The sequence below is a fragment of the Eschscholzia californica genome, unplaced genomic scaffold (genome assembly GCF_041429995.1).
Source record: "Eschscholzia californica isolate CP2 unplaced genomic scaffold, dmEscCali1.0.p SCAF_2, whole genome shotgun sequence".
Taxonomy (NCBI): Eukaryota; Viridiplantae; Streptophyta; class Magnoliopsida; order Ranunculales; family Papaveraceae; genus Eschscholzia; species Eschscholzia californica.
Window position 1 is genome coordinate 34,719,484 of NW_028238309.1, and position 72,089 is coordinate 34,791,572.

Below are 72,089 nucleotides of genomic sequence, written 5' to 3' on the forward strand. Positions count from 1 at the left end.
TTTATTAAACCCTAATTGCAAGAGCAAGACTAGATTTCATTTGTGATGATGAAATTTATTTTCTAGTTTTTTATCAAGAGGGGAAAATGTCCCTGACCAAATTGACTGAATAAGATGAACGATAATAAAAAATGGTGGAAATTATGGAAAACTTAATAAAAAACAATTGACATAACTCGATAATCTTATTCTTACAACCCTCTCCAATTTATAGAAAAATTGGGATTTAAGGTTTCCTAGTTTCTCCTCACTAAACTAGGAAACAATATAAATTCTATTTAATAATAATATGGGAAGTTTTATAGGGGGGCCATTCTTGTTAAAAGGGCCACTCATTGTGAATTCAATACGAGTCCACCGAATTTACAAGAGAATATCCTGTACTTCCACAAGAAAACATTCGGTATGAGTCAAACGAAGTTCACTCCAGTAGGTTATCTTTGTGAATTATGCGGGCTCGTACCCAATTTTTAATTTGGTGGACTGTTACCGAATTCACACGAAGGGTCTTTTAACAAGAATGGGGGACCCCTATAAAACTTCCCTAATAATATTACATAAATTACAATGGATATTAGATATACATGATATGAAATTAAATATTATGGATTTTCAAATATCTTAGAATAGTGTTGATCGTCGGATCTCTTCATCTCAATCCGTCTCTTATTTGTGTTTACACATGTATCTTAACACCCTCCTGCAAGGTGCACGGAAAATGTAGAGTATCCAATTTGAAAAACAAAATGAAACCATGTCCAAAAATTGCAGCTTAGTTGAGTTAGCTTGGTTGGACGGAACAACTTACAAAATCGACGACTTCTGTAGGCTCAAATATACTCACTTGATGATGGGTCTTGAACATGATGTTAAACATTAAGATCATAAACCGGTAATGAAGATCTTAGAGAGAGAAAATAATGAATAAAGATGAATTTTGGAAAAGATGATACAGAGATGAAAACCATTTATAATGAAAATCGGAAATATCTTTAAAGATGATGATGAAAAATAGTAAATACAAAGATTTAGGTTATTACCTTAACCTAAGATGCAACATTTGATCGTAAAGATGTGTACGAACTGAAGAAATAGAAATGGAAATGGAGATTGCAGCTGGTGTATTAGATTGTAATGAGATCTCAAGCTTCTTCAAAACTAGGTTTTTGATTTAGGAAGATCAATAAACTGGTTTCCGTTTTGAAGAAGAATGAAGATAATGGTTTCTGTTATTAGGATCGTGATTGGAGAGAGAAAGTGAAAGATAAAAACGGAAGGATATTTAGGAATTTGATGGAAAAGGAGTATTTGATTATATATAAGGTGATACTACCAAGGCTCATGTATAAACTTCCAAGTTGATGTTAAGCTCGCGCCATCCCCAAACTTGGAACAAACCACGCCTTAGAAGTAAAACATATAAGAGATGCTCCTAAAATATCCAAAAATATAATGAGAATAAAGCACATAAAAAGCATGACCATATAGAACTATACCACTAACGCGGGTATACACGATTGCATTGAGCTATGCAATTAACCTTTGATTCTCTTGTTTTCACACAAGAGCACGAGTTATGTCTCGTGGAGGGTTTCCAGAGATGCTACCCACAAACATCAAAGGTCACCTTAATCGGCCTAACGATCATAAAGCAAAAGACGGAAGATTTGGGGGCAACCCAAAGAAAGCTATATACAAAAGCTAAAAGTCTCACAAGAATATTAAACGAAAGAAGTGCAAGTGAGACTAAAAGCGAAAAGAAGTCATCCCCAAACTTAGTGGATGCACGGTCCACTAAGTGCGCATAAATGCTAGGGGCGACGACTAAACAGTCGTCAAAAGGATCAACATACAAATGAAGGGTCAGGAAGTCAGTCGAAGGCAAGAAGTCAAACTCAAGCTTAGTGGATAAAACATCCAGTAAGTCCCTAGACATGCTAGGGAAGACGTCCGAAGTGTCCCAAAAGGGGTCAACAACCGAGTCTGAGATCATGTGGAAGGTCGAACTAGACTCTAAGGGTAAGGCAATATGCTCGGGGACCAAGTCAAGGTCCATAATTTCCTTAGGTAAATAATACAACAAGCTATCCGCTATTTCTTCAACTACTATGTTATCGACATCCTTAAAGGCATCGGGAGCTTCAAAGTTAGTCATAACACTTTCCATTCCACATAACCCATCCAAATAATCACAAATGCTAAAGATTGGAAAGTTCAACATTTTGTGATTCCTAAGTTTGCTCGTAGAGCTATCATCCTGAACATCAAAATCTAGTGTAGGTTGATGAAGGCCAGATGACAATGGCCGAGGGAGTGAGCAACAAGGGTCATCGGTTAATTAATGCTCTAAGGGTCTATCAAGAGCTTCTTCGACATTTAACTTAAGACTAGAGTCAGGTGTATTACCCTCACCATCATTCATAGTCTCTTCTTGAGTTTGGGGTGCACAAACCCCTTCCTCGTCGACGATAGGCTCTGACTCAAGTCTATTAACAATTTTGAGAATCCGTTCCGTGATCTCTGTTATATCTCGATTAAATCTAGTTTGGTACTCTAAAACTAATTGGAGAGTCTCTTCAGGCATCTCCTCATAATAAGGCACATGAGTATAACTAGACGAAGACTCTCGCGGAACACGGATCATGGGACAATAGTCGGTCAAATGTTCTAAGCTCGCACAAATAGCACAAACCGGGCTAATGGTCTCCATGGTCCTTTCTTCACTACCTTCATGTAGATACCTAGACTCGACTCTTTGAGTGGAGTCATCGAGTCGGGAATTGTCATCACTAAGTGAACCGTTCATATATGCTTGTCGATAGTCACGAAGACTTCGACGTGGTCGATCAATACTAATAGATCTACGGTCCTCATCAAATGACAGTTTCATACATGAAGGTGTGGTCATCCCAAATTCTTGTCGATTGTCTCGAAGACTCTTACGGGGTTGATTACCTTCATGCTCATAATCCCTAAAACCATGCTCATGACGAGTTTGACCGACTCCATACATCCGTCAATATTCACCCATGGTCATCCTAGGTCGGTCAGACTCAACTCACCTATTCCTATCACTAGTCGTAACATTCCTATATAAATTTGAGTAGTCCTGATGACTTGTAGATGGTCGACTAGTGTTGGAAAGGGTTCGCATAAGGTCATTCTCATCAAATCACCAACTTGCCATGATCTCACAATGTTCAAGGATACTAACACACAATCACAAAATGGGAGCTAACACTTAAAGAACTAAACAATCACACACAAGTAAAAATGATGAGATAGAATGCGATACTATCGAGTGCTCCTCTCGTTTCGTTCGCCTTTCTTCTTAACTTCTCGAATCCTTCCTTTTCCTTCGCTTTTATGTCTCTTTTGGCTATTTTCTTAAAATTGGTACCTAAAAAGATAAAAAGATAAGAAATTACAAAAACAAATAAAGAAAAAAAAACTTCTAAGTAAGCAAACAACGCTAAACTAATGAACAAAACAACAAACGATATCCTAACTACTAAACTTATCCCCGGCATCGGCGCCAAAAACTTGATGCACCCGAAAGGTTGCACACCCAAGCGGAGGTATCAAGTAGTAATCCGGCGAAGCCGGGATCAATCCAAGGATAGGAAGGTATTTTGGATATCGAAGGGTCTTATTCGTCGATTTAAGTGTTACTAGCTAACTTAGACTAAGACGAAAAGGGAACAAAGGTAAATGAGGAGTTTTATAATCGAATAACTAACAAAAGAAGAAAACAAGTAAAACAAACTAAATTATCAATGTAAACAGGCGAGAGAGATTCGAGAGAGGAGTTGCAGGAACAAGAGTAGGGAGGCAAAAAATAAGTGAGAGAAGTGTCGAGGTCTGGAAATTCGTTGTGGTGAACCTACAACTATTTACGGTCCAATCGAATGTATTGATACAAACCTAGTCCCGATTCCTACGGTGGATGTTTCTAAGTACTACGTATATCTGGAGGTCATACTTAGTCAAACAAACTCCTAATTCGGTTAATCCCGAGTCACCGAAAGTGTCGTCTAGTCGCCTAACTATGTGAAGTGCATGACAAGACACATGAAATTATGACTTAGACTACGATCGATACCGAATACATTGTTTCGTCTATTAACTATGCAAAGTGCTTGACAAGACACATGAAAATACGATCGAAACGATAATCGAAATAAATGAGCATCAATTTGTAATCAAAACATCAAATCATATTAAACATAATCACGAATTCATCACATTTCATCTCATATAATCGACATACTAAAGTTAGCTAAACATGGTGATTGAATAAGAAATGGAATGAAAATGATGAGATAATCCCCCTTTTTCGATGTGGTTCGAGGCTAAGATCGTCAGAAAATATGGGTCTTTAAGGTTCAGCCGATCTCCCCTTAGAAAATTCTAGGTTCCCCATAGCGACCACCATCATCTTCTCCATTTAGAACACAACCACCATTAAAGCTAACCCTAGCTTTCTCTCTCTAGCTAGCAATTTCTAACCCAAAATCAAATCAAACCACATGAGAAGCTAGCCAAGGACATGGGGAGTAAAAGCCCTAAGGTTTCTGGCCAAGAAAGTGGCCGGAACACCATGAAAAATCCGACCAAAACCATGAAGATTCCGGCCAAAATAGCTTGAAATCCGGCCAAACACTAGAACCGGGCCAAAAGAAGCTTGCAACCGCGTCCAAGGTAGTTTCCCGCGCTGCAGGTCGCGTCCAAGGGTGCACGTCCCGAGCTTGGAAGCTCCCGTGCGTGCTCAACAGCTGTTGGTCCGTCTGTTCTGTCCCGGTTGCTAAAAGCTCCTGCGCGCGTCCCTATTCCGGCCTTAGCAGCTGCTGCTTCTGTAAGCTGCTCCCCGTACATGGAGATCCGGCAAAGGAGCTTGCTCCAGCCCGAGCTGCTCATGGTTCCTATTCCCGCAACCTTGTGTGCCGGCCTAGCTTGGCCGGCTCCTCCTTCTTCTTTGCGTGGTCTTGAGCTTGGGCTTAGATGTTGGGCTTTGAATTAAAGACCAAGGAGGTGCCTTAATCTAGCCTCTACAATTAGAACCAAAGGGGGGTGCCTTCAAGAAAAGACATTGGCTTCTATCTTTCACAACTTCCTTGTCCGAACTCGGAATTGACTTCCGTCTTCACCGTTGGACTCGCCATTGCCTCCACTTGTAATTTGATTTGCTTGAAATCTTTTTCTCTCATTTTGGGCACATGAAATGCTAGTGACAATTCATTCCCTTTATTCCGATTTACACGCTTAACTCCAAATAGGTACCTAACATGAAAAACACATAAAATATTATTTATAATACTCGAAAAGAACTAATTAGTCTAAGTTAGACCCTCTAAATGTGACATTTTCGTGTCACATCAAACACCCTCAACCGTCGAGGGAAAGAAAAACAGACTCAAAAACCTGAGCGACTACAGAAGAGCCGTCAAGGAATTTGAGAGAAGAAAAGTGGAAAGGCTGACAGGAACCACCAGTCAGAGATGCAGCCAAGGCAAGAAGACAACCAAGGGAAAATAACCCCCTCGCCGTCATCACCTTGTCCTAAACACCTAAGTCGGAGGCAGTACTGACAATCCTTGCCCCCCTTCGGGTTCAAACAAAACGGCTTGTGAGGTTATCACGACCATTATGAAGAAACCCATCCTTTATCACGGTCATTGTCAAGAAACATTCCTCAAAGTAGGCGACTGGTATAAACTCGAACAAAGGCCTCATCTCGAATCCTTGATGAAAGCAGGAAGAAGGACCCCCCCCCCCCCCCCAAATCATCTTTCAAACTTTTAGTGATGAAGAATTGAAAGGCCAAGCAGGCTATTTATATCAAGAGAAGGTAACCAAGGGACCTCTCGAGAAACAGATAAATAGCATTAAAGGCGAAGACCACACGTGCCTCGAAAACACTCAACGGAATAACGACTGAGAGAGGTGAGCGGCTCAAGGACAACTGTTACCAATGAAATTTCAGCGGGTCTCGAGGAGACGTGTTTCATCTACCAGTCACGACGCTCCACGCGTCTGTGCATGATGAAACAAGTTATCATGCGCAGTAACCTAAAAGATCAGCGCCGGAAATACGCGATCAGAGAATCAAGTCAATGATGTCACAAAATCACACATGGAAAAGATTAATTACTTACGCAGAAGACGAAACGTGTCTCGGGAAAGTAAACCACCTGTCAAGACAAAACATAGCTGGGATGGCTCTGGCAAAAACAACGCTTCACGAGAAAGGATCCCCAATTAGCAGATACCAATCAGCTCTGGAATATCAACAAAGAGACCGAGCGCTACGAAACAACCCAAGTCCAGGTAAGACCCAAAGAGTTTCACGAAACAGCTCTGGGACAGGTATTACTCTCGACTTCAGGTCATCAAATAAAGTAAAGACACACGAGTTACTTCTACTCCTTAGTCTCTTTTCTTTCAACTAATGAGTGGCGGGACTAATGATGATGCTAAAATATCCAGACGTTGACTAACGTCTGAAGAGTCAAGATCAGACCTGAAATCTCTTAGAACGACTCAGTTTAAGGCAACAGGACAGCTAAACACCTGATGGTCCACCATACGTTCCCCTAACTAAGAGGTCGGTCGGAAGAAATCACCTCTGCACTAAACGCCCTTGGCATGGATAGATCAGCCCTGGGATCTTAAAAGGAATAAGGGGGGTCTCCAGGAGTTCGACCCATATCTTACGCCCAGAACTGGGGAGATATCAGCGCTGCGCGACCTAATGACTTAATCCCGGACTTTCTAGAAAGATTTCAGCCGGCCTCACATCTTGAAGTGTTTAAGCCCGATTGGACTCCACGTATCTAGAAGAGAAAACTTCTCCTTTAAAGTCTATCACTCCGGCAAGATATATACAAAGTATCCTTGAACTTAGGAACTTTCACTTATCAAAGATCCGGGATAGACTCGAAGAGAACCCCTAGATACGCAAAAGAGGTAACTTCCCTTACGGTTTGACGCCCACCGCCTCACCACCGTCACTAATCACAGTCAGTTTAACTTTGCCTATAAAAGGCCCCCACTTCATCCTTCACAGGACACGATCTCTTCACCCCATAAAAGATCACCCCATACGCAGAGTTCTCACAACTCGCCCGCCAAAAGGATCGATTAATATTCATTCTTTTACAGCAAAGAGCACCCTGACTGTCTTGAGCGTCGGAGCGGTTTTCGAACCCTTTGCAGGTTTTCCCCCCGCGGGAACAGGAGCAAGGAGCAAGGAGCGAGAAGCTGGAGCAGAGAAGCAGAGCAGAGAAGCAGAGTAGAGAAACAGAGTTGAGAAGCAGAGCTGAACAGAGGAATATCTCCTCTCCAATACCATCATAACGGAGGTTGTCATGCATAAAATCCCTTTTTTATGTTGATTTAACTGGGAGCCAATTTTCGACATCAGCAAGTTTTACTCGAGTAAAGTTCAGTTTAACTAGGACCGCTCCTTAAGGCCTCTAGTCGTCGCCTTAGCTACCAGAGATACTTGTTTTGCCAAAGCAAAATGAGTTTGACTAGGACTCCTCCTGTTATAGTGTCACCTTTTTACTAAATTATTTTGTTTATTAATAAAATATGTTGCTTGTAGCGCTACTTCTCTTGCCTAACGGCTTTATTCGCAAAGTTAAAGGAAACAAATTGATGGTAACCTACGTGGTCGTCGATTTTCAGTCTTGCATGTCTGTCGTGGGGTCTCCATAGAAAACTTTATTTCCTCCGACGGTGGCCGGGTTGGTGGTTTCTTCTTCGCAGCCCTGAGCAAAGATTAGGTAGTACTCCCTGGCTATTTATGGATTCCCTCTGACCGTTCCTATGAGATTTGTTCTCGGGATTGGGAATTTCATCATGAGGTGGTTCATAGAGATTACCGTCCCAGAGTTTCTCAAGAAGTTCCTGCCCAGTATAATGTTGTAGGCATGCATCTTGTCGACTATAGCGAAATTTATCATTATCGTTTTCTTTGTTTCTCTTTCTCCTATCAGTAGGGCAACGATGTTGTCCCTTCGGTTTCGACCTGATTATTGCCAAACCGTGTTAAGCAAGACTTATATGATTTGAGATGATGAAGACTTACCCCGAGTTTTTGGAAACACGTTCGACTCATGACTTCAGCCGAGCTTCCTGTGTCCACTAGGATGCGCCATACCCTCCAATTTGCTACTACTGCCGTTATCACCAGCGGGTCCGCATGTGGGTTTATTAGCCCCACTAGGTCATCGTCAGTGAAGACGATGGGCGACGTCTCTACACTGGACTTGATAAACAGAACTGGTGGGTTTTTCGCCTCGTTGACATATCTGCGTTGTTTTCCTTTGGTAGCTCCGCCAGGAGTCCGTCCTCCTGAGATAGTATTGATGTTTCTCATGATCTCGATTGGCTCATCCGAGCCTTTGGTGGCTTTTTTGATGGTTGGGCTTTGCTCGTTGGGATCTAGCCCAAACCCAATTTCTGCTTTGCTTGACGACCTTTTATTCTTGTATTCGTAGGGTCGTTGCTCGTTCCGAATGTATTTGTCAAGTTCACCTTTCCTTACCATTTCTTCCATAAGGTTCTTGAGATGTCGGTAGTTGTCAGTTTTGTGACCGTAGCCTCGGTGAAAGGCACACCACGCGGTCATGTCTCTAAACCCGAACTCGTCCTTGTCGCCGTTAGGTCTGGAAAGTTCTGTTTTTCCTTTCGGTATGAGTATCTGCGAAATTTCCTCCTTACCTTTTATCAATGGAGTATAGGTGGCAAAGTCAGATCTGGGTCTTCTGTTTCGTTATCGCTCCCTGTGAGGCCTGACTTCCTCTCGTTATTTCTTTCGGATCGGTTCGCTCGAAAGGTCTCTCTCTTTCCTTGGACTACGTTGAACAACTCGTCGGTCTTTCTTTTGATTGTGGTGCTTCCTCGAAAGGCGTCGCAGAAGACCTGGGCGAGTTGTCCGAAAGATTTGATTGAACCCGGGGCTAGTGTTTGATACCATGCTTGGGCTGGGTCCTTTAGGATTGAAGCGAAGACTACGTCCCATATGTTTTGATTGGTCGTATACAGGTTCATTACTAAAGTGTAATTGTTGAGAAACACCACCGGATCCTCCAAGCCGTGGTAATGATCTAGTGCTGGAAACTTGAAGTTCTTTGGCTTCTCGGATTCCATAATTTCTTGGCAGAGGGGGGGTTGATGGATCACCGTTTTCCTCGCAGCTTTTCCTTCTCTCTTTCTCGAGTTTGCTCTGCTACCTGATGTATGAGCACATCACAAACGGTTGGATTGTCCGTGCACCCTTCCCCAATCCCCTTGTTTTTAGGGATGTACAGTCGGTTGGGATCTAACACTCCATATTCTTTCAGGATGTTCTCCTGACGCATCTGGTCACCCGGTTGTAAAGTCAGATCTCCGGAAGAGAATGTGTTGCCTGGTGAGAAAAGTCTTCGTGCGTATTTTCTGATTACTTGTTCACTCTCTTCCGGTGCGGTAGCTTTCCTGGCCATCTCTGCCTTGCGAAGGCTTTCCTCCAGTTGTTTTGCCTCCTCATCCCTTCGGAGGTAGTCAGCTTTGACTTGAGTTAGCTTAGCCACGAGCTCGGCTGTGCTGCGGAGTCTATATGGTGATCCGCGCGGGGTGTGCTCCTCTGAAGACATGTTCGCCTCAGGGACTCAGAGAAATAGTTAGTCTGAAAAGTTTTAAATAGGATTCGGGTTACCGAATTGATGATTTTGTTGAAGAGTCCCCTCCTTCTAGCGCCAAATGCTGATGTCAAAAAATGGCCTTACGTTATATCAGCATGAAAAAGGGAGTTGATGCATGAGATTCTTCGTTACGTATGATAGTTCTGTTAGATTGAGTGTTGCTGAGCCTGATGTTCCTACTTCCAACTCTGTTTCTCCTTATATCAGCTCCTCGTCCTTACTCCTTGCTCCTGCTTCTTGCTCCTGCTCCTTGTTCCTTGCTCCCGCTCCTTGCTCTGTTGTTCTTGTTTGTCTGTTTTCGAGGGGGAAAACCCGCAAAGGGTTTGAAAACCGCTCTGACGCTCAAGCCAGTCAAGGTGCTCTTTGCAGTAAAAGAATGAATATTGATTGATCCTTTTGGGTGACGAGTTATGGGAACTCTGAGTTTCTTGTGATCTTTTTAGGGTAAAGAGATCGTGTTCAGTATAGGACGATATGGGGGGCCTTTTATAGGCAATGTTAGGCCGACTGTGATTAGCGGCGGTGATGAGGCGGTTGTCGTCATTCCGAAGGGAAAGTTTCCTCCCTTGAGTGGTTTCCCTTAGAGTTGATGAGACATGAAAATGTCTCATTTGAATCTCTTAACTCGGGTTAGTTAGTCTAGTTCGAGCGGTTACTCTGATGATTTGTTTGATTTCTTTCTCAGGTCTCATTTACGGAGTTCAATGCGAAAACATCGTGATAAAGACATACTTGAGGGGAATTTTGGTCATTTTAATGACAAGAGTATTCTAGTCATATTAGTGCTCTAGTGAAAAGTGTAGCCCAAGACGATCTCGTGGGTGAAAACAGAAGTGAAATCGGAGTCCAGGTGCGAAAATTATAACAAGTCAAAGTTCGGGTCAAAATAAGGTTAACATACATCTTTCAATAATAGGTGGCACAAATCCGAACGTTCATTCAAAATTTCGGTACAACTTCGGTTTCGTCTCGGGACCACTGGTCTTGCTCACACGACCATTCAGTTTGAACAGACCCATGAAATCTCCACCGTGTGTTCACATCAAATCACGGGTCCTCTTTCTCTCTTATCCTCTCCATTCTTCATTAAGAAACAGTGAAGAGAGATAAAGAACCAAGAGAGAAAGAAATCGAAGTAAGTATAGAAAGAGCGAGTGATCGTTGGACAGCAATGAAAAGATGGAAAGAGAGAAAGAGTGATGCACCCGAAAAGGTTGCACACCCAAGCGGAGGTATCAAGTAGTAACCGGTAAAACCGGAGTCGATCCAAGGATAAGTTGGTAGTTTGGATAACGAAGGGTCTTATCCCTCGGTCTAGATATTAAAGGCTTACTTAAACTAAAAAGGAAACAAAGACAAATGGGGGGCTTTATAATGAAATAGGCAACAAAGAAGAAAGCAAGTAAAACAAACTAAATTATCAATGTAAACGGGCGAGAGAGATTCGAGAGAAGAGTCGGAGGAACAAGAGTCGGGAGACGGTAAGACTCGATTCGGGCAACAAATAGGCGAGAGAGGTGGCGAAGTCCGGGAATCCATAATAATAAACCTACGACTACGTATGATCCAATCTAATGTGTCGAAGTATAATCGATGTTCGACTCCTAAAGTAGATGTTTCTAAGTACTACGTACATCCGGAGATCATACTTAGTCAAACAAACGCCTAATTCGGTTAATCCCGAGTCAACGAAAGTGTCGCCTAGTCGCCTAACTATGTGAAGTGCATGACAAGACACATGAAATTATGACTTAGACTACTATCGATATCGAATACCTCGTTTCGTCTATTAACTATGTGAAGTGCTTGACAAGACACATGAAAATACGATCAAAACGATAATCGAATCAAATGAACATCAATTCATAATCAAAACATCAAATCATATTAAACATAATCACAAATTCATCACATTTCATCTCATATAATCGACACACTTGATTTAGCTAACATGGTGAATAAGTAATAAATGAAAAGAAGATGATGAGAAATCCCCCTTTTTCGATGTGGTTCGAGGCTAGGTTCGTCGAGAAAAATAAGTCTCGAAGTGTAGTCGATCTCCCCGTAGCAATTTTCTGGATTTCCCTTTAATAGTGAACTTTGGGTGTCCCCGAGTAAAAATCAGATTTCCCCATAGCACCCATCATCATCTTCTCCATCTCAAGAACATCCACCATTAAAGCTTCATCAAGCTTTCTCTCTCTAGAGATTTTTCACCCAAAATCAAATCAAACTACATGGGAAGATAGATCAAGACATGGGGAGTAAGAGCCCTATGGTTTTGAATCAAGAAAGTTGTCGGAAAGTCTAGAAAAATCCGATCAAAGTTTGAGACATTTCCGGCCAAACCCTAGATCCACCCAAAAATACATGAAATCCGGCTATAACACCTTGGTCCGAGCCATCCATAGTAGTCCGAGCTGCAGCCGCGACCTTGGGCAAGCTTCCCGTGAAGAACCGAGCACATCCGAGCATGGAAGCTTCCACCCGAGCTGCTGTCAAGCAGGAGCAACTGCTGGTCGCTGCTGCTGCCGTGGTCGCGTCCCGTGCTATCAGCTCCCGTGCCGACCTTGCAGCTCTCGTGAGCAGCTGCTGCTCTTGCTGTTCCAGTAGCAGCAGCAGCCCGACCCTTGTGTCCCGGCCTTGCTTGGCCGGCCTAGCTTGGCCGGCCAAGCTAAGGCCGGCTACTCCTTCTTCTCTCTTTTTCCCTCTCTCAAGCCTTCAAGCTCTCCAAATCCAAGAACAAAAAAAAAACCCTAGCCTCTTCTTTCTCTCTCCTCTTTCCTTCGAAGCTTAGAAGATGAATGAAGAAGAAGATGAATAGTAACCTTTGACCCCTTTCTCAAACTTGAGTCAAACCCTAGACTTAGTCAAAGTTTGACTAAGTCTTTAGACTACTTCAAACCCTTCACTTTGTCCATCATTAAAGACTCTTGGCTTGGACCAAAAAGAGTGCCCATAGAATCTCTATTGTTCTCTTCTTCTTTGGGCTCTTGGGTTGGGTTTCTTTCTCAAGCAAGGGAGTGCCTTCATTTTGTCTCTACATTTATAACCACGGGGGTGCCTTCATAGAATCCATGTTTCAAGACCGAACCTCGGCTTCTTTCATTCACAACTTTTCCGTCCGAACTCCGAATCGACTTCCGTTTTCACCGTCGGACTCGTCATTGACCTCACTAGTTGTTTGACTTCTGATATTGACCAAAATGACCAAAATACCCCTGGTGCTCTTTTCTTCTCTTTTGCCGCATAAGATGAAAATGTGATAATTCGCTCTCTTTATTCCGAGTTACACGCCAAACCCCAAACAAACTACCTAGCAATGAAAACACATAATTAATTAGAAATAAAACTCGAAAAAGAACTAACTCATCAAAGTTAAGTGACCTAAATGTGGCATTTTCACGCCACATCAAAGAGTTATAGAAAGTTTTTATAAACAGAAAGAAGAGAGAAGAAGGAAAGAAATGGAAGGAAAAAAGGAGGGAAGAGGGAAGCTGGGATCATCATCTTATCACTCGGCTGGGACTAAAATAATCCATTTTGTCACAGCTAGAAACGGATTAACAGAGAAAACAGGTTAAGAGAGAGAGAAGGAAACATCTCGGCCATTAAAACACTGTACAACCGAGAGCTAGAGAGAGAGAGAGAGAGAGTTGATTCTTTTCTGTTTTTGTTTCTCTTTCTTCTTCTAATCATTCTCTTTGTGAGAGAGAGAAGGTCAGATTGAAAGTGAGCTAGAGAGAGAAGGCTACTGATTTGTAGAGAGAGAGAGAGAGATTGAAACAATTCTAGAATTTCATTATTTTGATCTTCTTCTTCTCCTTTCTTTTACTTTTCGGTTAGAGAGAGAAAGAGAGATTTATATTATTGTATTAGAGAGAGAAAGATAAAGGTTAGAGTGAGAAAGAAGGAGAAAACAATAGAGAGAGAGAAAATCCAGTTGAGGAAAATAGTTTTCCCACAGGGAAGTATTTTCCGAGAAGACGAGAAAACTATTTTCCCTAAGGGTCTGTTTGGCACAATTCTGGGAAAACACCAGGAAAATACATCTTCTAGGGCCTGTTTGGTTGCAAATCAGAAGGAAAATTAAGTTTCTTTACTCTCCTACTTATATATTTTTAAATGTTTATCTCTTATCTCATGAGTAGTTAATTTTCCTTTAGTATAGGGTTTTGATGAAGTTCTATCTATGTTTATTATACAATTATTTTGATAAATTATATGCTTCATGTATTGATTTCTTTCAAACTTTGTTCATGATTTATTCATCGATTAATATTCTTGAGTTGATTTATCATATTTAGAGTGACACCTTTAATGATTTATACTTCTTAGTTGTTAGTCGATCATTGAATCATGACTTGTCTTTCATTACCTATGCCTCTTGAAGCTTGATCCACCATGTTTAGGTTAGGTTCTTCAATGGTGGATACTTGCTAGTTGATAGATAATAGTTAGAGTTGATAAGAACTTAGTATTTTGATTCATAAAAGATATAAAATTTAATTTGAGGTCTATGCATGATTAGAATGAATTCGAAACCCTAGGCTACCTTTCCCATCAATTCATTTACAATTTTTATTTGTCTTTGTTTATTAAATTGCAAGAAAATCAATTTTAAAAAGAAAAACCAATTTCAAAGAAAACCTTATTAGTCATAGGATTAAGAATAGATTGACTTAGTCTCTGAGGAACGAACCGGACCTACCGGAATTATCACTTGACTCCCGTATACTTGCGGGTGGTGACCTATTTAGGAAACTTTCTAGGCCCATCAAGTTTTTGGCGCCGCTGCCGGGGACTAAGTTTGAATTTGTCTTATCTTATTTCTATATTTGGATTTTTGGTAAGTTTTTTTGGACACTTTGACTTGCTTTTCCATTTTTGGTGTGTAGAACGCTAAGGAGCGAAGGAAAAGGCGCAACAAGGAGAGGAGCTCAAGAAGGAAAATTTACATTTTATTTTTAGTATTTTTTTTATTTTTGGTGAGAGAGAGACTTTTAGACTTTCTAGTTTTTATTTTTGGTATTAAAGTTTTGACCCTAAATTGGAGGGCTTTATAAATTGTAACCGAAAACCAAAAACGAAGCCTCGGGTTGGAACACTCAAGGGGAGAGTGGCCCGGGTCGTCTGCAAGGGTCATCGCCCGTGTGGAACGGGAGGTAATTTCTTTAATCACCCACGAAGCCCCTGTCAATGGGTAATTGCGTGTTTTGTGTGCCTAATTGTTTTGATCGAATTGTTTAGTATAAGCATTCTAGTAAGGGCAATAACCCAATTGAAAGATAGGAGACGGATTTCATCACCGTTCTCTTGCCCAAATAGGTAACAACATTCACGATCCTAAACCTCACCTAAAAATTAAAATCTGATTTAGACATCAGCCCCTAAGGTTTCGAGCTCATAGGATCTTTGAAATAATTCAGGGACTTAATTTTTATTTGGGCATTCCTAAAGGGAAAGTTCACTCAACTCTTTATAAGGTCGCCTCGAGAAGAGGAAACGTTACCAGGTTGGACGGCTATCAGAACGTTTATCGTTGGTCGTCTCCAAGAGTTGTTTGATCGTAATACTTGGACAGAGTAACCCTCATAAACATTATAGTTCAAGCTTTGTAACGAAGTAGGAGCTGTCTAGATTTTTAAGGGAAATCTGACCAACTTGTCTTTCGTCTAGATTTTGTTTAGGTTGCTTGGTGGAGTCAGACTGATTGTGTTTGCTTTCCTCTAGGGTCTTCGTAGTGATTCCTCGTTTTCGATTTAAAAAAAAAAAAAATAGAACTTTTGTTGAGAATATCCTTGGTCTTTGGGCTCTAGTTTATGCCCGATAGATATCGTGATAAGAGAGGTCGTTTCGTTAGTAGAGAAACTCATTTAAGTAATCTTCTAGCAAATCTCTCTTTGAGTGACACTATGGGTGAAAATTTGAACAAAGCATTATTCAAATGCTCCCGACCTTCCGTGGGGTTGAGAACGAAAACCCCTACCACCATGTTAGGGATTTCGAAGAAATCTGTGGGACTATGAATCTCCCCAATATGCCTGATGAAATTTTGAGACTTAGGTTGTTCCCTTTCTCTTTAAAAGAAAAAGCAAAATCTTGGTTGTATGCCTTACAACCTTATTCCATCACTACATGGGAATAATTGAGCAGTTTGTTCCTTCTAAAATTCTTCCCCAAGCACAAAACCACCTCTTTAAGGCAAAGTATTAACAATTTTGTGCAACAAAAAGGGGAGTCTCTCTATAAATATCTTGAGAGATTTAAAGAATTAGAACTACAGTGTCCACACCATGGTTATGAAAAAAGCAGACTAGTCCAGATTCTTTATGATGGACTAGACTATCCCACAACATCCATGGTAGAGTCATTCTGTGGTGGCGGTTTTACTTATAAATCCGTCGATGATTGCATGGCATTTCTAGAAGATCTAGCTGAGAAATCCCACCAATGGGAAACTTCTAGAGGACCTCCTACTAGGGCAAATCCTACTTCAAATAGAGGTGGCATTTATAGGATTGATGATTCAGAAACCAAACTTGCCGCCATGGCTAGAAGGATAGAAGCCCTAGAGCTTGGTCAACCTAAAGCATTCAGGGAGGATCCCACTCAGGCCATGAGTGTAGGAAATGAATCCATCTCTTATTCGTGCTCCGTCTGTGGAGACCCTTCTCATACAGGGAACAAGTGCACCCTGTTATTTGGTTATGATGAAAAAGAACATGCCAATTTTCTTTATCAAACCTCTAGGCCAGACAATCGTCAGAAGTATGATCCTTATTCCAACACGTACAATCCAGGTTGGAGAAATCATCCCAATTTCTCTTGGTCTAAGGGTCAAAACCAGAGTCAACCTAGTAGTTCAATAAACCCTCCTGAGTTTAATGCCTCCAGGAATCCCTATGCTCAGCCTAGTGCACAATATCCTCTGGAGAATAAGAACTCTCTAGAGGAGGCCTTCATAAAACTAGCTAATAGCCCAGTAGAGACAACCAATCTTTGAATAGTCTGAAAATCCAGGTAGGTCAACTTTCAGAAGCCCTTAGCCAGAGAGAAAAGGGTATGTTTCCTAGTCAAACTGAGCAAAACCCAAAAGGTACACCAGGTAAACAACCAATGGAGCAAGCAAATGCAGTAACCACCCTTAGAAGTGGTAGGGTAATTGATAATAGAGTTGGAGTTCCCAAAGATGGTGAAATAGATCATGAACCTTCTTCTTTGCCAACCAGAGTCCCTAATGATGAGCCTGAGAAGACTCCTGAGTCTGAAGAACCACCTGTAGTTACTGAGCCTTACATTCCTAGAGCTCCATATCCTCAACGTCTCGTAGAGCCAAAGAAGAAGTCTCAGTTAGAGGAGATAATGGATTCATCATGGAGAGACAATAGGAACTACATCTTCTTCATCTAAGATGGTGATATAACATTAACAAGGGATGATATGACAGGAAATATGGTTGATGCACCTTTACATCCAAGTTGTACCCGAGCAACAACTTCTGTGAATTTTATAAATGATGACGACGAGGATGAAGATGACTATGGGAACGACATTGAGAAGTGTAATGAAGACGAAGATGACGACGAAGACGAAGACGAAGAGGAGGACGAAGACGAAGACGAAGACGAGGACGAAGACGAGGACGAGGATGAGAATGAGGATGAGGATTCAGACTATTAAATTTCATTCTTGTTTGATATTTCACATTGAATACTTTGATGTTGGTTAGGTTTTAAGTGAATGAATGAGCTTTTCTTAGTGCAATAATATTAACATGAATAATTTATCCGATGTTTTCTCTTTTTTGGTAATATAACTGCTGAGTTTTTACTGCTTATTCTAATTGTAACATTTTTTTGCAGTGATGTCGACCGAAGAGCAACAACCACCTTCCAAACGAACGAGAGGCCTTGCTAAGTTAGAATTCTTATCAAAGATTCCTCCTGGAACTAAACTTGCATTAACTTTGCAAGATGGAATTCCATATGGTACAAATTCGACAAAGTTAGCTGCTTATGTTGGAAAACTAGCAAAAGACGGTGATTATTTTCCTTTTGATGAGCGTGTATGGAGCGAAATGAAAGATAAAACAAATAGAGTAAAGCAAGTGAAAGCTGATTTAGAGGTGATTTTATTGCTCTTTCTCCCACTCTATCTCTTCTCCCCTCTTTATTATATATTTATATAATTGTTTCATTATGTGCTATTGATATTTTTAACAACATTTGGAGGAACAACAAATCCAGAATGAAGCGAAAATACTTTGATCCGTACAATAATGAAACTGAGTGGTATGCTAACTGCCCAAAAAACGTTATACCATCTCAATGGCAGAATATGGTTCACTATTGGCAAACGGATGATTTCAAGGTTTGTGCATAGAAAGCAAGTGAATGTGTTTAATGACACTCTAGAACTGTAGTATAATAAGTAACTTATTTAATTTTCATTACGTAGAATGTAAGTGAAAGGAACAAGAGGAATAAGGCGAAAAGCAAAGACCCACATATTGGTGGTTCAAAATCGAACATGAATTATGCGAAGGAGGTAAACCTGCAATATTAATTGACTTGAAAATTGTTAGTTGTAATTAATCTAACATTATTTTTTCTATTCATTTATTTTTCATATTTCGTGTTATAGATAGAGAATGAAATGAATGTTAAGGTCACCAGGTCACTTCTTTACAAAAAGACGCATCGACGATCAGATGGAACAGTTCCTACTCAAGGGGCAGGGGAAAGAATAGTATGATTATTAAGTCATTTGTAATTGTTTTTCATGAACTTACATTTGTTCATTCATCTCTAGTTTTATATTTATCTTACTTCAAATTTGTAACTTCAGAGTCAGATAGATGAGCTTTTAAGCACAGGGGTTGATGATGTCGTCCTATTTCAAGATTCCACCACTGATTTGGCTGGAGATGTTTATTCACGAGTAGTAGGACCAGAGAAAAGAGGGCGATGGCGTGTCGTGGGACCTAGAGTGAAAATTGGAAAATACAGCCAGAATGTTTCCAATTCTACAAGAAAGGAGGACATGATAAAAAATTTGAATGATCAGGTTGAAGCACTACGTAAAGATCGTGATGATATTCAAGAACAAATGGCTCAGATGAGGAACGAGCTATCACGACTATCTCGTCAGGTATATATACTTCAAAAATGGTTGTAGCTTACATGTTTTTCTTTCAAAGATATAGTAAATGCTTGGGTTGCTTATAGGGTACCGCTTCGTCAAACACGGAAGAAAGAAGTGGATAAAATTACAGAAAAATATGACTTTATCGCGTTAAAGGTATTATTTTCTTAACATGAACTTTTTATTCTACTAGTAATATGTGTTCACTAGTTTTATTGTTGTAGTTGAAAGATAATTTGTTCACCAACAAGAGCAACCATAATATACTTGGATACTTAAGAAACAAAATCTAAAAATGAGATTGTATGCATTACAAGGAAACTTTAGCTCATGAATACCATCTTAGGAGAACCTGAAGGGGCCTTATATCTCATAAAGTTACAATTGATGGTTAAGAAGTGATTATGTATGCAAGTGAGTTTTGGATATTTTCATGCCTGGTCAACTTTTATGCTCTATTTTATACTTCTAGAAATATAGTATGAAATCATTATTAGAGCAGTAAAATGATTACCTTGGGAATAAGTAGTTGTCTAGTACTTCAATTATATTTCCTAAGATATTCTTATCTATATGTAAGGATTGAAAGCATGGCAATCATATCTTAATGATGTTGTTCTGCTGCTATTGTCGTTGTGCCGTTACTGTCGTTGTGTTCCTACTGTTGTTATTTTTGCTGCTGCACAATAACAACAACAATAGGTCAGGACCTGAAAGTATAGGGTTGTTTCAGCCGCACAACAACAAAAATAATAGGTCATGGCTTCAATTGCTTGAAATTATGACATTACGGAAAACAACACTTGCTTCTATGTTTTCATATGTGTCGTACTTACTAGGCTGAATAACAAAAAAAGGATCAAAGTACCATATCTTTGTTTTTTATTAAAGACACAACGATGTCGAAATCCAAAAGACGAACTTTGATGAACTTTCTATGGAAATAACATCGATATAACTTTTTTTGAATCTATTAAATGATTCACCACTACATGCATGGACTGTTCTGTTGGGTGTTGATGATATAATCAATACTTATTTGTTCGTGATGTCTTTCTTGTTGTGATGCCTTAGTCTTGTTGAGTATTATTAATATACTTTCAATTTCATGTGAGTTGCTTGAATTTTCATTCAAGTTTATCGTTCTTTCTTTTGTCTTCGTTATTTAGCATTGCATATTAACATTGTCACATTTAAGTTTATTGAAGCGAACTCCATAATACGAATTATTGTATGCGTTATTATATGGGTTTGGATTGTACCAATTAATCAAATCTAAACTTGTCTTTCCTTTGGCAGTTTTATTCAAGTGTTTAACTTATTTTTATCTTGGCGTTAATTTCAAATTTTTATTTTTATAATCAGGTGGTATATATTAGAGCAATACAACAGAGCTTATACGAAGAGTGACTCAACAACTTCTCTACAACATTTGGAGCTTGTTTGCTGAATCTAAGGAAGAACATTGTTTTTTTTCTTGTTTAATTGAAGATACAATTGGAGAATTTCAATGAAGTACTAACGAATGAACTTGTACTGCAGAATTTTTATATCTATCAGTTTGAATGTGCAACTAAGTTATTTATTAAATTCTAGGTTACTTTTTATTATCTGCGATGTTATCTTGGGAACATATCTGTTACGAGCTTTTACTCGTCTTAACTTTAGTAGAAGAACAATTGATACGGGTTTTTTGCTACGCCGATTTTGGAATTGAAACACAGTTTATACGGATTTTTAGTTATGCCTGAACCGTAATCAAAGTCAAAATCGATGCAGATATTTTGCAACGGAACTCTGTAACAAATAATATTAGCTACAAGCATTTTGCTACGGTTCTTGTCGTAAGCAAAAGTTTCAACGGTCATATTTTTTAAATTTAGTTCTACCTTTTGTTATGGTTTATGGTGTAACAAAAACCTATGCAGTAGTTATGGAATTCGATTCCATAGCAAATACGTCGTAGCGAAAACTATTTGTTACGGGACCTTCAATGACGGAACATAGTCCATAACAAATGATCATTTGCTACGACTTTTTACATATTTGTTATGGACCCTGGCCATAACAAATGACGGTCTGTTTTGTAGTGACGCTAAGTTCCTTAAGGACCTATGTACTAGAAAGCGTAAGATGAATGTGCACAAAAAGGTCTTCTTGACTCAACAAGTGAGTTCTATTATCCAGCAAAACCTCCCACCTAAGTACAAAGATCCAGGAAGCCCTACATTACCTTGCACTATAGGCAACCATAAGATTGAACGAGCTTTGTTAGATCTAGGTGCAAGTGTCAACCTTCTTCCTTATTCTGTGTACTTACAATTAGGTTTGGGAGAAATAAAACCCACTTCTGTAGTTCTTCAGTTGGCAGATCGGTCTGTCAGACGACCACGGGGCATAGTAGAGGATGTTTTGATAAAAGTTGGTGAGTTTATCTTTCCTGTAGATTTCATCATCATAGATACTGAACCAATTCATGATACCCAGAGTCAAATCCCTGTCATTTTGGGTCGACCATTTTTAGCTACATCAGATGCTGTCATATACTGTAGAAGTGGTCTTTTGAGATTGTCATTTGGTAATATGACGGTGGAGATGAATATTTTTAATGTGGGACTTCACCCTGATGACATAGATGAGTTCAGTGGGTTGAACTTGGAAGAATTATTAGTTCAAGATGCATTACCAACAACTCAGTCGAGAGATCCTTTAGAAACTCTATTGGCACTTTTATGCTTAGATGAGGAGAGTAGTATTAATGAGATAGATAACATGTCAGAGTCTTCCTCCTTGTTAGTGTCGGAGCCGATTACTTTGCCAACCTTAGAGTCACCACTTCCATCGTATGAGTCAAATGCTCTACCACTGAGCTATGGACCCACCATAAAAGTTGATGATGAATCTTGGCTGCTCAATCTAGTAAATGAGAATGATGACTCGCTTGACTTAGTTAAGAATCTAGAGTTCTTTAAGGACACTAATGACATCATAATCAAAGAAATTATAGAGGCTTTATCTAAACCGACTTTAGTAGAGCTTGAATCTAGTAACCGAGTAATTCCTTTGGAAGAACTCAGTGTACCAGTTTTAGAAACCTCTGGTTTAACTTTGGGTGTCTTTGATAGTCCTCTAGATCCTCTATCAGCAGCATGTTTAGAAGTCTGTGCAATCTCTCACTTGGTTTCTCCTCCTTACATAGATCTTTTCTATCAGGACTATATTCTCCCTAGTTCATGGCCAAACTTAATGACTTTATTGTCGTCTAAGTTTGGGGATTCTTACCTGATCACGATAGTCTCACGGGTACTGCAACATACTTACATAAGTGTGAGACTATCATTCATTAATCACTTCGTGTCTTGGGTAGATCCTCAGATGTTTCGCCTATTGGTTTATGGAGATGTTACTTAAGGATTGTTGAATCATCTGTATCGTCTGGCTGAAGACGTTAAACTTAGCGCTTTTTGGGAGGCAACCCACGCTTAGGACTTCTGAATCAGGTAATATCTCTCCCTTCACCTTGTTATGTTTTGCATAGTCTTCACAACATTGAGGACAATGTTCGGTTTAAGTTTGGGGATAGGGGATTGAATTTTTAGTCTTTATTTCAAAAATTCAAGAGGGTTCAAAATTTTTCAAATTTTTGGATTAAAAACGCGAGTCTAGTTATTTTTGCTTGTTAATAGTTATAGAGTCTAGTTGGTCGTACTATGCGTTTGCTAAAGGTTTTTCCACGAATTTCGAGTCTTGAAGTTGTTTGTGCACTAGCCATGTGAGTGTTAGATAGGTGAAGAGTGACTTTTCTGAGAGAACTTAATCGATCATTAGTGGAGACTTAACCTATGTGAGATTCTGAGCCTTTCTTGTTGTTTTGAGTGATCTCTTCTGAGCTAATTCTGAGTAGAATAAAGAGCTACTCAACCTCGCAACATTCATTAGAGCTCAGTTGATCTCTTGGGCTCGAATTTTACAACCACTAGGGATGTCATCAGGAAGTAAACCTTTCTCTTGTAGTCTGGAAACTTGAAAACAGTGTCAACTAGAGGAAGATAGGGATTCTAACATTATTTAGAACCCTGAGAATAAGGCATGAAGCAAAGTAGAGAGAATTATACCCAAGGAAAGTGTCAAGAAAGTTCTTTGTGTATTTGAGTTTGATTACCAGAAAAGTACTATGAAAAAAAAGAGAAAAAAAAAGAAAAGAAAAAAGAAACAAGAAGAAAAAAAATCAAAGAAAAAAGTGTTTGTTTGTGTTTATCCCAAAGTAGTTCTTGAAGATTTGAAGACGTCGAGTTGTCAGGAGTTCTAGTTCATCCTTAGTCTATCGACCTCTAGGAAGCATTGTTAGAAAGTGCATCAGGTGAGAAGAGTTGGTTAGCTTCCCCATCCCGTATTAGTGGTTGTTTCCTTCTTTGAGATCAGTCGTCCACAAAATTTTAGTCCGTGTTTTTCATGTGTTGAGTTTTCCTTCATATTGATACTAACACATAGAGTGAACCATTCTTGAGTGACTTTAATTTTTGAGTGTATGACCGTGAGGCAGTAGTCGAGGCGAAATGTGTTGAGTAGGTAATCGAGGTCCTGTCTGTTCTGAACCGAAATGATACTCATATTGGCTGGTCACGTGCACTTCGAGTTTTGATTACTAGTGAAGGAATTTTTAGCGTTTGTATGGTTTGATTGACTTGGATTTCATTTCTATTAACTTTCGAAAATATTCCGGATAAACATTTTTAGTCCATGTCATATTTAGACTCTTCTGGATTTTTGAGATTTTTAAATTTTGTGGGTAGATTCACTGCAAACCCTCATGAGACAAAACTCGTCCTCTAAGGCAACCTAGAGGTTTAACGGCTTGTTGCACGTGCTAAGTGCAATCGTGATTCCCTACGAAAGTGGTGAAATGGGTTTAGTTATATTTTTCTGTTTTGCTCGAGGACTAGCAAAATCGAAGTTTGGGGATGTTTGATGAGACATGAAAATGTCTCATTTGAATCTCTTAACTCGGGTTAGTTAGTCTAGTTCGAGCGGTTACTCTGATGATTTGTTTGATTTCTTTCTCAGGTCTCATTTACGGAGTTCAATGCGAAAACATCATGATAAAGACATACTTGAGGGGAATTTTGGTCATTTTAATGACAAGAGTATTCTAGTCATATTAGTGCTCTAGTGAAAAGTGTAGCCCAAGACGAACTCGTGGGTGAAAACAGAAGTGAAATCGGAGTCCAGGTGCGAAAATTATAACAAGTCAAAGTTCGGGTCAAAATAAGGTTAACATACAAAATTTCGGTACAACTTCGGTTTCGTCTCGGGACCACTGGTCTTGCTCACACGACCATTCAGTTTGAACAAGCCCATGAAATCTCCACCGTTTGTCCACATCAAACCACGGGTCCTCTTTCTCTCTTATCCTCTCCATTCTTCATTAAGAAACAGTGAAGAGAGATAAAGAACCGAGAGAGAAAGAAATCGAAGTAAGTATAGAAAGAGAGAGTGATCGTTGGACAGCAATGAAAAGATGGAAAGAGAGAAAGAGTTATAGAAAGTTTTTATAAACAGAAAGAAGAGAGAAGAAGGAAAGAAATGGAAGGAAAAAGGAGGGAAGAGGGAAGCTGGGATCATCATCTTATCACTCGGCTGGGATAAAAATAATCCATTTTGTCACAGCTAGAAACGGATTAACAGAGAAAACAGGTTAAGAGAGAGAGAAGGAAACATCTCGGCCATTAAAACACTGTACAATCGAGAGCTAGAGAGAGTTGATTCTTTTCTATTTTTGTTTCTCTTTCTTCTTCTAATCATTCTCTTTGTGAGAGAGAGAAGGTCAGATTGAAAGAGAGCTAGAGAGAGAAGGCTACTGATTTGTAGAGAGAGAGAGAGATTGAAACAATTCTAGAATTTCATTATTTTGATCTTCTTCTTCTCCTTTCTTTTACTTTTCGGTTAGAGAGAGAAAGAGAGATTTATATTATTGTATTAGAGAGATAAAGAGAAAGGTTAGAGTGAGAAAGAAGGAGAAAACAGTAGAGAGAGAGAAAATCCAGTTGAGGAAAATAGTTTTCCCACAGGGAAGTATTTTGCAAGAAGACGAGAAAACTATTTTCCCTAAGGGTCTGTTTGGCAGAATTCTGGGAAAACAGCAGGAAAATACATCTTCTAGGGCCTGTTTGGTTGCAAATCAGAAGGAAAATTAAGTTTCTTTACTCTCCTACTTATATAGTTTTAAATGTTTATCTCTTATCTCATGAGTAGCTAATTTTCCTTTAGTCTAGGGTTTTGATAAAGTTCTAACTATGTTTATTAGACAATTATTTTGATAAATTAAATGCTTCATGTATTGATTTCTTTCAAACTTTGTTCATGATTTATTCATCGATTAATATTCTTGAGTTGATTTATCATATTTAGAGTGACACCTTTAATGATTTATACTTCTTAGTTGTTAGTCGATCATTGAATCATGACTTGTCTTTCATTACCTATGCTTCTTGAAGCTTGATCCACCATGTTTAGGTTAGGTTCTTTAATGGTGGATACTTGCTAGTTGATAGATAATAGTTAGAGTTGATAAGAACTTAGTATTTTGATTCATAAAAGATATAAAATTTAATTCGAGGTCTATGCATGATTAGAATGGATTCGAAACCCTAGGCTACCTTTCCCATCAATTCATTTACAATTTTTATTTGTCTTTGTTAATTAAATTGCAAGAAAATCAATTTTAAAAAGAAAAACCAATTTAAAGAAAACCTTATTAGTCATAGGATTTAGAATAGATTGACTTAGTCTCTGAGGAACGAACCGGACTTACCGGAATTATCACTTGACGCCCGTATACTTGCGGGTGGTGACCTATTTAGGAAACTTTCTAGGCCCATCAAGAGTCTATCCCGGATCTTTGATTAGTGGAAGTTCCTAAGTTCAAAGATCCTTCGTAGATATCTTGCCGAGGTGATAGATTCTAGAAGAGAAGTTTCCTCCTTTAGTTACGTGGAGTTCAAGCTGGCTTAAACACTTCGATATGTGTAGCCGACTAAGATCTTTCTGGAAGATTCGGGATTAAGTCGGTAGATCGCTTAGCGCTGCTGCCTTCCTAGTTCTGGGCGTAAGACATTGGGCGGACCTGTTTGGACCCCCTTGCTCCTCTAAAGACCCCAGGCTGGTTTCTTCTGGCCGACCTCCCAGTTAGGGGAATATTTGGTGGACCGTCACGGGCTCAGTTGTCCTGCTGCCTTAAGCCGACCTGACCCAGTAGACTTCAGGTCTGATCTTGACTCTTCAGACGTTAGTCAACGTCTGGACATTTTATGCATCATCAGATTTATGTTTGGAGTCGGTTGCGTTTGATTACGCTAGAAGTTCTCTACAAAATTGGTCTAACATTATTAAGGAATTTAACAACAAATACAATCAGAATTGTGACCAGAAGACCGTAAAGAATAAGTGGAGTTCTCTTAAGAGCGGGTATATGGTCTGGAGACAACTCACATATAAGACTGGTCATGGTTACAACTCTGATCATGGAATATTCGATTGGGCCGACGAGATATAAAATTTTAATTCAGGCAAATAATATAGTTAAGATAAAGACTAGTTTATTAAGTTTAATATAACGTAAGATTCATTGAAGCATGACTATGATAAATTCACTTCTAATGAAAGTGAAACTTTTGTGGATCTTGACAAAGATGAATATTTTTCAAAAATAATGATGTTTATGTGGAAGATTTTACTATTTGATCAAATCCTACTCTTGAAATGTCTGAAGGTTCAGGAAAAAAAGAAAAATAGCAAGTAAGGAGTATAATGAATTACTTAGAATAATGCGCTCTCATATTAAAGGGTCCAAAGCTGATAGAAAGTTCTTTAAACAAGAACTTAAAGAAGGTGTAGAAGCCAAAACTTATTCTGTTGATGAATGTCTTTATCTCATAAATGCAAAGAAGGTCATACCTGATGTTCACTTAGACAAAAAAGTTTATGTTGTTGCTCAGGGACGGATCCAAGATTTTCACTTAGGGGGTGCGGATCTATATACCTACATATTTTTTTTTACAAACACAATAATTAATAAAAACTTATATTCATTAATTATATTGATACATCAACAATTACAAACGCAATTGACCTCTACGAGAGTTCATATTTTGAAATGTTCGCATAATCGTCTCATTGTCAATTTCACTAAAAACTTCCTTTTCAATAAAGAACTAAACTATCATTTAGCCACGGATCACTCATCATGTTTCTTAAGCGTGTTTTAACTAGCATCATAGTTGAAAAAACTCTTTCAACAGAGGCAGTTGCAACCGGCAAAGTTAGTGCTAAAGTTATAAGCAAATAAACTAAATGATATGCTTTATCCCTCTTAGTTTCCACCAATGTTCTAGCAAGATCTCCAATTCCATCTAAATTTGAGAAATCATCATTTTGCCTCATATCGTAAATGTAATTATCAAGCTAAGAACTTAGTAGCATAGTGTCAAGACTATTGAAATCTGACGGATAAAATTCAGCAAGACGCATCAATTTACTTTTGTCGAAAAGGGCAAAATCTCTAGATGGACTCAAACATGCCATACAACGGAGCAACTCGGTGTTCTTCTCAGTGAAACGATCATTTAATTCTTGAAGTTGCATATCAATAACGGTATTGAAAATCTCCACTTGATAGTTATACAGGTTTGTAATTTGTTTGCATTCCTTCTGCTTCTCCCTTGAAGTATGTACGAATCATTAAGATCAACAACTTCAATATTATGTTTTTCACAAAAAGTACAAACATTCCAGACCAATGATGACCACTCATGGTCTCGTACATATTGGATTCTAGATTTTGATGACTCAACAAAATTCATGGCAGTCATAATATCTTGGTCTTTTCTTTGTAGTACTTGTGATAATTCATTTGTTATTCCCAACAAAAGCTTCATCAAATGTAAACAAAATACGAATTTAAAAGTTTGCATCTTGGATGACAAATCTATTGCTTCCTTTTTTTGATCCGCTTTAACAGAATGTGTAGCAATAACTTCAAGGACATCTATCACAGAACCGAACATGAAAGGTTCTAACAAAGATGTCAAACTGTTATAGTGTGACCCCAACGAGTAGCTCCAGATCGCCTAAGATTTGGTTCTTGATTTAAACCTTGTCCAGTTATAAGGTCCCCGAGTTCATTTGCTTCTATTTTTTTGTTTTTTATATAATGTTAAGCATACTTTGTCGCTTGCACGATCCCCTAATAACATTAATCACAATAGCCATTTGCTCCTTTATAGAAATATCTTGTGCTTCATCAATCAAAATTGAGAAGGGAGCATCAACGAGATAACTAATAATCCACTGATAGTTTCATATGCACATGAACAAGCAATATCTTTTTGAATATTAGGAGCAACCAATTTTAAATTTCCAGCAACATTATCAAATGTAACTGCATCAATTTCTGGTCAATTTCGAGCAAGAATCTTTAGTAGTTTAATGAAATTACCTGGATTTTGTGAAGTTTCAGATTCATCATTTCCGCGAAACGCCAATCCTTGTTCCAATGGATACCGAGCAACCTCTATGGTAGCGTTTAAATTGGTGCGGTATGACACTTGAGTTTGCTCGGAATGTCTATCTAATGCCGTTGTGATATGTTCTTGTTGCTTCATCAAATTTATACAACTAATCCGAGCATCATAATGTTGACTCTTCATTTTGCCAACATGTTTCATTAACCAGTCAGGTTTTCTCCAACTATTCCAACCTCCATTAACAAAGGTATCCCGACCAACTTTAGCTTTTTCAGAAACATAACAAAACAAACAAAATGAAGCATCTTTTTCAACACTATATTCTAACCACTTTTGATGATCATTAAACCAAGACGGAATAAAAAGCCGTCCATTATTGTCTTTTGGAAAATTATGGCCCCTTGGTTGAAATTGACCTCGTTGTAAATAGTTTCTACGAATTTCATCTCTATATTTGGATTCATAACTTCAAATTGGTAGTCTAAGTCCCGGATCAATTGGTAAAGATGATAATAAATTCGAGAGGACTTACCAATGTCGGAGTCGGTTCCGGTGTTTATGTCGGTCCCGGTGTTGGAGTCGGTCCCGGTGTTGGAATGGAAAATAATGTTGGAGCCGAGTCCAGAACATCTGGTGTTGAACTCGATGAACCCATAGAAATTTTTCTTTTAAAATACCTTTCTATAGTTACTAGTTGAACTTGAATACTTGATTAGATGAATAAGAAGAAGAAGTAGTAGTAGAGGAGAAGTGATTTTGGTGTGGTTTGAGATGAATAAATGAGGAATATATATATATATATAAAGGTAGAAAATTGTGTAGTTGGATGGTTGGATAGATGAATTGAAGTTTATAGGGGTTTAGGGTAGATGAATTGAATTTTACAGGATTTGTGGTAGATGATTTAAAGTTTATAGGGTTTAGGCTTTAGGATAGATGAGTTGAAGTTTGTAGGATTTATGGTTTAGAGTTGAAGTTTGTAAGGGTTTAAGGTAGATGAATTGAAGTATGTAGGGGATTTACGGTAGATGAATTGAAGTTTATAGAGTTTAGGGTAGATGCATTGAAGTTTGTCGAGGTTTAGGGTAGATGAATTGAAGTTTGTAGGTGTTTATGGTAGATGAATTGAATTTTATAGAGTTTAGGGTAGATGAATTGAAGTTTGTAGGGGCTTAAGGTAGATGAATTGAAGTTTGTAGGAGTTTAAGATATTTGAATTGATTTTATATAGGTTGGTAGTTGAATTGATTATATTTTAAAAAATAAAATTAAAATTGGGGGATGCTGGGATCAAACCCATGCTAATTAGGTATCGTTAGGTACGGAGCGTTTCTACCATCCGGCCACTCTCTAACTTTGGTATAACTTTACACGTTCATTTGAATATACACCTAAAGACACGTGCATTTCAAAAAAAAAAAAATTAAAATGCTAAGGGTGGAGGTGGAACTGATGACCTTTCGGTCAAGTTGATTTGATACCCATGTTTTAACCATTACGCCAGAGCTTTCTTCATGTCATCAGCACACATCATTATATACATATCTCTATATATATATACATATATATTAAAAAATTATTACCACTACTACATTTTTTTTTCGGGAGGATCGAGGGGGTGCGGCCGCACCCCCTCGCACCTCAATGGATCCGCCCTTGTTGCTACAATCATACTTTGTAAAAATACTGAATTGCGAAAGACTTTCATGATGCAAGAAGACGTTGTGATAATAGAAGAACTAATGAAACGAACATAGGGTTGAATTTAAGTTTAATATTTATGTTCTTTAAGCTTTGTTTTGATAAAATTCTTGATACATCTACTATTATAAAATAAACTTTTATCTTTATCGCAAATTTTTTATATGACATTTAGATTTTAATTTTAATGAATGTTTGCGTTGCTTATGATTTATATATTTTTTTCTTCGTGGAGATATTAAATTTGGTGGACATGGTATCAAATGCAGATATAATTCTACATTTCATTAAAGAAGATGAAATATTAAAAAAAAAAAATTCATTATTGTTACTCTCACGTTTCAAACTTAACGAAGTTCGCACTCCCAACGTTCGTCGAAGTTTATGTGTTTCTTCGCTAACTGGAAAAGCATACGTACATGATGGTTCATCGATAATAATGTATCAATTATTAAGAATGCATAAACATGCATTTATTGAGTTGTCTTCTCATTTAAAAGATAAAGAGTTTATTAGCGCATGATAGTAAACATGTAGACGTTGAAGAAAAATTTGAAGTGTTCTTAATGGCTTGATCATAATAAACCAATCGTATGATTAGACATCTTTTCAACACTCAAGACAAACTATAAGTAAATTTTTTCATGAAGTGTTGAGGGTTACGCAAGAATTCGCAAAGGAAACGATAATTCTACCAAATTTCAAAAACCAATTCCACCAGTAAGAACACATAAACACTTCGAGACGGGATACTCAGATGAGCTATCGGCGCATTACATGGCACATTAATACATGTAGTGATTCCTCTTGGGAAAAGAATTTCTTTTAGAGGACGATGTGTCAAAGAGTGCTTTCGAAATGTGATGGCAAGATGTGATTTTGATATGAAGTTCTTATTTGTCATAGCTGGATGGGAAGGTGTAGCCCATGACTCTAGGGTTGTATTCGAGACTGTCTGTAACCAAGCTTTCAAATTTCCACTCCCTCCTCCAGGTAAATTTTGTTCATTATTTATAATAAGATTTCATTTAGAATTTTAATATTTAATTTATTTTGTATTTGTTGGTGCGGATAAATATTATTTATGTGACCTTGCTTACGCCCACAGTAGAGAGTTTGTGACTCCTTATCGCAATCAAAGATATTGATTATCGAGTTGGAAATCTAGATCTGCTACTGGTAAAGAAAAAATATTTAACAGGGTGCGCGCCCGGTTAGTAAATATGATTGAACGAGCCTTTGCTGTGTTGAAGTGTAGATTTCCTATATTAGAAAAAATGCAATCTTATAGTTTTCAAACCCAAATGCATATTGTGGTTGCATGCATAACGTTACACAATTATCGTCGTCGACATTCACTTGATGATTCATTGTTCCAACAATATGAAGATGTTGACACAGAGATAAACAACAATGTTCCTATAGACTCAGATGATCCAATGCCACATTCTCAGACATTTCGACCTCAAGATCAAACTGCAATGATCCAACTCTGAATCGAAATTACGGATGAACTAGTTAATAGTGCAAATGTTATAGCTTAATTCGTATTTTCTTACATTACTTTATCTGACATGAAATTTCTTTACCTTATCCATCTATGATGTGAAGTTTGACTAAATACAATTGATTCATTAAGTAATAGCGTACTAACAAAAGTTAGAATATTAAGAGACTTTATGGAAGGATAATTTAGACGATCAATACTTTTTGTACCACTTATAAGTGATAAAAAAAAACCAAAGACATTACACTTATAAGTGATAAAAAACAAACGACATTTCACTTAGTAAGTGATATTCACTTAGTAAATGTTATCACTTATAAGTGCTAAAAAATAAAACACCCCCACTGTCCGGTTAACTTGGACAAAGTGGAGAGGGAGACATTAGTATAATTATGGTTTGTCATAATCACTTGGCTCCTTTTATTATAGAAAAAACTTTTTCCTCCAGGACATTAATCCAGTGAAGAAAGTGTGGCCATCGTTGACTTCATTGATTCCTGCTCAGTCCCCCTTCATTCTATGCGGACCCCTGCCCGAAATCCTGCTTTGGTGGGTCGTCCGAGATCCTTTCGATGACCTATGTTGTGTTTAAGGGATATCTATATGATATGATCCGATCGATTGCGTAAGGCCCGCGGTAGCAATACTGATGGGCATCAAATGTGCAACACACAATTACTACAAGCTTCTCAACATTGAAACCAACAATTAAAAGCTCAGCCATCACCCAAAAAATGCGACGAACAGAGTTCAGTGGCAATCCTCCCTTATATCCAGAAGATTAGAAAACTAAACCCTCAATTTCACAGCATTATGTTCTCGCATATAAATCGGTATCAGAACATCACAACCAACAAGTTAGCGAAATGATGTTCCATCTTTAATTTCTCATTTGTATTGTAATGAGACTTTGCTATATTAATTCCAAGTTCTGTTTCAACAAAAAAAAAAAACACCAATAAAATCGGTCTAATTTAAAAGTGTCAAAACTCAGAGTATCATTTAAAACATAGTAAGGTGCTATTTTTTTTTTTTGTACATCTGAATTTGAATTTACTGAATCTGAATTGACTTAATTGTTTTGCAAATTAGATATTTGTTTTTTAAATCTGAATTTGTAGGTCTGAATTTAAACTTTGACATACATACCCCTATATGATATTTATAAACCTATTTCTCATTCTCTTCTCTTATGAATAAAAAAAATCCTAAACTCCTCTAACAAACCTATTTCTCACTCTCAATCCCACTATCTCTCTAACAAACTAGTAAAGTAAAACCCTCGCCAGATCTAGCAAGGGGTTCGTCCTTCTCTCTTTAACTGCAGGTTGGTTTGTGGTGGTGCGATCTGTTAGAGGATTTCGTCAGATTTGTTAGAGGGTTTCAAGGAAAAGAAGCTTGTAAAGTAAAACCCTCGCTAGATCCGGCGAGGGTTTCGTCTCTCTCCCTCTCTATCTTTAACCGCAAATTAGTTTGTGGTGGTGCGATCTGATTTTAATGGCGCGATCTGATTTTTTGGTTGTGTTCAGTGGTAGTGTGTTCAGTGGTGGTGGTGTTCGGCTCTGGTGATGTGTTCAGTGGTGGTGGTGGTGGTGGTAGTGTGTTATGTGGTGCGGTGGTGGTGAGTTTCGTGGTGTGGTGGTGGTGGTGTAGAGAAAGGAAGAAGAGGGATGTAGTTATCTATTTTTAGATTTAACAGGGGTATAAATGTCTTTTGCATTATCAGATATTGGATTCATTTTTCAGGCTTGTTTTGAAGTCTGAAATGTTGGGGCATTTATTCAGCCAATTCAGACATGTATTCAATTCAGTCAAAATATAAGATAAAGCTAAATACAAAAACAAACATCTGAAATCTAAATTGAAATGTAAAAAAAGAAAAACAACACCTAAGTGTATACTGTATAATATTTTCCAAGAAATTTCCAATTCAGATTTGAAAATTTTAAAAAACAAACAGCAGCTAAAACATCTCCGAACGTCCTCTATATCTCTACATATAGAGGTTTTGAAGCTCCAAAGGAATCTCTACTTCTCTGTAATGTAGAGATTTGTGAATAGTGACCCTTCACATTTGAAGGCTTACTATTCACTTCTCTAGATTATAGAGGTGATGGGACATAATATATTTCCGGTCCTTGGTTCCCATAAAATTTATACTTGAGCCCTTCATATGTTTTCTAAATTGACACTTGTGTCCTATTATTTTTGTATTCTAATAAACTAATAATACTATTTAATTAATTATATAATTATAAATTATCATAATTTAAATTTATTAATAAAAATAAAATACTTAACAAAATACAAAATTAGATAATAAATATGACCATATCGTCTAGTAGAATTCAATCATTTTTCTAAGACGGAATTAGATAACAAAAATAAAATACTTAACAAAATACAAAATTTGGAAGTGTGTATGGAGGTGGTGGATATGGAAGAGAGTATAGGGATAGTCGATACGGAAGTGGTGAGTATGAAGGTGGTGGACATCAAATTGGTAAACATGGAAGTGGTGGATACAAAGGTGGGTATGGAGGTGTAGACAAAGGTGGGTATGGAGGTGTAGACAAAGGTGGGTATGGAGGTGTAGACGAAGGTGAATTTAGAAGTGGAGGCAGAGGTGGAGACTTACCGGAGTACTAAATAATTTTATGGGAGTAGTTACGTAACAATATGTATATAATAAAACAGAAGGGAAAATGATGACTGGGACAAACATCCTTTTTAAATAAAGGAAGGGAAAACGATGACTGGGACAAACATCCTTTTTAAATAAAGGATATTGTCTAGAAGCCCTTCTCAAAATTTAAAATATAGTATTTTGTAGAAATAAAATTACCTACTTAAAAAACAATAATCTTTTCCTTCTTAGAAATAAAATAACTAATTTAAAAAAAAAAAATTTCAAGGGTTAAAAAAAGAAATTATAATCTCTCTGTCAATAAAATAATAACTAATTTAAGAGAAAAGAAACAAAAAAATAAATAACTAATAAAAATCTTTCTTTCTCTCTCTCTCTCTCAATAAAATATAACAATAAACTTCGTAACATTTGATTGATACAAGTGTCCGTGCCCTAGGGTACGGGATATACCCTAGTTAGTCTATATTTTCGTATTTGGTAAATATCATAACAATAAAGGGGGTTCTTTCAATACTGAAATAGAAATGAGGAATTTAATTCATTATAGGATTTATTGTATCTCTTTTAGAAGATGCCGCCACTCAGACTCGAACCGAGATGCTCTAGCACTGTTTCCTAAGAGCAGCGTACCGTTTTTCATTGATACGACATGCTGTTTTTTTCATTCATTCCCTTTCAGGATCAGTCGTGTCACGACATGTTGTTGATATTGATTGAGTTGGAGGGAGTTTCGCTGACTGAATCCATATTTCGTTACGCAACCAAGTCACCGTCACCCCTTTCCTCGTTCGAGAATCTCCTCCCTTCTTCCACTCCGTCCCGACCCAGACGTTTTCGGGATGCCCCTAATAACCAACGAATGGCAAGTGCAGACAGACAAAGATAAACGAGTCCAGATCAATCCGCTTTCGGGGGCTTGCTTAAGAATAAGAAAGAGGAATCTCATGTAAATACGATGGAATAAGGTTTGATCCTATTCATGGGGATTCCGTAAATATCTCATTCCAAAAATAGAAAATTCGAAACAATTGGCATCTGTAGCAGTTCACTCAAGTGAGGCGGTCGCGATCAGACTAGAAAATCTCATAGAGAAGCGATTGTTGACCATGGGATAACGAAAGGCTCTTAGTCCTTTTATCTCGCGTCATGGGCTTCATATAATTCAAGAAACACTAGTTTTCTGGAGGCCAGGATCCACAGGAAGATGTCCAAGTTCCCGCGGAGGAGGCCCCTGAACCTGATATGGATCCGTATCATGAAAGGGATCCGGACCGAATTCGGTTGCGCATTTCTTGATCATTGGGCCTTATATTATAGGGGTACTTCCTTGGATAGGGCCTTAAGCGTAATGTACGCATTGTAATATCTCTAATATTTTATATTTTTTTAATATAATGTTTTTATATATAAATATATTAATTATATTTAATTTATCAAATTTTAGAAATTATAATTAATAAAAATAATAAGTTATTGATTTAAAACTAATAAAATAACAAAGATATCAATATAGAGACTTGTATAGTGTTTTGCGTTTAGAGTGAAACTCTGTTTAAGGAGTGAAAATATAGAGATTATGCCAAGTTGCCAATGCAGAGGTTTCACGTTTGGAGATGGTCTAAGTGTATAGTATAACATTTCCCACCAAGATTCCTACAGGAATATTCACTTTACGAAGCAGGCGCTTTCATGTGGTAAGATCTTCTTTTTTTTATATTAGACGTGTTTGTTTGGAAAGTCTCTTTCTGTCCATTTTTACGGAAGCAGCTTCCTCTACTTTCTGTCTCATCGAAATCCCTAATCAAATACATTTTTGCAAGACCATACGAAATGGGAACTCCAATTAATCAAAATGGTGATCAACCGAAAGATGATCATCATTCTTCCCTGATATTCTTAGGAACTGGTTGTTCAAGTGCAGTTCCAAATGCTATCTGTTTAATTCAACCTTCTAATCCACCTTGCTCTGTTTGTTCTCAATCCCTTTCCATTCCTCCAGAACTTAATCCAAACTACAGGTAATTTTTCTAATTTTATCTTTAATTTTGTGGTTTTATTTGTTATTTCTTCAAAATCGTTTGTGCTAAAAATGTCGGTTTTTATAGCTCAATCTGATATTTGGGGATCTGAATTTTAGTCATAGTTGATTTTCGATCATAGTTGATTTTCAATAATTGAACCTTCTATTCTTACAGCTCAATCTGAGACTTGGGGATCTGTTCTTTTCCTAAAGCAATGCATGAACTTTTCCCATGCTGATTAACCAATTAGGTCTCTTTTTCATAATTTTGTATTTCCTTTCATAAAGTAATAGTTAGAATGGTGTAGCTACATTTTATGATTCAAATGATGTTAACCCGGTAGTGAGATAACTTCTTTGCAAGAATTTGATTTTACCCATAACCAAATGTACAAGTATCTGTTATAATACTGTCTGTTAAGAGGGAACCAAGAGGAAGAATGCTAGCATTATAGGCAAAAACATAGATATATTCATGAATCATTGGCACAAGCTAATGATAGACGTGATGGAGTTCAATGTCTCCTATATAAAGCCGGCAAGTTATACTTTTTATATTTTTATTTATTTCGTAGAAGTTGAAAAGTTAGTAGCTTTACATGTATCAATAGAGTTGAAAGCTACTCTAGACAAGATCGGAACACTTTTGATTTTATTAACTGCGGTTGAAAGTTGAGTAACCAAGTGCATAATATTTAGTTTAAGATTTCAAAAATCGATTGTTGGTTGTATTTTCGCAGGTCATGTTTATTTATACTTAAGTAAGCTTTATGATTCCTCTTTTTCTTTTCTTTCTTTTTTCATCTTTTTTGTGGCTTTGGTACCTTAGCATTTGCTGATTTCAAATGATGACTAATGAGATAAAAATTTGCAGGTGCAACACGTCCCTTCTTATTGATTATTGTCATGATGGTGGTGAACACAAGTATATATTGATCGATGTTGGAAAAACCTTTAGGGAACAAGTACTGCGGTGGTTTACTCACCATAAGATTCCTCGAGTCGATACAGTGAGTTAATATTCTATATAGTTCTGTAATTCTTTCAAAAAAAGAAAATATAGGTTCGGTAATTATTTCGTTTCATTAACCAGAAAGGCAATCTCATGATTAAGTAGTATGCCAAGCCAAGAAAATCTGTGAGGATGAACAGAAGGAACCCAAAGTTCCTGGGGTAATGGGCAACGTGGGTTTGTGGTCTTTGTTTCAAGTTGCTGAAATTGTGGAAGTCATGCTTGCTGCTAAATAGGTCTAAGTAGTTAGCATTAGGTAGGTGTTAGTTATTTATATTTAGTTGTTGGCTTGTTGCCATGTGTGCCATTACTTATTTAGTTATTGCCATGTGCCCCATTTTTTAGATACACCTTTGGAACATCTCCAATGCAAGACTCAAGAAATACTCTAAATCTAAAAACCCTAGGTGTCAAGTATGAAAAGTGGATCTCTAAATAATCTCTTTCCTACATGTCTATTAGAGATGCCCTATTAGAAAACCTTCTCCAATGCAACACTCAGGAGAAACTCTAAAGCTTATATCTTGACCATAAGTTAATTGATTTGCTTATGTGGCACTTAGAGATCCTCAAGAGGACACTCTTAATTTAGAGTGTCCTCTTAACGATCTCTAAAGTAAATCTTGTCACATCATTATGGAGATTCATGTTGGGTTTTGCATTGGAGATGGTTTTTAAAAAGAAACCATAAAAGAATCCTATGTGGCAGTCTCAGTTTTAGAGTTTGAGTGTTGCACTGGACATGCTTTTAGAAATAGGAGTGGCTGTTAATTTCACATTGTATTTAAATGCTTTCACAGTTATGCGTAAAGCAAGCTTATTTCTAACAAATTTCTACTAGTTCATTCTCATCATAACCAGAATACTTAACCTATAGGCGATAATCTATCCATCTGCTTAATTAGTTCTGATTGGGACCATATCATAATAGCATATAAACCTCCTTGATCAATTCTGAAAAATAGGAACTCCATCTTTTATATCTACCTTTTTTGCAAGCAATCATTTGATGAAGTGCGTGCTTAGCGGATATCATCTGTTGTCTAATATACTCTAGATACATGTTGCAGGACCTTAGTGTACCCTACTTCAAATAGGATATAGTTTTACTTTTTATCATCTTCAAAATCAACAAAATAAGATTTTCTGAATCACATCTTCAATTCCTAACTATACCTTCATTAATGACTGGAACAAATTTATTTGATGATCATTAGATTGCTTGTAGAGAATACAAAATGCTTGCTTTGTAAAGGAGGAAAGAATCTACAGAAAAAAAGTTCAATTTGTGATTGTGTTCGTGGAACCGTGGTGATGTCTTATAATTTACATTTTAACTTTTTAAGTGAAGTGAAGTAGCCTAGACTAAGGTGTTCGAGTAATATTTAACTGCAGATAGTTTTAACCCATGAACATGCTGATGCGATTCTTGGTCTTGATGATATACGTGCTGTTCAACCTTTTAGTCCCACAAATGATATCGAACCGACTTCCATATTCCTCTCCCAGTATGCGATGGACAGGTACTTCTAGCATTAATCTATCATCACTCTCTTCTCTTAGACATTGTCATCTCCTGCACTCATATTGCATTTAAAAATCTGGATGTCAAGATGGCGAGGAACACCAATAAAGCTACAAGGACAAGAAATCATTATATCTGTATAACTGTGTTAGAGGTTATAGTGCAAAATTCATTAATAAGTAGCTTACTTTTTTATTAATCATTTGACTTAATAGAAAGAAAGTGGAGGAACCACTAGGTTACATGATACTATAACTTATATTACATAATACTATTCTCCCAATTGAAAACAAAGTCATAGTATGATATAGCCATAACAGACTTCATTTTCCTAGCCCAATGCTTTCCTGAATTACCATAATTCTCCTCCAAGGGCTTCTTTCTCTGTTGTAAACCTCCAAAGCCATTTGGACAAGAGTTCATTGTTCATAAGTTTTAAGTTCTTTACCCCTAGATCACCGTGTTCGATGTCTCTACGTACCTTTTTCCAGGCTACCCAATGTAGTCTCTTCTTGTCCTCTCTGTCGTTCCAGATGAAATTACACATTTTTCTCCATTTTTTTCTACACTTTTATAGGAATATTGAATAGGGAAAGAAAGTAAATAGGGAGATATGTAGTACTTCTTTCACCAGAGTGAGCTTTGTATTTCAAGGTAGAGTCGAGGACTACTGCTTTTACCAGAGTGAGCTATGTTCATGTTGATGTAATTATATCAAGAGTACGCATCGAAGAAGCCCAGGACTCATGTCTACTGTTGAGACAACCTCCACCCAGTGGGGCTTGTAACTCAGTCACACCTTGTCAAGAGATGAGTATTGGGTGTTACTCCCTGATTCCTGCAGAAAAAGGAGCTTTTTCCAGTGGAACGAGTTCCTGGGAGGCCCCTACATTTGGAATGTTACCAGCGGACTGTGGAGTGGCCCCATAAAAGAATTTGGGGGGGGGGGGTGTGGAAGATTAAATATTTAAAAGATAATTACAGTGAGTCATGTGAACAAGGAAAAGAGAGAACGTAAGGTCTCACTGTAATTCTCTCTTTTCGTGTATCGTAGAGCCTTCATCTAAGGCCATCTATAACGTCTACACAATTATTTCTAGAATGATCCAAACACCTCCAGTAAGAGCTTCATCTATGATGTTCATGAATGCTTTAATGGTGGTCACATTAGTTGCATGGGTTCCCCACCTGACCTCCCTACTTCCAATATTCATATATCTCCGACAGGCTAGAGATAGACCTCCCTTATGAAAGACGGGTAAAGATTGCACTTCCTAGATCAATGGCAGAGGTAACATGTAGACCTAAGTTTCTACGTGTAGACGGGTAAAGATTGAACTTGTAATTGTTTTACACCAATTGTACGGTGTATTGGTGTAAGGTTTATTTATGTACCATTGAGTCGGAGTGCATTGGACATGGTGTAGAAACTACATAATGGTTTCACTAGCTTGACAAGTGGTAGGATCTTTTAGATGTTGAGTGCAATGTGGCCTCAGTGAGATAAGAGTATAGATTCCTTTCTCATTTAACACCTCCATTGGTACCTTATGACCGAAATCTTTCTTTCCCTCTACAATTTATACAAAGGATTGAAAGAAGTTATTCCAGCAATTGCGCCCCTCGAATTAGCCTCTAATTAGGCTTAATATTTCAATCCCTTAGCGTGGAAACTTCCTCAAAATACAAAACAGAATAAAGTATAAGTTCGTTAGGAATAAGCTTCTGCCTACGTGTTACTTCAAAATTCAAATTGGTACCTAGAGCCTTTAAAATCCAGGAATAGGAATTTGTGGCACCCGGAATGTCCAAGAATTGGGTTGAGGCCATTACCATCCTTGAAAACAAGCTCGATACATAACAGCGGATTCAAAAAACTCCGGTGTGTCAGTCGATCATTACAAAGATACAAATCATTGTTCTACTGGCTGATACATTTCCATCTCTCCTGGAGGTTCTCTACGAAAGGGTAGTTTGTTATGTTTGTTCTACTTTGCTTTTTATTGTAGTTCTAATGCTGGGGGACACTTCGGTATTTTCCACTGCTCAATGCCACCAATATTGACCACTTACGTCATTAGTATGTACTTATATCCTTTTGCGACATTCACTTGACATTGAACCTTGCATTTTGGAACAGTATAAATGAAAAGTTCTCTTACTTGGTGAAGAAAAAACTTAAAGAGGGCCAAGAAGTAAGGCGGGTTGCACAACTAGACTGGAAAATAATTAAAGAGGACTGCAAGGAACCATTTGTTGCATCAGGCCTACAGTTTGTTCCTTTACCAGTTACTAGCTCCTATTCTGTAACTCCAGGTGTCTACGTTTTTCTTCATCTCTACTTGCTTAGGAACTTAATTGCTATTCTGAATTCAGGTAATGCATGGAGAAGACTACATTTCTTTAGGGTTTCTTTTCGGTGACAGAACTAAAGTTGCATATATATCTGATGTTTCAAGATTCCTTCCAGACAGTGAACATGGTTAGTCTGTCTAGTTTTTATGTTTTACTTATTTATCTATATGAATGCTTCAATTTGTTATTCTGTGTATATGCATAATGAATGTATAAGTTACCAATTCAATGTCTTTATTGTAAAAAAAGGTACTATATTGATTTTGATACAATCCTTTTCAGTTTGTGAATTTTGAAAATGTTCGATCCGCAAGCTTTGGTAATCTAGACTGTTCATTACTTGATCTAATTAAAGAACCGTAATCAATTCAGCATTGTTTCTCATGACCCTTCAGAATATGCAATACCCACACTGAAGTCCCTTGAAACCCCTTTTCTCATGTCCCTCATGTCAAAAAATTTTTTAGGCAGAGAAAAAGATGAGCTGCATGATCTTTCAGAAGTAAACTCCTGTTCAACATTGCTATCCTTACAGACAACATTTTGGTATACTACCTATCCAGAAGAGACAATGTAAACGTATTGGTGGCATGCAACAAGTGTTGATATCCATTATCGCTATTATGTGTAGAAACACGTAGCACCTTCTACTTGTTTGTTCCAGCTACACTTTTCAAACCTCAATCTAATGGTAAGCTTTTTGAGGGAGCCAAACAACTATAAAATATCCAATAAGCAAGTGGATTGACAGAAATTCCTTTTACATGATGACAAACAATGGAAAAAGAACGGTGATTGCTGGTAAAAGAAGTACTGATTGCTTGGTAAAGTGTTTTGGTTGAACCTGGAGAAAGGATCCTGTGAGAAAGGAAAAGTATTTGGTAGTTGACAGTAATGAAGAGTAATACATGATCTGGTTAGTGGGGTGTGCTTGTAGGTCTATGAATGTGCTATTATGCCTTTTGTTTATATTATCAACTCTAATTGTATTTGGTTATAAATAGGGAAGTTCTGATCCTGGCATAAGAAATAAACAAGAGGCAATGTTTAAACGTAAAAACGATATCCTACAAACGAGATATAAATGCTCATGTTAATTTTTGTTTAGAGTTGAGGAATTTATATAAATGCACAATGAAATATGATTTCTAAGCATTTGATGCTGGAGATGGTTTATTTTTGTTTTGTTATTCTCCAACTCTTTTAAGGAGATTTTGTTTTGGCAGCTATTTCAAAGTATGGTGCTGGACAAGTGGATCTTCTTATATTAGACACACTGTATAAGGTCAGTAAACATGAGTTCCACAAATTTCGTTTTATTTTGCTTTGAAGTAAATGAGTTCAGTAATATGGTTTACTTTTTTCCTTTTTGAAACTGAGACTAATGTATCAAAGAAAAAGAATAACTACAGAGTTGAAGAGAAATTTGTAAGTCCTAGTGTGAATTGAGATTACAAAATTAATGCCTAAGTCTGTGAAAGACTTAAATATTAGCCCAAGGATGTTCCTGCTCTAGTGAAACAGGGTTTCTTTGATGTGATCTATGATCTCAGCTGTTGGTTCTTCTACCGATGCTTTCCTTCCATTTACACCATATGATGGCCACAAAAGTCATATTCCAAACCTCCGTGCCTACTTTTGGTTTCGTCATATGTTCCCATTGTTTTAGGGCTCCTACTATATCTTGTGAACAACACAAGTTAACGCCGAAGGAAGCTGTGAAATAATTCCTAGTAGGCAAATAAGTGAAGCTATGGTACAGTATAAGAGCAAATGGTAGACCACTTCTCGTTCTTTTTTACAGCACACGTCGGTTAATCATGACCATCACGTTTCTTCTGAGTAGATCCATCATTCGTAACTTTTCATAGCTGCTGCCCACAATGTGAAACCTACTCTTGGTTGAATAGGCTTTCTCCAGATGAATGAAACCAGGAACTCCTTGCGTCCTTCATCTGAGTTGCACCCAAGGTTACCTGGAACGCGGTACGTTCCGGTACGTGGTATTGGTACGCGGTACGTTTGGTTGAGAGTATTCGGTACGCCGGGGTATACTTTTTTGGTACGCTTTTTCGGTACACAATTCGCTAGGGTACGTTATTTCGGTACGCTCAATAATTCAAATATATATATATATATATATTTACATGTATATATGAAAGTAAATTTCACTACTTCGATTAATTTATAAATATTTAAAAGTAAACTATGTTGAGAAATTAGTACGTAGTAATTTAATTAATGTTTGAAGATAAAATATAAAATTGAATGAAATATAAAAATCTAGCATAAAAAACTCAAATAATTAATACTAATTCATCTTTCCTTTGCCTCTTGAACTACTTCCCCTTGCAAAACTTGATATGAAACTGGATCCGCTCGTAGCGTTGGATGGTATCTCTTCATCTTCATTATCATCTTCAACAACCACATCATCAAGAGACTCCAACGCATCTCTTCTAGCCTCACAATAGAATTATCTATATGTGTGTCTTTAGGATTTATGTCCCACTTCTTATACGGACCATCCTTGTATCTTTCAGAGAATCGAGATTGGAGGCGAATGTTGGAGTGAATGTATACCAATTTATCAGCTCTTTCAGAATTCAATCTATTTCTCTCCACACTATGAATGAATGAATATGTGCTCCAATTTCTTTCAGCCGATGAGCTAGTAATTGGTTGTGCCAATACCTATATAATAAACGAACAAATAAATTAATTATGAACAATAATAACATTAAAAATAATAATAACAATTTACCTTTGCCACTTCTGCAAGCTCTGGAGTTTCTGAGCCATATGTTGACCACCAATCAATAGCATCCGTGGTCACATCATCAGTTTGGGCAGCTGCCATAGCGTACATACCTTTTCTTGAATGGAATATTGCATATTGTTCACGGAACAATACTCGTTTTCATCTTCTGCTATTTTTCCAAATGCTTCCATAACACCCATCATAACTTCTTTGTCTTGATTTGGACTCTTCCTAGTAGTACCCTCTGGTGCAGGTGTAGCAAGATATCGAGGATCATAATATCGCGGTGTTAAAGGAAATCCAATGCATTGGAATATTCATTTTTTCCCATCTTTCAAGCACTATTTTTTCAATCTGAGGGTACTTGTTTGCATGATTTCCCTCTCTCATAATATCCTTTATTTCACCAAGCATATTATCCATCCTTTCGTTAATTTCACCTATTATTTGACCTTCTTCGTCACAAAATTTGATTAGAAAATATATCGGCTTGGTGATCCGTTTCTACATCATCCCAAAATTCCTCATTATTAATAGTTTCTGTAACTAATGCTCCTAACTTTCTTGTGTGATCATCTCCACTTTTTACTAGATCTTTCCACGTTTTAACAACAACAGTGGTTGCAAGAGCCTCTCTACAATCAACAAGTCGCTTTAACAATATATAGTGCGACGCAAATCTAGTCTTTGCTACTTTTAGAAGCTCTAGTTTCGAATGATTCCTAAATATAGCTAAAGCATGTGTGTGATTTATAAAGTATTTAACAATATTTTTTCCTCTTCTATAAGTAGTTATAAACCAGTCAAATGCTTTTGCCATATCTTTGAAAATAAGGTTTAAAGTATGAACTACACAAGGAGACCAAAAAATATGTTTGTGTACCTTTTCAACTTCTTTACTGACAAGTTTGCAGTTTGCTGCATTATCCGTCACTACTTGTAGCATGTTTGATGATCCTACATCTTCAATCGCTTTAAGTAAAGTAAAAATTTTGAAATTGCTAAACCTGTTTTTTCTATCCCTTCGAAATCTTAAGCATACAAAAACATGGCACCTCGACTACTGCAATTATATTGATCAAAGGTTGATGTTTCATATTAGTCCAACCATCTGAAACAATAGAAACTCCATGAGAATACCATGTATCTTTGACAGGTGTCATATCTTTCTCAATATTTCTTTTGCATTCATCTAATAAAGTTGTTCTTGTTTTTTCATAAGATGGAGCTTTGTAACCTTTAGGAGCTCTATTAATTGCTGTTACCATCTCATGAAATTGAGGATTTCTCAAAACATTAAAAGGAATTCCGTTTGCACACAACCCCTTCATCTCTTTCATGTCAACTATATCCCTATCCATAATTCGGAATGCATCTTCAAAATAATGATTGCTTTGGTTTTGTGACTGTAGAGTTTTTTAGTGAAGAAGAAATTCCTTTTTTTTCAGCTTCATAAACTCTTTTACGCACTTTCTCGTACAAATCTCTATTCTTCATTAATGCATCACAACGCTTAATTCCAGCTTTTTTTTCAACTTCAACACCAAAAAAGTGGGAATGGAGACGTGTATATGAACTAGTGAAATTCCCTCTGCAATGTTTGCAAGACCAACTCTTTGATCCTCCAGGATTTTTTGATGGATTAGTACCACCAACAATTATTTCGTTAAGTAAAGGTTTGGATACCAAATCTTCTTTTGTCATGCGTGATTGTTTACTGATATTAGTTTTTGAGCCTGAGCTAGTATTATTTTCATTAACTTGAACTTCGTTTTCATCAGATTCATCGTCTAAATTATGAATATTGTCTTCTTGATTAACACTATTCATCTGTGATGATGAAATTTCAATATCATCTCTTGTTTTTTTTTTTCCGAATGCCATCTTCATGAAACAGTAGTGAAGATTCAATTTTACTAGTATTGATGTTATGAATAAAATTGGTTGTATAACACTAATATTTATAATCAGTGGTGTCAAAATCGTCCGATTCGCGATTCAGATCGCACGATCTGAATCGGATCGGACTGAAATCGATCCAAAACTGAGTCAAATCGCATTTAAGCAAGAATCGTGCGATTTTTACTTGGAATCGCACCCTAAATCATGAATCGTGGGATTCAAATTGAATCCCACGATTCAAGTGAACTTGAAGAAAATGGGAGATGAAGTATTTAGGGTTTTACAACTTCTAACCTTGTTGAAGCTGAATGAAAAGAAAGTACATGGTCCATATTTCATCTTCTTATTTTCAGTTTTACTTCTTCTTCTTGCTCATAATCTGGTTTCTTTTCTGTTCTGGTGTCTTCTATTTTGATGTTCAGAGAGAGAAAATCAGAGATAAGGGTTGTAGAGAGAGAGAAACAAGAGAGACTTAATGTGATTCTCTCTCACCAGATTTTCTTATGACCTTCTGGTCTCTCCCTCTTAGACCCTTCACCTTCTAGCCCCAAATAGTGTATAGGGAAAAGACATGGTCAACTGGTCTTTGAAAAAAAGTTTTAGTTGTTAAAAGACTGTATTAAATGTAAATTCAAAATTAATAGGGATAATAAATTAGGTTAGTTGGGATATATAAATCTATACATAATTATGTTTATTACTTAACTATATGTTTAGTTAACTATATAGTATACACTAATATTTTGAAAAATATGGAGTATATTGTGAGAACATTACAGAAAGTAATTCCTAAAAGCCAATAAAAATGTATTATAAAATGTAATATGAAATTATTAGAACAATAAAGATTTAGTTTGATTATTAAATCTTACGATTCACGATTCGATTTAGCGATCCTATTTTTAAAAGTAGAAAACGATTCACTGTACGATTTGCGATTTGACAACATTGTTTATAATATAGTGCCTCTTTCTAAAGATTAATAAAAAAATTCAGATTTATTTAGAATTCCTATTTACATAAAAAGTTATTTCTTAAAAAATAAAGTAGGTTACTATTTTTGTATACATTAATCTGCTTAGTAAATGAGTAAACAACTAATAATGTGGGTTAGTAAGTACGAAATCTAGTTGGTTTTGGTCCATAACATAATACAGTAATAAAATTGGTTTATGTGTAACATAATAAAAAATTCGTTTTATCATGTCTTGTCCAAAATTCGTTTTATTTATGTGTTGTTGTCTGAAATTCGTTTAGGGTACAATATAATAAAAAATCAATTTTATCTTTAGATTACAAGTCAATTCTGAGCATAAAAAATTATTAGTTGGGAAGTTTCCCAACACAATGAAGTTGCCTTTTTGTTTTTCATTAATTTGGGAAACTTCCCAATGCATGCACAACTTCCAATAGAATTAAAGTTTCTAAAATATATTAATTTATTACCTAAAACCCTTTTGATCTGTTCACATCATCAAGTAAAAGGAAAGTTTATAAAGATCCAATGGTTGCAAAAAACCCTAAAAAATTTCGAATTTCCTTATGACTTGACGGTCGAAAACTAATCTAATCCCTTTTAATCTAACGGTGAGAATAAGTAGCTACATTTATAAAAGTAAACCCTAAAATCTTTTCTTTAAAACCTAATATGAGAGACATCCATCTTCCTCCCTCACTTAACAACCTTTTGTTAAAAACCCTAAAACGAAACCCTACTATCAGAGACGGCTATGGAGTCTGAAAATCGCCATCTAATGGAGAAAATATTGGTGATGAATCATGGCGAGACCCTAAAAGATGAAGATCTAAAACGAAAATACAGGTTTTTCAATTTTTTCTTCAAAAACTAGTATTTTTTATTTATTTTTTCCATCTTCAATGAATTTGGTTCGCTCTTACCAGCGATCTGGTGCGCGAACGCACCCTAAAATGGTACGCGCAAACCAGATCGCGGTTCATCACTACTCCTAGCGAATCTGGCAACGTTGGTTGCACCTGTAATAACAGTTCCTAACATAGAGGTCTTCTTCTTCGTGTTGTGTACCTGAATGTGGTTTCTTGACTTCCTAAAGCAAACAGGTTAGTACTAAAGCAAACAGATTAGTACTTGCTTCCTAAAATCGGAAGGAGAATACTCCAAACACCGTCGGAGGCTTGATTTCTTGAGATAAAACTAAGGAAAAGACTTTGGGAACCCTTTGCTAGGGGAAAAAACCTTTCGTATTACTTGATTTTAAAAGATGTAGACTGCCTTACAAACTAGAGAGCTTCCCTACTTATAGGCCACACTATTACATTCCCTAGGCAATTACTAGACACTTCTTAAGACTAAACTCTTACATTACCTAGACACTTCATTAATATTTAGAATTTAATCATCTTTGACTAATTAGACTATTGACTTGACTGCTCCAGACCCTAGAGAATTTCTGCCATCTTCTAGAATAATTTGCATCAATCCCTCCTTCTTGAAGAAAACTCGTCCTCAAGTTAGTTGTTGCTTCTCCGTCTCCATGATATGCATATAAATCAGAAACATTAAAAGTAGAATGAATTTCTCATGTCCTTTCGAACTCATGCTATAATGCGGCAAATTCGGAAGGCTAGCTCCTGGGACAAAATCAATACGATGCTGGATACTTCTTGTAGGTGGTAATCCGGCAGATAGATCACTTGGGAATATTTCAGCAAATTCTTTTAGTAGTTCTGCAATTTCAGTAGAATGTGTTTGTCGTCGTCGTTCCTTCGCCTCTTTCAAAACAAGAGCATATGTCGTCGAATCTGCCTCACACTCTTGTAGAAATGGTTGAATACTCAAAGAATCACACTCTTCTTTCTTTTTACCTTTGGGGAAGTCTTCATCTTGCATCGGTGCCAAAACCACTTTAACTCCATTCTTGTAAAGAGTATAAATGTTCTTTTCCCCGAGATGAACTGTTTTGTTATCGTATTGCCATGGTCTACCCAGCAATAGATGACAAGCTTCCATCCCAATGACATTACATAAAACCTCATCCGAATAACTTTTACCGATAGAAAAGGGGACATGACATTGATGTGTTTCCTTTACTTCACCCCCTTTCTTGAACCAGACTACTTCGTATGGGTTTGGATGTGGTCGCATAGCAAGGTTCAATTTCAATACCATTTGTTTAGAAACAAAATTCTCACAGCTACCACCATCAATGATAACATTGCAAAGTCGTCCATGTGACGAACACCTTGTTCTAAAGATGTTAGTACGTTGCGGTCTAGCTTCGATAGCTTTAGGTGCTAGCATGGCTCGTCTAACAACTAGAGCTTTCAAATCTTTGTCATCATATAGGACTTCATCTTCTGTAACTCCAACAAATTTTCCTCATTAATGCTGCCACCATCGTTATGAGCAGCTCCAAAGCCCTCAACTTCTTCACTCACTAGTAAATTGGCATTCTTCTTTCGACATTCAGCAGACTTATGCCCTTCTTTCCCACACTTGTAGCACTTCATTTTTTCTCCCACATATTTAGATGTAATGTCACAACCTCCCGGATTGAAATCTGGTGTACCACTTCCTTGATTCTGTCCACGCCCTTTGGAGTAAGGTGCTGGTCCAGAACTTTGTGTAAACGAAGGTCCTGTTTCGATCTTTTGGGTTGAGCCACCTTGACCATTATAAGCCCCTATTTGCACTTGCCCTCTGTCCATCTGATTTTGCTGATTATTAGGTCTTGTTTGTTGTGATTCAACCTTCATTGCCAACTGAACAGCACTAGCCAATGTCCAACAAGGCTATAACTCGACCCAATTTCTTATATTTGGCCTTAGTCCCATCAAATAACGATGTATAACTTGTGTTTCTGATTCGACTAGGTTTACACGAGTCTTTGTTTTGTAGAAATCATTGGTGTACTCCCGAACTGAACGATTTCCTTGCTCAATGGATTGGTATCGTTGGAACAACATACCTTCATAGTTTAATGGAAGAAATTGACTTCGAATCAGCTGTTGCATCTTTGACGATGTTTGAACGCGCTCCTTTCGGGTCTGCATTCTTGTCATTTGTAATTGTTGCCACCAAGAAGATGCATAACCTTTTAATTTAACCGCCACCAATTTCACCTTTCTATAATCCGGAAGTTCCATATATTCGAAAATCCTGTCCACTTTGTTCAACCAGTCCAAAACATCCTCAATTTGTTCTTCTCCTGTGAAATACGGAACCTCAACTCTAACATGTGGATCTTGATTACGTTGAGCACCGGGGTTGAAAGCAGGTTGCCTCTCATAAGGTCGTCTATCCATTTCTTCATCGGAAGATTCTACTGTAGGAAATTGTGCTTGCACCCTTACTTGATCTGCTTGTCTTCTTCGATGATAAGTTTGCTGAAATGCGTTGGCACGTTGTTCTCTTTGTTCCGTATTAGTCACATTAACAGGTCCAAAGATTCCAGCTTGCTCCAGGCGATCACAAAGCTGAGTAATCTGCCTTTGAAGAACCTCTATGTCTTCTCTACTAACAGTATTATTTGTTGGTAGACTTGCTTCTGTAGTTCTTTGGTTTTGCTCCTAGTTATTACCACCCCAGCCATAGATTCGCAGAATCACAAATCTATGTAGCTCTGATACCACTTAAAGCAAACAGATTAGTACTAAAGCAAACAGATTAGTACTAAAGCAAACAGTTTAGTACCAAAGCAAACAGATTAGTACTTGCTTCCTAAAATCAGAAGGAGAACACTCCAAACACCGTCGGAGCCTTGATTTCTTGAGATAAAACCAAGGAAAAGACTTTGGGAACCCTTTGTTAGGGGAAGAAACCTTTACTATTACTTGATTTTAAAAGATGTAAACTGCCTTACAAATTAGAGAGCTTCCCTACTTATACATTCCCTAGGCAATTACTAGACACTTCTTAAGACTAAACTCTTACATTACCTAGATACTTCATTAATATTTAGAATTTATTAATCTTTGACTAATTAAACTATTGACTTGACTGCTCCAGACCCTAGAGAATTTCTGCCATCTTCTAGAATCATTTGCATCACTTCCCGATACAACTTCGGTAACTTAAAACACTTTTAGCTGCTTGCTTATCTGAATGTGGAGTTGGAAACTGAACGATCTAACCTAAATGAAGATCTGGAATTTCTAGCAGAAGAGAAAATCATCAGAAAACAAAAGAGTGAAATTGAGAAGAAGAGCTTTAATGACTTGTGCGGTTGAAGCCATCTGGCATAACAAAGAAAACTGCTATTAGGTAACTTATACCAATTACTTGGTGGCTTACATAATGAGTGAGGCTCAAGATACTAACTCTGATGTATATCAATTGCTTGTTACGCTCTAAAATGTCAATCTATACCCGATATCAGTAGATCGATTCCCCTCTCTTTCTCTACTGGTTTTTCCTTCTCTAAGAAATTCGTTAGTATTCACCCTCCACACTATCTTAACCAATATTACACTTTATTAGATGAAGGGACCATGAGACACCTATATTCTTTGGGTGTTTTTCTTCTCTCTCTAGATGTGAACTCACGACCTCCACCTCTCTAAAACATTCTCTTTTTGAACCTAGAGAAATAAAAGTCTAAAGCCTAATAATGTTGGGGAGGGTTTGTTATATGCACGGAAGTCAAATAATTCGTCATTTGGAATTTATTTGCACCCAAGTATGAATAACACAAAAGGAAAATAGAGGTGGTACAATAACCCAGTAAGTCGTAGCACTTTGCCTTTACGAGCTCTCTTTTAAATCCGAAATAACATATATAGGCGCCCCTTATAAGAGCAAACTTGACGTGAATGGACCGGGCCAAAAGTTTTAGTTAAATGGTTTCTCAGTTCGCACTTCGGGTTGATACTGCCCCATATTCAAGGAGCTTCCAACAATATATATGTTGTTACTTTATATGGACTCCAAGAGTCATTACATTCAATACGGTATAAATAAATCATGAACAAAACATGAATTGAATAAGCCTGATAACTACCATCTTAAAAGACATCTCTGGCCCCAAAGGCCATATAGAGACCTTTAAGGCTATCTTAGGGGCATCAAAGCCCCATTCCTACCTTTACTTTATTTATACCCTTTAACACATGACAATAAATGATGGGTTCCACCTCCACCGTTAATCGAACCTTTGACCTCCGGGTTTTTGGAGTAGATGCACAACCAGCTGGTCAAGCAGTTGTTGGCATATATATGTTATCTTAATTATCAGGTTTTTTAAACAAAATGTATTTATATATTGTCTAAATTATCATATTCTTACGTACATAAAAGATGTTAACTTGGAGTTGGATTTTGTTGTTTTAATTCAATTGTTTGCAATTACCCACAAGATGCAAAAATCTTGCATTATACCCACTGCGCTAGCTGCAAGATCAAACAGAAATATTCATGTGTAAGACACGTACAAGAATACCAAAAAGAATTATCCATGTTACATCAGATGTTTCAGTATGTGGATCTGAAGATTAGAACCTCAATCATGTAAACCCCATTTCTCAGTCTTGTTTAGAACCCATTGTTTCTTCCTCATTCTTACCCAATTATTGTATTTAGGCCGTTGAAAATGGTGTTTTCTTGTTCTGGTCTTTTGTCTTTGCTTTGAATTATTGAGTTTAGAAATCACGTCAATGACTTTCCTCCTTTCAAAATCACAATAACGTACCTTTTGTGATTCTTTGTATCGAAGAATCGTATGAGGTATGATTGTGTTGTTACGTCTGGTTTGTCATTAGTTGCCTACTTTATCATTAACCTAGGCTTAAGATCTTGCGACTGAACAATGTGAGATCTAAACATTTCATGCATAGTTTCACATAATATAAAATTTATTTCTATATGGAGTTTCCTCGCTTGATTCACAGTTAACATTTACTTTTATTTTCCGAACTTTAATATTTAATATTGCACTAAGTTTTTATGATGTTCCTCCTTTGTAGGTCACATCGCATAATGTCCACTTTTGCCTCCCTCAGGTTTGTTGATTGAAACCTATTTTTTTTAATTACTTCACAAGCCTCTATAAATTGTTTTGCTAATTTAACCGTTGACATTTTTCAGACACTTGAGGCGATAAAGAGGATATGCCCGAAACAAGCTCTCCTAATTGGAATGACTCATGAATTTGATCATCACAAGGACAACGAGTTACTTGGTGAATGGTCTAGAAGGTATGTGCAATAAAACCTGTCTAACCAAAGGAAGATGTAACGGCCCAAACCTAGATTTTCACGTCAACTGCCATGAAAATCTAAACTTGAAGCATTTCTTCACGGAACAATAAGCACAGTTGATGTACCTGTCAAAGAGTTGAACAAAATCACTAATGACATGCACACACCAGAGAACTCTTAAATAACTAAGGCTAAGAATCTTGGAGATGAAAACTCCCAACATGCATACCTAAATAAAAGAACATTTAAGAAAGACATCCAAATCAGCTAGCTAGAATTAAGCAGGTGGCACTTCCCGTTCACCTTGTTCCGAAAATAATAGGTTGAGCCTTAATAGACGGTTTCAAGATCCTCGACACTAAAATAAGTAATTTCGTAGCATCTATACAGGTGTATATATGTAATAATCAAGTGTGACAATATAACAAAAGGAAATTACAATCATTAACAATCACACACAAGTGATGTCCGTCCGAGGAAATCAAATCCATTGTCCAAATCCTCCCATAATTCTCGTCATATGAGAGTGTCGCCGCAAGGCCGCCTTTTGTTACAACTAACCCCATACGCTCTAAACCTTAACATGCCAACCCATCTGTCGTTGCAAAAAACAATCGGTAGGGAGGGTTGAACCAACCACCAAACTCCTTCAACTTTTCACCGATATATAGATATCATAACCATGTTACTCAAAACATTATTATTATCACTTACCACATTCATACTGATAATGTTAGATAAGTAATGAAATATGTATACAATATATTGATAGTTTTCACAACTTGTATTCACATATTATGTTGAATTTTAGTCATCTAGTAATGCAGCTATATTCTAGTAAGAGGCATCTAATTACGAGAGTTATACACATCGTGATAAATAACGAGTTTATGGTCCTAAATATGATTATGACATAAAAACGATAGTAAGAATTGTATGATTCATTACTTCTTCGTTAAGACTAATGTTCACCAAGAAAAACATCTAAATATGACTCTGAGTGACCTACAGTAGTAAAAGTATTGTTATATTAATGTAATCAATTGACTACGTCCTATCATGTATTGGTTTTATGAACTCTAACTCTTATTTCGAGTTATGTGAAGTTTTGGTCTTACGGGTACTAAATAGTTGTTGGATTCTCTCTATGAGAAGGGATATTCAAGCCATAGAAAAATAAAAACCTATTTCGAATCAGAAGAGAAGCCTAACTGTAGAATACTTCGGCATCCGCGACTTTGGTTCTCCCTTAGCTTCTAGAGGCTTTACCAAATTGTTAAATCCAGTCCCCAAATAAGCAAGTATAGCTTGGTGAGTCTACTGAAGAAGAACACAACAAATCGAGAGTGTGTCTCCCTTGGTTACTTGAGTCTTTGTCCTGCTGTTGACTCCGACCCCAGATAGTAAGCTTGGATGAAAACTGGTCTGCAAAAGAAATATAAAACTCTGCCCAATATATTGTCGAATCCCTATTAATCGTGACAAGGTATAAAGGGTCCAGTTGAATTGCAATTCTGTTCTTGTGAAAGACGGAACATAACTAAGTCAATCAGGTGGTCAAATTGGACTATTTTTATTTACTGTAACGATACACGGCCCGAAAGTCAAGGCCAAAATCAGCCGGAGACAGATGGGGCCAACATATCACTTTTTGAGCACCCAAAATCGTGGCTGTTGATGGCCATTTTCGATTGATTTTAGTTTTCATCGTGCTAGCTCAACAACTGGCATGCAAAGTTTCTTCTTTTATAACTTCGATCATACAGTTGGTCTCATTCACTAAATGTTCAATGTGAGCTGTGGAGTAAAAGTTACTGTTTGCTTGAATAACTCCCGAAATTGACGCTTTTGAAGATTTAGAACAAGGAACCTTAGCAAATATCGCCATATATATCAATTAAGGTTACTGATTTTTGTTGTTTCAATTGGTTATGTTTCAGAGAAGGAATTCAAGTCCAGCTTGCACACGATGGTCTGAGAATCCCTATAGATCTGTAATAAGGTAAAAAGATCTATTCTTTCTTTTATACACGACATTTCCTGCTCAATACATTTATGCCAGATAAATTATTCGTTAAGGTATTGTCTGAATAATGCTGGATCAATGCACATGAAAAACTAAGACTGAAATTCTGTTACTGTCTGTGCTTTCAAGTATTTTCTTATGCATGTACTATAAACTACAACTGCAGTAACCAACATATACTTGAGCTTTACATTTAGAATTAAACTCTACAACTTTAGATTGTAACTTTTTGTTTTATGAAGGGTTTATTTGGAAATGCATCTTTATTGTGACCAACTTGCGCTTTTTGCCCCGTATTTGTGGACTAGTGGACTGCTTGAACCCAAACTAACACTTCCCTCGGGAAACAGTTAAAGTTATATTTTATTATTTAATTTTTTTTTTCTCATATTCTTCCCCGTTTGACAGTTTCACCCTGTGCTTTCTTATTTCTTTCGCCAATTATCTTGGCTGGTATAGGAAGTTAGAGGTAAAGGAGCTCTAAGGGGACAAAGGGATTTACTTTGTTGAGACAGACTGGTTACACTTCCCAGTCTTCCTTTCTTCCTCTGGTCTCTCTTATTTCCCTCCTCTTGTTGGTGCCGTCCCCTCTCTTTGACCTGTACCGGCAAAACTTGGTAGATTTCACGCCATGCTACCAGACGTTTTCATGTGGAAATAGGAAGAGATAGAGAGAGGTAAGGGGGTCACTGCGCTCCCCCATTACACGATTATTGTCCGGCCGGAGAAGTTGTTAGAGGACACGGTCCCACTCCACTCGGCCAGACCGAGTGGATACAATTGTGTTTTATTGTCTTAGGAAACCTTGTACTTATCATATAAACATTAGTGAGGTTTGTATTTCAAACTCTAATCAACCTATGTATTATTATAAATAGGCAACCAATGTAACTTACAAATACATAATAAAGAAAGCATTAATCTGTAATCTCCTTCTATCTTCTCTCTTGCTTTCGATTTCTCTCTCACTCGCTCATCTCTCTCTCTCTCTCTGGGTTTACTCGACCATATAAAGAGGTTCAAGCCTCTTCACATGGTATAAGAGCCTCTTTTTTAACAATTACTTTCGCTGAAACTTCTGAAACTATTTAGACTTCTACTCCAATCTCTGGAAGACCGTTTGATGTTCATCTCTCGGATTCTCCACCACTATCTTAATCACGCCTCTCCTCACAGGTGATAATTACTTCTCATGGTCTCGGGGGATGATCAAAGCTCTTCGAGCTAAAGATAAACTAGGATTCGCTGATTGGACAATTTCTTAACCCACAGATCCTAATGAGTTACATCTATGGGGACGATGTAACGACTTGGTTTTTAGTTGGCTCATCAATTCAATTGATTTGTCTTTACGTTCTTCTATCCTTTATGATGACAACGCTTCCGATGTTTGGAAAAATCTTTATGATAAGTTTCGTCAAACCAATGCTCCAAAAGGTTTTCAACTTAAGAAAGCAATTTCAAATCTCAAACAGGAGAGTTCTGATGTTTCAACCTACTTCACTAATCTCAAAGCACTTCCAGATGAACTTAATTCCTTGATGACTACCGAACCATGTATTTGTGGACATGGACGCTCTATGATTGATCGTATAAATTAAGATAGAGCGATAGAATTTCTTCAAGGTCTTCATGACCGGTTTTCGGCTATTATTGCTCATGGACCCGTTTCCATATATTCTTCGAATTCATTCACTTGTTAAGCAAGAAGAAGTTCAACAAAGTCTTCTCAATCCTGTTGCTACAATGGACGAAGTTGCTGCCCTAGCTGTTGGTTCAACCGACAATGGTTCCAATCGTTTTGATCGTCTCGATCGCTTTCGTTCAAAACAAACTCGACCGTTTTGTAATAATTGCAAAACCCATGGCCACCATATATCAACATGCTACTAGATCCATGGATATCCCCCTCAATATAATCAACGAAGTCGACCACGCTCTCAAACAGACCCAATGACAGCTTCGGTTGCTGACTCCAACACCTCGAGGGTGTCTGCAGCGACTTCCCTTACAACTGAACAGTACCAGACAGTTTTAGTCTTTTTGGAGTAGTCCAAGCAGCCAAATAAATCAGTTTCCACATGCACCACAACCTACAACGTCAACCTCATGGGTAAGCCTTTCTTCTCATTCGGTCCTACACCTTCGGTTATTGATTCGGGAGTTGCGAAACACATTTGTTCGTCTCTTTCCCGTTTCTCTAATTACTCGGTCGCACCACCTAACTACTTTGTTTGTCTTCCCGATGGTTCTCGGGTTCGAGTTCTTCACATAGGCTTCGTGTATTTTTCCGATACCTTTTATTACAAGATGTTCTTCATATTCCATCTTTCAAGTTTAATCTTCTCTCTATATCTCAAATCTCTAAATCCCTTCGTTGTACAATCTCATTTGATCTTGTTTTGTGTCTTTTTCAGGACCGAGCAACGAAGAAATTTGGGGATGTTAGTCTTCACGAAGATCTCTATTTCCTTCGCAGGGAGCGTCCTATTTGTTCGGTTTCTGATTTAGTTAGAGAGAGTCCTAGTAGTATTTCTTATGAGATATGGCATTGGCGTCTAGGCCATCCATCTTTTTCTCGTTTTAAGTATTTTAATTATAAACTTTCTTGTATGAATTTTAGTTTTATTTCTAATAAAGTACCGTCCGATATTTGCCCTCTTTCTAAACAATGTCGTTTACCGTTTCCTTCCCGTACTTCTTCTACTAAATTATTTGAATTGGTTCACGCGGACTTATGGGGACCCTTTTCCGTACCTTTCAAATCCGGATGTCGCTTCTTTCTAACTCTTGTCGACGATTTCTTTCGTTGTACATGGTTATTCCTTGTGAGTTCTAAGTCTGAAGCAACTACGTTGATTATTAATTTTTTTTTTAATTATATCTCAAATCAATTTAACTCAACTATTAAAATTCTCCGATCCAACAACGGCCAATTACAACAAGGGTTGCACGATAAAGGAATCGTTCACCAACGCAGTTGTACATATACGCCAACAAAACGGGGTGGTTGAAAGTAAACATCGTCATATTCTTGAAGTGGCACAGTCTTTACGTTTACAAGCTCATCTTCCGCTTTCCTTTCGGGGAGAGTGTTCTCACCGCGTTTTATCTCATAAATAGACATCCTATGCCGATTCTTAACGACTTATCTCCTCATGAAGTTTTGTTAGGATCCCCTCTAGACCTTTCTCATCTTCGTTTTTTTGGTTGCCTATGCTATGCTAGGATCCCTCTAGTTAAAACAAAAATGGACCCCCGAACTTCCACCAGTATTTTCCTAGGATACCCTAAAGACCAAATGGGTTCTCGCGTTTACGACCTCACCACACGTCGAATCTTTACTTCACGGGATGTGGTTTTCCATAAAGACCGTTTCCTGATAGCCAAACAAGTATCGGTCGAGTCAGTCCCTATTTTGGTCCCACGTCTGTTTCTCTCTATTTCGGATAATGAAACTTTCACGTTTCCGACAACTACATTTCAGTCAAATCCGACTGAATTCTCTGTCCCGACTAGCTCGGGCAGTTGCGGCAACTCTCTGCCTTTTCTAGCAGAGGGGGTGCCATTAGATGACGGTCCAGCGACCCACTCGCTATCTGGTCTTTTAACGGGAGCGCCTCCAGCATTCCACTCCACCGATGATTCGGTTGGGGTGCCTTTAGAACACCCCATGACAGAACTTACTCCTTCTCTAGCTTCGTTGGACGCACCTAGTCCAGCCCCTTTGGCTGTTCCAGACACATCTGCGCACACTCGCCCGTCTCGTGATCGGAAACCTCCGACCCACTTAAAGGACTGTGTATATTCGGCCACAAATTCAGTTAAATACCCTTTAGAAAGGTATTTTCCATCAATTCGTGATCGGAAACCACCACCGAGCCTACCTCATTTAAACAAGCAATGAAGTCTCCCCATTGGAGTCCCATTCTTTGGAAGTTCCACTCTAAAGGTCATTATATAGAACCCTAATAAGAGTCTTACTCTTTGGAAGTTCCATAAAAACCCATTTTGTATAAAGTTGAAGGAAATCGTAAAAAATAGAAAGTAGTTTCTATCTTTTGATTCTCTGACTTGTGGACGCCCAAATCACGCCAAAATTGGCAGATTTGTCGTTCCATATTAGAGGAACCGTCCCACCAAATTCCAGCCCAATCCGAGACCTAAAAGTCCTCCAATCGCTTTCGGCCAAAAACCCCTTTTTCGGGCCCTTTTGTGCTATCATTGGCCAAACTTCTTTTAGGCTTATGAGACATATTTATGGGCCTACCCATGTTAATATATCTCATTCCCACTAGTCATATCATCCGATCAAGTACCCATTCTTATGTGTAACCCGATATAGCATCCGATCAAAGTTAGCTGGAATTACTTCGTAATTCGACGATCGTAGTTGGTTTCTAGCTAAACATTACGATCCCTAAATCAACAGACTTGATGATCTTCTTCGCCAATTGTCCTATCCGACATATTGCTCGCATTGCACTCTTGGTCAAAAGACATGTCCTTCAAGGACATCTCTTTGCAAAGGATATTCCCTTCAAACTCCCATTTTTACGTAGAACAAGTGCAATGCTCGATTCCCTTGTCGATTCGTATCCCATCTGATACGTTACGTCTTTCAGACTTTCTTGATACCGAGTACAACTGTGAAAGACAAATGATTAACTTTTAATCCATTTGAGCGCGACCATGCATTTTCAGTTGCTACTCATCAAGTGGCCATAAGACACGTTTTCCTAATGTAATTAGGATGACACAGTCCATGCTTGTGCTCCCACTCAACTTCATGTGTATTCGCATTTATAACCTCCTTTTACGGCGCGGCGTTTGACGGAAACAAAGTCGGGCATTCCTTACATAAGATGAGTGAAACACTCATGTTTTTAGACGAATCTCTACAATCTTGTCAACGAGAAGTTCTCAACGTTCATCACGTTTGACGTATTTCTCATTTGAGGGTTATACAATGTATATTCCCAGTAGTACACCCACGTAGTCGATTCGAATACCCTATTCCTATAGCCCATGAAATTGCGCTATCTCATTGACTCACGTGCTAGTCTTCCTGAGTCATTGTTGTCTATGTAATGACCTGAACTAGGGAGATGATAATTAAGTATTCCAAGTTCACTTAATAGGGTTTCATTCATCAGATCGCGTATAACATAAACTTATTCGGAATGCTATATCATCCTTGGACTGTCGTTTAAATACTAAACCAAATTTAGACGACGGTGAAATAATTAACTTATTTCTGATAACGAAAGTTTGTAAATCTGAGCCTCTTCCGTGAAACACTTTTACTCACTCAGTTTTACTAATCAAGGTTATTCTCCGAATATACCTTATGCCTTGGACACTTAGTATGACTCTCATACTTTCGTCTTCGGTGACAATTTAGTTCACTATTGGTGTAGTCTTTCTTAAACTTTGCATATCAACTAATCAAAGGTCGATACCTTTGATTTGTCATTGATAGTTTCTAGCGACCCTTTACTAGAATCAAGGCTTTTATTATTTCTTTGTAGAGTCTGCAACAGTTACCGGTCAGAAACCCTTTCTGCCTACTTTCCATCCATGTTTGGAAGTTTGCAATGATTATGTTAGTAATGGTTTCAGATTGTCTTATCTGAGTTCGGATGTTAACATCTCTTAATACTCTAAGTATTTACGATGTCTTGTGTAAATGCTAAATGATGTCCCACACGACCGATCTCATGCCTATAGCATGATTATCTTTCTCATGCGTGCTCGCTCATCGGAGTCTCCTGACTTTGAGTCTTGCTATTCGCCATGAGCTTGGGTCGAATATCTCTTTCAGAGTCTTTGGTATTCGGACTATTAAGAATCCCAAGTTTTGTTTTCTTAGTCCTATCATCCTTTCATCTATGCTTATAGACCATCAATGCCCCATGCACTCTCATCCGTTTGTGGTCCATCCTTAATTAATTCCAACATCTCCATGTTGTTCTCAATTCTGTGTGTACACTACACACCGAACCTGAAAAGCATTTCTCCCACTAACCTTCTTGAATTCTTAGATTCAAGATATTCTTCGTTCACTTAGGAATCAAACAACTTTGATATCCTTTTTTAAATCGAAGATTCCAACTCTAGCTAGCTTCCTTTCAGAAGGGTGGATCTTCCGAAGCATGCTTGTTTAGTAATCACTGAAGTCATAAATTAGCAAGTTAGGACCTTTGACTTCCTTGTGTTTAGTTATGGATTTCAAACGTAGACTTATGTGGACTTTCGTCTACTTTGGGAAACGTCCGTGTTTCCATCCTTCTCAGTTTCTTCCTGAAAACTAATCTCCGTCCAATGGTCTCTTACTCCATTCACCAATTGTCAAGTTTCCGCTCATGACAAGAAGGGATTCCATAAGACATTAACTCCTAGCCAATTTTCAAGTTGGTTTCCGTCTCTACGTAGGTCTATACTGTTTATCTTTTATTAGTAAGATTTCAATCTTCTAATCTTACAGATAAACCTCTGAAGACCTTTAGGTTTAAGAACAACAATTCAGAGTACTCTCACCTCCTTCAGATGTTCCCTTTTCGAGTAACTTTCAACTACTTGAGAGTTCTCTCGCGAATCCGATTCGTTTTGTGAGGTCGGGAGGTTTGCCATTTCCTCCCACTGTTCTTCCTAACAGTTTTGTTTCCTCTAACTGTTATTCCTAACAGTTTTGTTCTTCTTGGTCGTAGCATTCGGCTCTTTCTCCCACTTATCCTACTAATTATCCTTTCGATCATTAGGAGGATACCATCATGAGCAACAAAAACTTTGTTCTCTTGATTGGTCGTGTGAAGCCCAAATTTCTTCTAATAAAGAAATTGCGCCAGACTTGCTAATTTATGCCTTGTAATCCTTATACATGGCCCTTTTAGCTTTTAGACGGATTTCGGTTAAGTGAGAAACCGATTGTTTCTGGAATATATCCCAAAATTCGAAAGACTGGCTTAAATCCATCATTGATCGAATCGTGCCCAGCAGTGTTCGTTTACTCCCACTTGATTCACCATCCCTTGGATGTGTTCTATGGAGCAAGTAGGGAGGTCGTTTCTCAAGTCCTTTGATGGTTATCAAGTACTTGACTTGCTTGTCAAGGTGATTCTTTACTTCGATTTGTACTTTGGTTGAACCTTTCAAACATTCTGACTTTATACTTTATGACCTATACGTTTCCTTACTTCATGAAGTTGTCAGGGTACGCGTTGAAGTAGTTTTCATTAGCTTCTGCAAGTAAACTTATAAGTCTGCATAACCAAGTATGAGTCTCAATAGTTTACTAGTCTCTATGTCTTTCTGAAAAGGGTGACTCTGTCAATTGGCCCTTAAGACTTAAGCGACAATGCTGAAGTTAACGAATTCGAATCTTTTGATTTTAGCCATTATCAATGTTAACAATCTCGGTTCTCAATGAACCTTTAGGTAATTTGCCACTGGTTTAAAACATATGATGTTTCTAGGAAAACAAAATAATTAATATTAAGTTCTGAGCTAGATCAGTGTCTAAAAGAAGACTTCGATCCCTTTTAGCATCCTTAGCATTACTGCTTCTGCTCCCTCTTGGACCTTTTATCCTTTTAGTCAAGTATGTAATTCCCTTGAGCACCCACTGAGCTGCTCATCTATTCTTAAATACCTGATGAAGGAATTTTATGATACTTGCTTAACTTTGTTAACAAGGATACCAGAATCGGAATTCATAATTCAATTCCTTTGTCCTCCACGTGCCAAGGGTAGTTTCCTTTTAAATAGTCTGGCCAGTTTTTAAGAAACATGTACAGTAATGAGGAACGATCTTGATCATGGTCTGACAATCTCTTTGTCTTTCTTGATTAATTGTTTGTCTCTCTTGACTGACCCTTTGCCTTTTTGAACCTCAAGAACTTCTTCTTAGATTCTCTTCATCAAATCTTAAGAACATTTTCTTAGATTTGATATTCACGTGTGTTCTGCTCAGTTTGTTCACAACAATCTGAGTGACTCGTCTAAGGTCTTATCTATCTTTGTTCAATCGACATTGAACTAGGTGATAGATTAACTCTCTTGTCTTCTCTTAAGATGACTTTCAGATTGCCTTGGAGGTCTCGTACCTCTCCATTTATGACTACTGTAGGAACTTCTTCCTCAGTTTGTCTTAATGGTCGTGCTAGCATCTATTACTCTTCCGAAGAGAATGTTCTATGATTGCTTGCAAAAGGCTTTCGACCTTATCCGGTATGAGTCAACATTGGTATTGGGTATTCTAGCATGCTTTCCATACTTTGAATCTGAGAACCATTCTCGGATTCCTACTTCCATTTAAGGAAGTTGTCCTCATTCAGCTTCTCCTTGTCGAGAAGTGAGCGAAAGTTGAAGTTTTCTATTGCCATCTTAAACTACACGAAAGAATTGCACAGTTTTAAAACTCGTTATCGTTTACTGAAAAAATTTAGTTTTCCTACATCATTCAATATAAAATCGTCCCTAATCGAATAGCATGATTCCAAGATCCTAGTTCTCCGGAGTTAAGCGGACTATGGCCCTGCCCTTAACTCCTTTGTTTTAGAGGAGTGAACTACTTCACAGATCATACCCTATGACTCTTGGTTGATAGGTTGCATTGTTGAATGCCTAATCTATCATTTTGCCTCAAGTATCCAAAACTCTTTTGCTGATCTCGTTGAGAAAAACCATTTAGATGCCTAGACCTCTTCTATAGGCGTACCCACATTACCACGAGGTAGAGATGGCACCCTACTAAGGCAAACCCACCATCATGAACAAGGGATCAAGGGTGTCTTAATCTGGGGAGACATATTTCTCAAAATTACTTTTAAGGACTTTTACTCTAAGTCTGGGAAGCGTAAATAAATAAGTAAATACGCGCGAGAAAGTAAGTCAAGCACATAAGGATCCTAGTATGACCCCTAGTCCTAAAAGATCTAATCTTCTTAGGATTTCTTATTGTTTCGTCTTTTGGTTCTCCGAGATCGCCATCTTTGAACCTCCATTGATTTCTCCAACTCGAATGAGGATCTCTAAAAAAATTCCAATCGCTTTCGGCCCAAAACTTCTTTTTCTGGCCCTTTTGTGCTATCATTGCCCAAACTTCTTTTAGGCATATGAGACATATTTATGGGACTATCCCATGTTAATATATCTCATTCCCACTAGTCATATCATCCGATCAAGTACCCATTCTTATGTGTAACTCGATATCGGATCCGGTCGAAGTTAGCCGCGAATTACTTCGTAATTCGACGATCGTAGTTGGTTTCCAGCTAAACATTACGATCCCTAAATCAACCAGACTTGATGATCTTCTTTGCCAATTGTCCTATCCGAAAAATTGCTCGCATTGCATTCTTGGTCGAAGGACATCTCCTTCAAGGACATCTCCTTGCAAAAGATATTCCCTTCATGGAAATCCAAGAAGCAACCAACAGTTGCAAAATGATCAGCAAAGGCAGAATATCGCGCCCTCACATGTGAGCTTCAATGGATCAAGTATCTTCTACTTGACATTGGTATAGACCGTTCCAACCCGATGCCAGTATAGTGAGACAATCGGGAAGCTCTCCGCATTGCTGAAAACCCTGTCTTCCACGAACGTACAAAACACATTAAGATAGACTACCACATCGTCCGTGAGAAGATCAAAGACAACGTCATTGCCACGCGCTCCTCTTCTACAGAATACCAGTTAGCGGACATTTTTACATGAGCCTCTTTGAGCAGAACCGTTCAAGAACTTCATTGGCAAGTTAGGCGTCACTTCCATCCCCGCTCTAACTTGAGGGGGAGTGTTAGAGGACACGGTCCCACTCCACTCGGCCAAACCGAGTGGATACAATTGTTTTTTATTATCTTAGGAAATCTTGTACTTATCAGATAAATATTAGTTAGATTTGTATTTCAAACTCTAATCAACCTATGTATAATAGGCAATGATGAGTTCGTTGGAACTCACTTATTTGTCGTCAACTTTCATTTGTTAGTTGTTACTTTTTGATAAAATTAAGCGAGTAAATGGTTTTTCAGGAATAAACTAAAGAAGTGATGAAGTCAATAATTATGAGGAATTGATGTTTGATTTGGCACCTAAAGAGGATAGTCTACTACAACTCAAGTTCGTCAAGGGGTTATTTGTAATAAAGGTATGAGGCAAGGGCCATTATATAGTGTGCTGGAAATTAGGGATTGAAGTGATAATTTAGGTGGTGCATGAAATTTATCAGGAAGAGGCACCACGTGGATGTATGCTGGATGATGCCATGGTGCCCTTTTAATGGGTAATCTTTTCTTTAATTTAAAAGGTGGAACCCACCATCCGTTTGGCTTTGGTGTAACAATGAGATAACTCCACATCCTAGAAAAAAGGAGGAACAGATTCGGGATTAGCAACCCTAATCTCAGTCTATGTAACCCTATCAAAAACTTGATGCGTATTTATACTAACCTAAATAATAGGCTAAAACAAACCCGTATTTTATAATAAAATCCGCAAGTGCACGGATCTATGTAGTGTAGACCTAGCAAGTACGGGTCGATCCCACGAAGACAAGTTGAAACTATATTTTAATCCTAAACTAGTGAATAAGAAACTTTGAGATTCGTTTTTTTTTTATGAAAAATAAAATAATAAAGTGAGACTAATATTTCAATCGGAAAGAGACTAATGTGAGAAAAATCCTAGAGTTTAGAATCCACCACAAACACTCATAAAAAGATATTTAACCCTGAATGATTCTCTATCTATAACTCAATAATTGGTATACCTCTTGCATCCAAATATCGGAAAATATATATCTTTCTTTAAAGCATGTAGTCACCTAAGAATTAAACCCATTTAAAAATAAACAATAACAACTCAACTATTATTTATCAACCAATAAGTATGAACCATTAAAGATTAAAATCTAAATATGATACATCAAACCAGAAGAATAAATAATGAAGAATGTATCATGTGAAAGAATAACAGAGTTTAATATTTTCAAACAATAAAGCACATACTTAAGAGAATCATTCTAATAAAATATTATTTATTTTGTATTCATGGTTTCATCTTTCACTCTAGGTGAAGAGTCTAGCAGTCCATTACAATAATCAAAGTAGTTGAATAAAAAAGAAAGAAAAAGATGTCACCCATATGATGCTTCGATGTTGATCTTCGTACACCTTCAAAATTATAGTTGCTGTCCAACTCGGCTACTGTCAAATGGCTCAAAAACTCTTCTCCAATTTCGTTCCTAGTTTGCAATTGTTTTCTGTTTTTTTCTCTCCTTTCCTCTATCTCGTACCTTTCTTTTTATAGGGTTACATAGACTGAGATTAGGGTTGCTAATCCCGAATCTGTTCCTCCTTTTTTCTAGGATGTGGAGTTATCTCATTGTTACACCAAAGCCAAACGGATGGTGGGTTCCACCTTTTAAATTAAAGAAAAGATTACCCATTAAAAGGGCACCATGGCATCATCCAGCATACATCCACGTGGTGCCTCTTCCTGGTAAATTTCATGCACCACCTAAATTATCACTTCAATCCCTAATTTCCAGCACACTATATAATGGCCCTTGCCTCATACCTTTATTACAAATAACCCCTTGACGAACTTGAGTTGTAGTAGACTATCCTCTTTAGGTGCCAAATCAAACATCAATTCCTCATAATTATTGACTTCATCACTTCTTTAGTTTATTCCTGAAAAACCATTTACTCGCTCAACTAACAAATGAAAGTTGACGACAAATAAGTGAGTTCCAACGAACTCATCAAACATCCCCAAACTTACATTTTGCTAGTCCTCGAGCAAAACAGAACAATTCTATACTAAGAAAAATAAAATCCTAACTCACTTTCGCAGGCAATCGCGATTGCACTTAGCACGTGCAACAAGCCATTAAACCACTAGGTTACCCTAGTGGACGAGTTGTGTCTCGTGAGGGTTTGCAGTGAATATACCCACAAAATTCAATATTTCAAAAATCCATAAGGGTTTAAATATGACACAAACTAAAAATGTTTATCTGGTAGATTTTCGAAAGTTAATAGAAATCAAATCCAAGTCAATCAACCCATACAAACGTTAAAAATCTTTTCACTAGTAATCAAGAATCGAAGTGCACGTGACCAGCCAATATGAGTATCATTTCGGTTCTGAAAAGACAAGACCTCGATTACCGTCTCGATACATTTCGCCTCGACTACTGCCTCACGGTCATACACTCAAAAATCAAAGTCACTCAAGAATGGTTCACTCTATGTGTTGGTATGAATATGAAGGAAAACTCAACACATGAAAAAGACGGACTAAAATTCTGTGGACGACTGATCTCAAAGAAGGAAACAACCACTAATATGGAATGGGGAAGCTAACCAACTCTTCTCACCTGATCTACTATCTAACAATGCTTCCTAGAGGTCGATAGACACTAATGAGGATATGACTAGAACTCCTGAGAACTCGACGTCTTCAAATCTTCAAGAACTACTTCAAGGGGGTAAACACTCAAACAAAACTACATAATCACTTTTTTCTTTCATTTTTCAATTTCTTTTTTTTTTTTTTTTTTTTTTTGCTACTGACTCTGGTAATAAAAATCAAAATACATAACATACTTTCTTCACATTATTCTTTCCTTGGATAAAATTCTATTCACTTTGCTTTGCCTTATTCCCAGGGTTCTAAATGATGATGGTGTTCCTATCTTCCTATAGTTGACACTGTTTTCAAGTTTCTCAGACTACAAGAGAAGGTTTGCATTCCTGATGACATCCCTAGTGGTTGTAAAATTTGAACTCAAAAGATCAACTGAGTTCTAATGAATATTGCGAGGTTGAGTAGCTCTTCATTCTACTCAGAATTAGCTCAGAAGAGATCACTCAAAACAAAAAAAAGGCTCAGAATCTCACCTGGGTTAAGTCTCCACTAATGATCGATTAAGTTCTCTTAGAAAAGCCTACTCTTCACCTATCTAATACTCACATGGCTAGTGCACAGACAACTTCAAGACTCGAAATTCGTGGAAAAACCTTTAGCAAAAGCATAGTACAACCAACTAGACTCTATAACTATTAACAAGCAAAAACAACTAGACTCACGTTTCCAATCCAAAAATTAAAAATTTTGAACCCTTTTGAATTTTTGAAATAAGGACTAAAAATTCAATCCCCTATCCCCAAACTTAAACCGAACATTGATGACCGAACATTGTCCTCAATGTTCTGAAGACTATGCAAAATAACAGGATTAGGGAAAAGATGTTACCAGATTCAGAAGTCCTATGCATGGGTTGCTTCCCAGAAAGCGCTAAGTTTAACGTCTTCAGCCAGACGATACAGATGAGTCAACAAACCTTAAGAACAGCTCCATAAACCAATAGGCGAAACATCTGTGGATCTACCCAAGACACGAAGCGTTTAGTGAAGGATAGTCTCACATTTGTGTAAATATGTTGTAGTACCTGTGAGACTATCGTGATCGAGTAAGAATCCCCAAACTTAGACGACAATACAGTCGTTAAGTTTGGCCATGGACCAGAAAGAGTATAGTCCTGGTAGAAAGGATCTAGGTAGGGATGAGAAACCAAGTGAGGTATTGCACAATCTTTTAAACATGCTCCCGAGGGATACGACACAAGAGGATCTAGAGGACTATCAAAGACACCCAGAGTTAAACAAGGGGTTTCTAAAACAGGTACACGGAGTTCTTCCAAAGGAATCACTCGGTTACCAGACTCAAACTCTACCAAAGTTGGTTCAGATAAACCCTCGATAATTTCTTTGATTATGATGTCGTCAGTGTCCTTAAAGAACTCTAGGTCCTTGACTAAGTCAAGCGAGTCATCATTCTCATTTACTAGATTGAGCAGCCAAGATTCATCATCATCTTTTATGGTGGGTCCATAGTTCAGTGGTAGAGCATTTGACTCATACGATGGAAGTGGTGACTCTAAGGTTGGCAAAGTAATCGGCTCAGACATTAACAAGGAGGTAGACTCTGACATGTTATCTATCTCATTAATACTTCCCTCCTCATCTAAGCATAGAAGTGCCAATAGAGTTTCTAAAGGATCTTGATGTGGCGTGAAAATGCCACATTTAGGTCACTTAACTTTGATTAGTTATTTCCTTTCGGGTTCTATTTCTAATTATTTATGTGTTTTTATTGCTAGGTAGTTTATTTGTGGTTTGGCGTGTAATTCGGAATAAAGAGAGCGAATTATCACATTTTCATCTTATGCGGCAAAATGGAAGAAAAGAGCACCAGGGGTATTTTGGTCATTTTGGTCAAAGTCAGAAGTCAAACAACAAGTGAAGTCAATGACGAGTTCGACGGTGAAAATGGAATTCAATTCGGAATTCGGACGGGGAAGTTACAAAAGAAAGAAGCCAAAGTCTTTCCTTGAAGGCACTCCCCTTGATTTCTAGATAAGAGCCAAAGCCCAACCCATAACCAAGAGCCCAAAGAAGAGAAAGCAAGGAAGATTTCTATGAGCACCTCTTAAAGAAGTCTAAGTCAAAATAGCCCAAGACTTAGTCAAACTTGACTAAGTCTAGGGTTTGGGTATACACAAGTTAGAGAAAGGGGGAGGCACTATTGATCTTCTTCCCCAAGCAAGAGAGAGAAAAGGAGGCAAGAAGGAAACTAGGGTTTTCTTGTTCTTGAGTTTTAAGGTTTTGAGAGAGTAAGAGAGAAAGAGAGAAGAAGGAGGAGTGCCGGCCAAGGTTGGCCGGCACACCAAGTCGCGACACAAGGAGCAGGCACGGGACAGCAGCTGCTCCGGCATAGGAGCAGCTCGGGAGCTTCAAGGATCAACACGCTAGCATAGGGACTGCTCGGGACTGCATCACGGGAGCACGGGAAGGCAGCCGCTGCAAGACAGCAGCTCGGGAGCTGCTGGACGCGCATCCGAACAGCAGCTACGGGAGCTTTCTTCACAGCTCGTGCTGTACTTCACGGGACGCGCTCTCAAGCTCGGAAGGACGCGTACTTACGGGACGCGACCAAGGACAGCAGCCGCGGCTTGTTGGTGCATAGATCTGGCCGGATTTTGCATATTTTGGCCGGAAACTTCATACCTTGGCCGGACTTTTATTGACTTTTCCGGCAACTTTCTTGATCCGAAACTTTAGGGCTTTTGTTCCCCATGTCTTGATCTTGCTTCCCATGTGGTTTGATTTGATTTTGGTTGAAAATTGCTTAGAGAGAGAAAGCTTGGTGAAGCTTTAATGGTGGTGGGTTTTAAATGAAGAAGATGATGCTGATTGCTAAGGGGAGATCTGATTTTTGCTCGGGGACACCCATTATGCACTGTTAAGGGGAAATCCAGAAATTTGCTAAGGGGAGATCGGCTGAACCTCATCTACTCATATTTTCCGACGAACCTAGCCTCGAACTACATCGAAAAAGGGGGATTTCTCATCATCTTCTTTTCATTTATTACTTATCATCATGTTTAGCTAAATCAAGTGTGTCGATTATATGGATGAAATGTGATGAATTTGTGATTATGTTTGATATGATTTAATGTTTTGATAATAAATTGATGTTCTCTTATTTTGATTACTTGTTTCAATCGTTTTTCATGAGTCTTATCAAGTACTTCGCATAGTTAATCAATTAGGCAATGTGATCGATGATTCGGTTTTATTCGTTTAGGAAGTTTATTTGACTAAGTATTATCTCCGGACATACGTAGTGCTTATGAACGTCCACCTTAGGAATCGAGACTAGATTTACATCAATCCATTCGATTAGACCGTACATAGTTATAAGTTTATTATCATGGATTCCCGGACTTCGACACCTCGCTCACTTATTTGTCTCCCGACTTTTGTATCTCCCGACTCTTGTTCTTCCGACTCTTCTCTCGAATCTCTCTTGCCCATTTACATTTATCGTTTAGTTAGTTTTACTCGCTTTATTCTTTTTGTTACTCTTTCAATCAAAACCCCTTATTCATCTTTGTTTCTTTCCTTTTTAGTCTAAGTTAGCTTTTAATACCTAGACCGAGGGATAAGACCCTTCGATATCCAAATTGCTTTCTTATCCTTGGATCGATCCCGGCTTTGACGGATTACTACTTGATACCTCCGCTTGGGTGTGTAACCTTTTCGGGTGCATCAGATCTCTCGACTGAGTTGTTGGTAATGCATCTTGAACTAATAATTCTACCAAGTTCAACCCACTGAACTCATCTATGTCATCAGGGTGAAGTCCCATATTAAAAATATTCATCTCCACCGTCATATTTCCAAATGACAATCTCAAAAGACCACTTCTACAGTATATGACAGCATCTGATGTAGCTAAAAATGGTCGACCCAAAATGACAGGGATTTGACTCTTGGTATCATGAATGGGTTCAGTATCTAAGATGATGAAATCTACAGGAAAGATAAACTCGCCAACTTTTATCAAAACATCCTCTACTATGCCACGTGGTCGTTTTACAGACCGATCTGCCAATTGAAGGACTACAGAAGTGGGTTTTATTTCTCCCAAACCTAATTGTAAGTACACCGAGTAAGGAAGAAGATTGACACTGGCACCTAGATCTAACAGAGCTCGTTCAATCTTATGGTTCCCTATAGTGCAAGGTAATGTAGGGCTTCCTGGATCTTTGTACTTAGGTGGGAGGATATGGAGCTATAGGAATGTAAGGCTCAGTAACTACAGGTGGTTCCTCAGACTCAGGAGCCTTCTCGGGCTCATCACTAGAGACTCTGGTTGGCATAGAAGAGGGTTCATGATCTCTTTCACTATCTTCGGGAACTCCTACCTTATTATCAACTACCCTACCACTTCTAAGGGTGGTTACTGCATTGGCTTGTCCCATTTGTTGTTTACCTAAAGTACCTTTTGGGTTTTGCTCCGTTTGACTAGGAAAATCACCTTTTTCTCTCTGGCTTAGGGCTTCTAGCTTGGTTTCCAAACGAGTTATAGACTGGCTGGTCATTTGCATAAACTCAATTTGAGTCTTAGCTAGTTGATTTAGGGTTTCCTTCAAGGAGTCATTTTCTTGAGAAGGGTATTGGGTACTAGGTTGACCATATGGATTCCTGGGAGCATTAAACCCAGGAGGGTTCATCGAACTACAA

At 37.7% G+C, this 72,089-nt stretch overlaps 2 protein-coding genes, 1 long non-coding RNA gene and 1 pseudogene across 7 annotated transcripts; 3 read left to right on the forward strand and 1 right to left on the reverse strand.

Moving 5' to 3' along the window:
• Positions 1-17,556: 17,556 nt before the first annotated feature.
• Positions 17,557-20,246, forward strand: LOC147557555 (uncharacterized). The gene is made up of 3 exons (XM_086658886.1): positions 17,557-17,817; positions 18,540-18,842; positions 20,202-20,246. Exons 1-3 carry the CDS (start codon positions 17,557-17,559, stop codon positions 20,244-20,246), a joined length of 609 nt encoding a protein of 202 aa, XP_086515012.1.
• Positions 18,005-18,413, forward strand: LOC147557556 (uncharacterized). The gene is made up of 3 exons (XR_015233488.1): positions 18,005-18,062; positions 18,150-18,239; positions 18,336-18,413. It is a non-coding gene; the product is annotated as an uncharacterized LOC147557556 (long non-coding RNA).
• Positions 20,247-35,926: 15,680 nt separating the features above from the next.
• Positions 35,927-57,658, forward strand: LOC147557557 (Metallo-hydrolase/oxidoreductase superfamily protein). 5 transcript variants are annotated; one of them, XM_086658365.1, is made up of 10 exons: positions 35,927-36,233; positions 37,110-37,245; positions 38,643-38,770; positions 40,913-41,060; positions 41,149-41,254; positions 42,354-42,412; positions 52,730-52,765; positions 52,851-52,960; positions 54,904-54,965; positions 57,407-57,658. In XM_086658365.1, the coding sequence occupies exons 1-9, from the start codon at positions 36,046-36,048 to the stop codon at positions 54,959-54,961; spliced, it is 969 nt and encodes a 322-aa protein (XP_086514491.1). In that variant the 5' UTR covers positions 35,927-36,045; the 3' UTR covers positions 54,962-54,965; positions 57,407-57,658. The 5 variants fall into 5 exon arrangements, with proteins under 5 accessions (XP_086514491.1, XP_086514492.1, XP_086514494.1 ...); XM_086658366.1 differs by lacking the exon at positions 57,407-57,658 and adding an exon at positions 55,398-55,922; XM_086658368.1 differs by lacking the exon at positions 57,407-57,658 and adding an exon at positions 55,449-55,922.
• LOC147557558 (uncharacterized) lies at positions 43,444-45,249 on the reverse strand (annotated as a pseudogene).
• Positions 57,659-72,089: the final 14,431 nt, after the last annotated feature.

Bases quoted from the DNA above. Each gene is read 5' to 3' on its own strand.
- LOC147557555 (XM_086658886.1), top strand. From the start codon at position 17,557: ATGTCGACCGAAGAGCAACAACCACCTTCCAAACGAACGAGAGGCCTT. The intron at 17,818-18,539 runs GTGATTTTATTG...TTGTAACTTCAG, and splicing joins AAGTGAAAGCTGATTTAGAG to AGTCAGATAGATGAGCTTTT. The intron at 18,843-20,201 runs GTATATATACTT...TTTTATAATCAG, and splicing joins TATCACGACTATCTCGTCAG to GTGGTATATATTAGAGCAAT.
- LOC147557557 (XM_086658365.1), top strand. From the start codon at position 36,046: ATGGGAACTCCAATTAATCAAAATGGTGATCAACCGAAAGATGATCAT. The intron at 37,246-38,642 runs GTGAGTTAATAT...ATTTAACTGCAG, and splicing joins AGATTCCTCGAGTCGATACA to ATAGTTTTAACCCATGAACA. The intron at 38,771-40,912 runs GTACTTCTAGCA...ATTTTGGAACAG, and splicing joins TCCCAGTATGCGATGGACAG to TATAAATGAAAAGTTCTCTT.